This window comes from Coptis chinensis, chromosome 2 (assembly GCF_015680905.1).
Source record: "Coptis chinensis isolate HL-2020 chromosome 2, ASM1568090v1, whole genome shotgun sequence".
Classification (NCBI taxonomy): Eukaryota; Viridiplantae; Streptophyta; class Magnoliopsida; order Ranunculales; family Ranunculaceae; genus Coptis; species Coptis chinensis.
Window position 1 is genome coordinate 5320287 of NC_141457.1, and position 52869 is coordinate 5373155.

At 39.6% G+C, this 52869-nt stretch overlaps 4 protein-coding genes and 1 non-coding gene across 5 annotated transcripts; all 5 read right to left on the minus strand.

Annotated features, from left to right (window-relative positions):
- Positions 1-24981: 24981 nt before the first annotated feature.
- On the minus strand, positions 24982-25536 carry LOC147514506 (uncharacterized). Its single transcript, XM_086592609.1, has one exon. It carries the CDS (start codon positions 25534-25536, stop codon positions 24982-24984), a length of 555 nt encoding a protein of 184 aa, XP_086448735.1.
- Positions 25537-30164: 4628 nt separating this feature from the next.
- LOC147514507 (S-adenosyl-L-methionine-dependent methyltransferases superfamily protein) lies at positions 30165-33198 on the minus strand. The gene is made up of 7 exons (XM_086583520.1): positions 32944-33198; positions 32765-32864; positions 32540-32678; positions 31465-31547; positions 31202-31336; positions 30767-30871; positions 30165-30624 (listed from the first exon to the last, which is right to left on the minus strand). Exons 1-7 carry the CDS (start codon positions 33036-33038, stop codon positions 30493-30495), a joined length of 789 nt encoding a protein of 262 aa, XP_086439646.1. The 5' UTR covers positions 33039-33198; the 3' UTR covers positions 30165-30492.
- Positions 33131-33204, minus strand: TRNAE-UUC (transfer RNA glutamic acid (anticodon UUC)). Its single transcript has one exon. It is a non-coding gene; the product is annotated as a tRNA-Glu (tRNA).
- A 438-nt stretch (positions 33205-33642) lies between these two features.
- LOC147514509 (transmembrane family 220 helix protein) lies at positions 33643-36642 on the minus strand. The gene is made up of 3 exons (XM_086583525.1): positions 36455-36642; positions 36069-36344; positions 33643-33819 (listed from the first exon to the last, which is right to left on the minus strand). The coding sequence occupies exons 1-3, from the start codon at positions 36501-36503 to the stop codon at positions 33740-33742; spliced, it is 405 nt and encodes a 134-aa protein (XP_086439651.1). The 5' UTR covers positions 36504-36642; the 3' UTR covers positions 33643-33739.
- A 2135-nt stretch (positions 36643-38777) lies between these two features.
- BLH4 (BEL1-like homeodomain 4) lies at positions 38778-46160 on the minus strand. Its single transcript, XM_086583532.1, has 5 exons — positions 45785-46160; positions 44337-45642; positions 42594-42976; positions 41276-41336; positions 38778-39518 (listed from the first exon to the last, which is right to left on the minus strand). Exons 2-5 carry the CDS (start codon positions 45456-45458, stop codon positions 38973-38975), a joined length of 2112 nt encoding a protein of 703 aa, XP_086439658.1. The 5' UTR covers positions 45459-45642; positions 45785-46160; the 3' UTR covers positions 38778-38972.
- Positions 46161-52869: the final 6709 nt, after the last annotated feature.

The window sequence follows — 52869 nt, forward strand, 5'->3', positions numbered from 1 at the left end:
CATCAAAAAAGATATTCAACAATTACCTTCATATATTAAACAAAAACTTAATTATAAAACTCAAACTTAATCAAAGTTATAAACTTAATCTCAATTACCTTCATTTTTGGAAAAAAGAACTCGTGATTAATTTCGTCCTTCCTTCTTTTGCAATGGAGATCTTTTGCAGTCCACATGGTCGAGCTGCAGCAGTGGAATTTGAGAAATGGTGGTAAGTTGAGAAACTGAGACGGTGGTCGAGCTCAATTCTAATCAATATTTGTTTGTGGTAAGTTAAGAAAATTGAGGAGAGATAAAATGGTGTCTGCTGCACTACTAAAGAGAAAATGGTCTTAGTTTTTTTTAACGTTAGATTGGGAAGAAGCGCTGATGTCATCTTGCCACACACTAATTGAGTTATTTAGCTCTAATTAGAGAAACCCAGCTTATGTGCTTAAACACGTGAGCTCCCCGTTAACGAAATTGGACGGATTGAGACCGAAAACATACGGAGGTACTAAATTGAAACAAATTGAGAGTTCATGGTACTAATAGGTGAGAAAAAAAGTACGGGTATCATTTAGGAAAAAAATGAAAGTACGTGGTACTAAATAGTCATAAACTCTATGGACATAAGTAAATGTTTCATTATTATATTTATGAGATGCTACTGAGAGGTATTATAGCCTTTGTGGATATTTCCAAAGGAATTGTGGTTTAATGCAATAATTTTATTTAGCACATGAAAAAATGAAAATTGTTATGAGATATTTCTAAATATTGTAGCTTAGTGCAATAATTTATTTGGCACGCACGTGATAGAGTGAAATGGTTATGAGGTACAAATGTATGATACCTGAATAAGTTACGCAATGAAAATCCTAGTCCCTAGCTACCACAACTCATTTGATTATATGATTAACCTTTGTGAAGGGAATGCAATTTTGTTTCAAGAGAACTTGGAGCCCTTGTAGCTAAATGATGACTTTATTTATCTCATCGCCAATTTAGTATGAGACGCGCGATATTTTATACCTAATAAAGGCTTATTTACATAGTTTTGGCGTTCGTGTGGGGGTTACCTTGTATGCGACATCCCGCTTAGGGTAACTATGTCGGTGTAGTTCCATTATGTGAATGAGGCATGCGGATGTGGATGTTTGGCTCGATAGAGGGGAGTGATTGTGGTAGACAATAAATTAGGTAAAACATAGAGACGACGTGATTCTATGGATACTTGAAGAAACTCCAAACAATAATTATAATGATATGTCAAAGTGTACGTTAAATCTATAATAAATGATTGACTATGGTTGTGAAATTTGTCATAGAGATTGTTCTCTTTGGTTTGATGGAATGATTGGAAATTTTGTTTATGATATACTTTGTTTTATTGTATTTTATTTCTACTCACAATTGTTTTACAGAAGGGTGGGTTAAGGTAATTATTTTGTAGGAAATTACCCACTCTGTGATTAGACCTATGTAAGTATAAGTGTATAGTAAGTTTAATTTCTGTTCTTTTTATTATATGATATGGATTTAATTAGAAGCTACGACACCTCGGTAGAGGAACTAAATGCATTAAAATTATTGGATTATATTGGAAGCTAAGGTGCCTCAGTGGAGGAACTAACCGCCTAATTATTGCACGATAAGTTATTGGTTTGTAATTTATGACTATTCATACCAGTATTGTTTATAATATTGACCTGATTTGCATGTTTGTTTACCAAGTACGGTGTGTTCATAAAATGAACATATATAGTCGATAAGTCTTGACAGGATGTTGAAGAACGTTGATTGCTGCATTTGGTTTGTGTTACTGTTTCATTAAATAATATGTTGTTTTCGTTTTGAGGTGTAATACATGTTTTAGTTGAGGCAAATGTTATATTTTAAATGTAATTATATTTTGAAGAGTTGTACGTTCAAAGAAGTTTGTAACTTAATCCTATTTGTGAATTTTGAAATGAGATGTTTGGTTTAATGTGAAATAAATATATTAGTTTTAAAATGTATCAAATAATAAATAAAAAAATAATGGGTTTTTGGAAATCGGTTGTGTTTTCACACCTCAGAAAACGAAGAGTCGGAAACAAATATTATTATTTGATTTTGTCGAAATCTGGGGTGTGACAAACATTACATCAAGAGCATATGAGACAAGATATGTAGTCTTCAAAAAGCCTTCAGGGTCCATTTCATTGTCAAAGCTATATACCCAAAACTATGTTATAAACACCGTAAATACACTACATATTGGTTGATTATGTGTTTAATAAATGTAAATTAATTATATTTTCGTGCTTTTACGTGTTTCGGCAGTTAACGACAAAATTGTAGCAAAACCTACATTTTAACATGAAAAAGTTGTACGAAATAGTACTTGAACGTGAAGTCTTCCCTCTTTGCCCATTTGAAGCTCAAAAAGGCCAGACTAAAGCCTGTTGACTCAACACCGACTATTTCCGGTTCAAATCAAGACAACGGTGCAGAAAGGTCGTGGAACTTTTGACGATCATATCTTCTAATTCTGGACTTTGAATTCTGCACGGGAATTATCAAAATGATCAGTGCGGCGAGCTCTATGCAAAGACATAAAATTATAAATATCACTAGGGCCCACATGGACGACTCACCATGGATCAAAACACGTGTGCCCATCACTTAGTGGTTTCTCCATTATTTGAGCACTACTAAAGTGGAGTACTACCAAGTGGAGCACTACAAAGTGGAGCACTTGTGATTTGCACTCTTTCCATTCCATTAAGTTAGATTAGAATTTGTAAGTAAGTAGTTTTTTAGTTTTAGTTTTTGGGTTTTTGTTTTATGGTTTTTTTTTGTTCTTGTTTTGGAATAGAGAAACTTGTAAATTGTTAATGGAATCTCCTCCATTGTTGTAAAAAAAAATTTTCTTCTAGATTATAATCTTCAATAAAACTTCTTTATTTTCATATCATCTTCTTGCCTTTAGTTTGTGTAATCCAAGGATCATGAGCTAAACCCTCCCTTATGGAGAGTTAATGATGCTCATGTGAGGAGAAACTCAATTAATGGAGTCTTCATTGTTTTAGGTTTTCACAAGTTTGTTGTCACATCAAACTCCAAAATAGTTGATGATGACAACAAGCTAGGACTTGTTAGGTTCTCCTAGAGATAGAGTTCTTTAACAACTTCTCATGCTAATAGGTTCTCTTAGAGATAAGGAAAATATACTAGGGATCAAACTCTAGTCCTCTCTTTAGTTTGTCTATAAACCTAGGAGAAGATGAAAAGATGCAAGGAAGTTGCTACATTAATGGAGGATAAATCCTTAGTCATAGTGGATTTAGCCCTCCACAACTCTTATTCATTTCTTTTGTAATCTTTTAAGTCCATCCTTAAGTTAGAATTTTGATTAATTAAATCCATGTTTTCCTTTCAAGTAGTATAACAAACCAGAAACCACAAAAATCATTATCTTTCCCCCAACCATTATATTTGAGTCTAAATTGATTTCTCTTCTGCTTGTTTGAGTGTGTTCGACATCCCTCATCAAAATACTAAATATCAATGATCTTTATGGTGAGTGTGAGGGACTAATATACACAACCAATGTATATTATACACGTGTCCAACACAACTCATCATATAATAATATATATAATTATACCAAGACCTTAGCCAGGTTGATTATACCAAGACCTCAACCAGGTCGAGTAATCTTTGCTCTTTTGTATGTATACAATTTTCGGATCATACACACACTAAAACACGATTAAATCAAATACCTCACTCATGTGCACGTTGCAATACACCTCGAGCAAGGGTATCGTCCCAAACCTAGGGATTAGAACACTTTATGTACTTCACTGGAATTACTACACTAGGGAACTTGTGAGAATGATTTGATTGGTGATTATTTTCACTACCCTACTATGTTGCTTGAAGTTCAAGTTACTAAAACTTAACAAAATCCGATTTATCTAATACAAAAGAGATATAGAGAAAGAATGGTGAAGAGTTAAATCTACTCATGTTAAACTAGTTCCATAGTTAAGAAGACTGCATCATGTTGTCTCTAACCTATTTTGGATTTATAGACAAACCCAAAATGGCCGGGTTAGGGCGTCGATCCCTAACAACATGCACCTACCTCTAAGCCCATCTTGCTAGCATGAAAAATTGAACTGATATTTCATCTTTGAAATACCATTTCAATCTCTGGTTCTATTTTACACCTAGTCACTCAATTTTCATAGCTTTGGTTTTATCGAGGAGGGTTAGCACACTTAATTAGCTCCAAGATGTCATTTGGGTCAAGCTTAATCTTATCTAGAGCTCTAGACTCTAATCTTAGTCGATCACTGTCATTTTGTGACAAGATGTCAAATACAACCTATGTTCCTAAGCAATAATCCAGGTCTCTTAAAATAGAGTTTAATCTTCACATGAGCGTCATTAACCCTCCACCAGGGAATTTAGCTCATGTTCATAATTTTGTGAATTATATGAGTGATTTATATGAAGTAGGAAAAGAGTAAAGAGAATCCCTAAATTATACTTGAAAAAAAGATTTTATTAGAAGTGTTGAGTTGAAATATATTACAACTTAAGATTACAGGAACTAGAAAGTTAAGAAAAGGAAAATAGAATTTTGCTTAAAACAAAAATGGAAAACAACTAAGTTCTAAAAATGGAGTAAGTAAAAAAAAACTATCTAGTGAGGTGTGTGTGTGTGTTTCTATTTATGAAGACTCCCCACCCGTCTTAAGCATAAGAGAGTGTTTCCTTTCTTTCTTCCATCCACGTGAATATCAACCATACAATTTAATATAATGCTCCATTTTAATTTTTTACTTAATCAAAACTTTTGATTCCACCTAATTAAGACTTTTACCATCCAACTAATCAAGACTTTCATGCCACCTAATCAATACTTTGTGCACACAAAAGTCTTTCATAGTTTTAATGCAACTTGACTTTGAGAGCTTGATTCACATGGGCACACATGATGATAGCTTGACGTGTGAGCTTGGTCATGAGCAACCAAATTCTGTGGGTCCGCATACTGGACCCACGTACTCTGTCCAGTGGCGGGTCTGAAAATTGATTTTATGTAAAATCTAGCATTGGATAGAGCTTGTCACACTGATCGTTCTAATGGTTCACTATCGGAGTTAGAGTCCAGGTTCAGAAGATATGCTTGTCGGAAGTTTGCTTTTTTTTGGCATGTTAACCCTGTTCTGACATGGAAATGTCATGTTTGATTCCCGGGCTTTGGTCAGGCTTCATAGAGCTTCGCATGGGCTAAATCGGAATACTTCATGTAGACACACTATTCTGTGCTTAAATACTGGCTTTATTTTCATTTTTACGTTTATTGCGAAAACCTGTAAAAGCACGAAAATACAATAAATTCATGATTATTAAACACATAATTAACCAAAATGATATATCTTTACGGGGTTTTATATTATAGTTTTGGGTACTTATCATCGAGTAAACCAAGACTTTAGCCAGGTCGCTCATATCAAGACCTTAATCAAGTCGTTTATATGAAGACCTCAGCTAGGTCACTCTCATATCCAGACTTCAGCCAGGTCACTCTCGTATCAAGACGTCAGGCCAGTTCGCTTGTATCAAGACCTCAGCCAGGTCTCGTAATGCTCAGAGAAGGAATTGAAAGACAATCGCTACACCAATTCTATAATAGCAATCATTTATCCTTCATTTAAACTCATTCAAGTCCCACATTAAAAGGGATTGACCAAAGGTTATGTGCTATAAATCACAAGGGAAGGACCAGAGTAAAGGGGAGGGGACCTCCATGCTCACATTCTCTCCATCTCCAATTCAATCATTGAATCCCAAGATGAACTATGTCTGACTTGATTCTAGTTCGTCAGACAACTGAATATGTAGGCAGTTCGATCATTTGAACTCAGTCATAACATCACCTTCCCCAATCATCTAGATTCGCATGGTCAAGACCAAAACACACATTTACAGTGAATAGGTCATATCCACAAAAATTTAGAGTTGAATTCATTTTCTAGGTAAAGTTGTACTTGCGTACTTATTTTAAATAAGTACTTATTTTAAGGCCTGGGCTATCCCGTGGATATCCTCATAGGGATGAAGGCCTGCGGACCGTTGGATGTGTGATCTAAGGGTGTGAAAATCAAAAGCAAAAAGGATGAGAGAGAAAATGAGATGATTTTATATTTCTAAACCGTTGGATCACACATCCAACGGTCGCCGACCTCGTCCCTATGAGGATATCCTCGGGGTAGACGAACTCTTATTTTAATTTTAAATAAGTATGTACTTCTAAGATCGGGACCATATATATATAAAGCTCATTTTAAATAAGTACTTCTAAGTAAAACATCACCTAGAAAATGAATTCAACACTACTTTTTTGTGGGTATTACCTACACACTAAAAAGATCATTTTCACAAAATTCGAGCTCATTTGGAAACCTCTAACCTAACTAAAAAGTATTGTCATCTTTAAAAAGAAATTAAACGGTCTAAAAATATCGAGTTTTTGCAATTATCTTTTGCTTAGGTTAGAGGTTTCCAAATGATATGAAATTTCGTGGAGATGATCTTTATGGTGAGTAGGTCATATCCACAAACAATTAGGGTTGAATTCATTTTCTAGGTGAAGTTTTATTTGCGTACTTATTTTAACTTAAAATAAGTATGTACTTCTAAGATCGGGACTATATATATATATATATATATATATATATATATATATATAAAGGTGTGATGTGATATTCCCTTACAAACAGTCTCTGGGGGACTGATATGGATGGATGGGTGAGACCGAAGTTCGCTTTTGAGTTTAATCGCGCCTCACGATCTTACTCGGGGGCCGGGGCTCGAGTAGAATCAGTCCGGGCGAGTTCATAGGAGTGGTATTTATAGAGATTCGAGTGTATCCTCACCCTCCACGTGTAGAGGATGTCACCAACGTGGGGTGTGGATCATGGGAGCACGCGGAGAAATATCTACATAGGTCGCTGTGATGATGAGGGTAGCCGATACCGAGCAAGTAGCTTGCGGTCGATGATCGATGTTGATCGGTCGAGGATTAGTGCAAGTACTCCTTCAGTCATGATTGCTTATGGATAGGGAGTCTGTGTCACTGCCTGGTGTAGTTCGCGTGATGTTGCGATCCGTCTTGTGGCGTGATGATGTTGGCTCGTGGATGCGACCGATATCATAGGTCGGTGCATTAGTTCCACCATGCTAAGCGCGTCTTTGGAGAGAAGAATATCACTCCCTATTACCCCCTCTCGGTAGGTTAACGTAGCGACCGAGAGAGAACGGTGGCACGCCAGCGTACTATATGTGATATTTGGGAAGCCGCCACGCATCGGTGTAGAAACATTTGGTGTTAACGCGCGGCGCTTAGTTAGTATGATCGTGTGACGCTGTGTGCAAAGACGCGATGTGATCCGAAAGCGCAGCAGAAGAAAAACGCGTGGCGCCCGCTTTTTCGGGATGCGAAAAGACAAGACGATTACTTGGAAGTCGTGGATGGCTAGGGCTAGGGTGTAATCATAATGCCTTGGAACCGGAGGGGCGGTTGTTCAAAAATCCTACTTGGCGTGACCCGAGACTTCATTTCTTTGCCGGTTGGTAGAGAGAACTTCATTAGCGCATCAATCTTCGAGGTTAGTGCTCGCCATTTTGAACCCGTTTCCCCTTGTTTGGTGCTAAGCTTCGCGGCTAGAGTTGTTAGGGTACTGCTGTTAGATACTAGTAGCTAGATTTGATAAGTTTAGAGGAGAAAGATGTCGGATTCGATGACACTCGTTCAACGAGATCCGCGGAAGTTTCCCTTGGTTGGGAGGATGAGGAGGAGACGGATGAATCGGTTGGTATCGCGGGGGGTGAGGGGTGATGAGGCTGTGAGTGAGGAAGGCGATGCTCGATCTGCTTCTGTGGTTGCTGACGTTGGCACTTCAAGACGCGGTGAGAGGTCGTCTTCGAGCGAGCTGCCAACTAGGGCTGTGGATAAACACGCTTTGAGGGCGTTTCCATATCTGAGGAAAAGATATGGTATAACTGTAGACGGTCTGGAGATCCACGAGCCTGATCGAGGCGTACTGGTCTTTAGCGATAGGTACGTCCCACCGCACCACGGGGTGATCGTCGCGAGGGCAGGGCGAGGGCACATATGACGATACCATTTTCGGGTTGGTTTGTCAATTTTGAACCATCGTGGCAAAGCGCTGTCGCGATTCGTTGGTAACACGTGGCGGTTGTTGAAGGTGTTCGACCGTTGAGCGCCAGCCGTGAATACCGGATCGGATCGTCGCCGATATTATTGAGCACTTCACCTTGAAGCGATCTAGGGCATATAACTTTAGCTTGCAAACCCGAAGCTACTGTCACCCGCTCGATGGAGTGAGTAACGAAGTCTTGGGATAAAAGACCGTCCTCGTTAGTGGGTAACCACCGGCGAGTGGGTTCGGTGTTGACAAGAAAACGTGTGATTTCAGACCGGTGGGTACCGAGACGTTTTCTTAGGTTTTATGTCGATAACGATTGATCTGTATTGATCTAATATTTGTTATGTTGTCTTTTGTACAGATAACCGCCCCGCATGTGAGAGACGAAACCGAAAAGTTGATCGAGAGCTTCGCTAGGTTGATTTCGGGACGAAAATTGGGCGGTTGCCGAGGTCGCCAATTCTTTAAGGAGCGTGGAGGGCCTCGCCGCTCGAGAGAAGGGAAGCTCGAAAAGTAGGGCTCGGTGGTAAGGGAGGCGCCCAAAGCACGGTTATGGAGAAGCGTGGGAGTGATCCGGTGACCGGAGAGGATAGAAACCGGGCCGATGGGGTGAAGCCGACCCTCTGGGTCTTTGGGGCCTCCGGTCCGGGTCGGGGATGGGTCGGGAGGATGCTCGCTCGACGGAGGACGCCTCCCTCCGACGTTCCGGAGTATTGACCGCTAAGATCGCGAGGGTGGCCCTGCATCGCCTGTGGTGGTGAGGTTCGAATGGGTGGGAGGGGCAGCTCGCAACCCGAGGTCGGTCGGCCGATGCCCGACTTCAGCCGTCGGGGTTGAGGACGGCCCGGAGGTTGTCCCCGAGGTCGCTCGACCCCGTTGTTGGAGATGCCACGTGCAAGATGAAGCGGAAAGTTGGCTCAAGAGATCTTTGGTAAGGGCCGCCCAAGATCGAAAGGACGAGCTGGAGCGCAACCCGATGTACATTGACGAGACAACGGGAAGAAGCTTATATGTGAAGAGGTCGGATCGAAATTTTACAAGTCCGCACCCATAGCCGCTTGTTTGCCGGAGGGATGACGCTTTGATGGTGATAGGAAGGATCTTGATGCCAAGGAGCCGGAGTCGAACCGGAGGGGTGGATAAGGCGATTTGTCCGGGTAAGTGGTCGCGTTGTTACCGCTTTTTTGCTATTACTTATTGTAATCGCTGCTTATCGTTTGCTTGTGGTACTATAAAGCGAAGCCGCCGCAGGTGATTGCCGGGTACCGTAAATTGAAGATACCGCCTTTGTTTTTGAGATGGAGAAGTCGGAGGTTGAGTCCTTGAGGCTCGAAGTCTCCGATCTCCGCGATAGCTCAATCGGAGAAGGTGGAGCTGGATACTGAAGGCAATAACCGGGTTCTGCCTCGGATAGGACGTCGGCTGTGAACGAGGCGGGCCGGGCCGAGGCATGAGGTCGACGATCCGAAGAAAAAAAGGTCGCCGCCGCTAATACGCTGCACGTTGTAAAGCTACTGCGATGGAGGCGAGGGAGGCCTATCTTGCTATCCGTGCTGAAATAGAAGAACTGGAGGCGAGATACGGCGACCTGCCCGAGGTGCGCCGCATGGACAGCAATAGACCCAATGTGTCGATTCACTCGAGGTCGGTAGTCGGGTCCCGCGGTGGTCGCGTTCTACCGCACGTGGTGAGGTGGTTGGGGATCAGCCTCCTGTCGTTGGCGGTCTGGGTGGTACGTTAACTGAAGGAGTGGTGGCGTCCCCTGGTGATCCGAGCTGTTCCCAAGTGTTGGACGTCCCTCTTGTGGAAGGCTTCGATGGTGGTATTTGAGAGGTCGTTGTCTGGTTTTTGTGTTTGTAAGCGGCCTCTGGCCTAAAACAATAGAGCTGATTTCCTGGGGTTACCTGGGCAGTTCGTCCTTTTCTTTGTCTGTCTTTATGATACTGATGTTTAGTTGGGCTGGATTTTCTGGGTAGACCCAGCAGCTCGGCTTATTCGGCGACTGAGGTCGGATGCGGTCGCGTTCGGTTAACCGCTTGTTTTATATTAAGGCTATATTGTTATTCTTTGCTTTTTCTTCCTTGCGCATTGTATGTCCATTTTGATTTGTATGCCTTTGGGTTGGTAGACTGCGGTCACCCCTTGAAATGTTTTTATGCGTGTAGCCGGTGTTAGCGCCCTCTAGCTAATCAAGATAAGTACGGCCGAGCGCCCCGGTGAGCGATGGTCACTTCCATTACAAGATCGCGTCGGGCACGCGCGCGGAGATGAAGGGTCGCGTGAAATATGAAATGATGGTTGCCAGTTGGACTGGCGTTTGACGTCTCGATGCCTTAATGAGTTGCCTCGGGAAGAGACGTTTCCTTTGCATAAATAGAAACTGTTCGGGGGGAGCAACGGCATTTGGACTTCCTGTTACTGCTGTCTTCCCTCCTCTGAACTTGCTTGCTTTCGTCGGTCATCTTCTTAGGTATGTTTGTTCTTTCATTCTTTTGATAGTGACGTTGGATGCTGTCTCTCGCTTATTGGCTTTGTTTTGTTCCTTGTGCTTTAGATTTTTCTATGGCTCGGTGTTACGCTTTTAGTAGGGGAGAAGGCAGTGTGCGAGAGAGCTCTCCTCTACTGATGGAGGAAATGGAGTTTCATCCTCACGTGCACGAGGACCGTGGCAAGAGGAAGGCGGTAGCGTCGGGGTCCAAAAAAGCTAAACGGCCCCGGAGGTCGTGGCGCCCTACTGGAGGTGTTGTGATCAGGTCGCCCCACCGGGAGGACGGCGTCCCTCGGGTCGCCGAACGGATGGACGACACGGAGCGAGGGGCCACGCCGCTAGTGGGGAGCTTCGCGCCACCGCTACCGGGACGGGGGAGTGAGTTCTTCTACGCCGGGATGTCGGGAAGAGGCGTCTTTGTAAAGCGCCCGATCGCGAGGCTTCCCTCAGCGCCTATAGCGGAAGTCTTCCGAGGGGGTATCAGGCCGGACGGGACAAAGCTGAGGTCGAGGACGACGACATGGATACGCTCTTGGGGACCATGGACATGGCGAGCTGTTTGGTGAGGACGTTGTTTGTTATTATTTTTCAGTTGTCCTCTTTGATTGATTTTCATCGTGCTTCCGTACTTGTAGTTTCTTGCTGGCTATGATAAGTCAAGAGGGTCAGGCAACGCCTCGACATCGATATCGATGCCCGAAGTCGAGCGGGATGTCCGCGCCGCTTCGGGTAGCTGATAAGAAAAGGCTGGAGACTATGTTGGCTAGATGTCGTGCTGTTGCTGATGAGAATGCGAAACTTGCTGCGTCGATGGCTGATCTGCAAGTGGAGATCGCGGAAGTCACCGAAAGCACGCCGGAAGCAATGCCGCAGGGTTGCCCGTGAAGGCTCGTGACGCCGATACCACCGCGTCAGTGAGTAACGCCAAGCTGGACGAGAAATACTGTCAGCTTAAGAAGGCGGATGGTGCTCAAGAGGCCGGTATGCGTGTTGTTCTGCGAGCTGCCAGGCATGTTCCCTCGACCAGCACTGTTCCTGAGGATAAACATGTGGTCGCTCCGTGATGCTGATTCTGACTATTGGTGAGGATACGTTTTTCGTTTTGTTTGATTTGACCGTGTTTTCTTTGCCCCTAAGAGGGTTAAACATTAGAGCCGCGTTTTGGGCTTGCCCGAAAGCGTACCGCTTCTTTTGATTTTTTGAGAACCGGTTTCCAATAAAGTGGCGTTCGTTCTCCTTTGGTATTTGTAAGTTGGTAACCGACTGGATTTTTCGGGTAGACCAAGCAGGTCGGTGCTCAGAGTCGATTTCACCGGATCCGCTTATGTGTGCTTCTTTTGGTGAACACTTGATTAATGATGTATATGTTGTGGTCTGATTTGTTCATGGCTTTGATTCTGTGTATGAATTTTGCGTCTGAAATGTATTCTTGTTACATGTTATGCTGCTATGGCAATGCCTGGGAACACGCTATGTAAGTGTTTGATCTTTTAGGACGAGAAGGGGCCTTGCCCCTGCAAGCTCGTGGGTTATGGTGCTCACTGGGAGCGTTCTTCGTTGGTGAACCCTAGGAATATCGGTTCTTGTCTAGTGAGGATGAAAGAGGCTACGAGCCTGTAAGCTCTCTAGGACGTCCTACTCGTATGAGAGTTTGTTTTAGTCGCTGAGGGCGTAATGCTCCTGAGAGCGTTCTCGCTTAGTTGATTCGAAAAGTGTATGCCCCCAACTTAGCGAGACTCGGAGAGGCGTTGAGCCTGTAAGCTCCCCGAGAGCATCTTTGCGGCGATATGGCGTGTTTAGCCCCCCGAGGGCGCTTCGCCTCCCGGAGCGTTCTTAGTTGAATTGAATCGAAAAGTGTATGCCCCCAACTTAGCGAGACTTGGAGAGGCGTTGAGCCCGTAAGCCCCGAGAGCGCCCCCGCGATATGAGTGTTTAGGCCCCGAGGGGTTCGCTCGCCCCGTTAGAGCCGCTCGCTTAGTTGATCCTAGAAGTATAGGTCCTCAACTTAGCGAGACTCGGAGAGGCGTTGAGCCCGTAAGCTCCCCGAGGCGTCCCCCGCGTATGAGCGTGTTTAGCCCCCCGAGGCGTTCGCCTCGAGAGCCGTTCGCTTAGCTTTAGTTGATCCTAGAAGTATAGGTCCTTAACTTAGCGAGACTCCTCGGAGGGCGTTGAGCCCGTAAGCCCGAGCGCCCCCGCGCAGGCGCGATGGCGTTGTTTAGCCCCCCGAGGGCGCTCGCCTAAGAGCGTTCTCGCTTAGTTGAATCGAAAAGTGTATGCCCCCAACTTAGCGAGACTCGGAGAGGCGTTGAGCCTGTAAGCTCCCCGAGCCGCCCCCGCCAGTATGAGCGTGTTTAGCCCCCCGAGGGGTGCTTCGCTCCTCGGAGAGGCGTTCTCGCTTAGTTGATCCTAGAAGTATAGGTCCTCAACTTAGCGAGACTTCGGAGAGGCGTTGAGCCCGTAAGCTCCTCGAGAGCCCCTGCCGATGAGCGATGAGCGTGTTTAGCCCCCGAGGGCGCATTCTCGCTCCCCGAGGCGTTCTCGCTTAGTTGATCCTAGAAGTATAGGTCCTCAACTTAGCGAGACTCGGAGAGGCGTTGAGCCTGTAAGCTCCCCTCGAGCCGCCCCCGCAAGTATGAGCTGTTTGTTTAGCCCCCCGAGGGCGTTACGCTCCCGAGCGTTTCTCGCTTAGTTGATCCCTAGAAGTATAGGTCCTCAACTTAGCGAGACTCGAGAGGCGTTGAGCCCGTAAGCTCCCTCGAGAGCGCCCCGCGCCATGCGAGCGTGTTTAGCCCCTGAGGGCGTTTTGCTCCTGAGAGCGTTCTCGCTTAGTTGATCCTAGAAGTATAGGTCCTCAACTTAGCGAGACTCGGAGAGGCGTTGAGCCTGTAAGCTCCTGAGAGCGTCTTGCGCGTATGAGCGCGTGTTTAGGTATGGAGCTTGCTCTGTGAGAGGTGTGGTTTGGAGATGTGAGTAGGTCCGCCATTTATGATACCATCTTGAGTTTCTTTCATTTGAACTTTGTTGTGCCTGGGAACAGGAATTACAATGCGTAATACAACTATTGGTAAAATTGTTTTAGCAAGTATGTGTTCCATGGTCGCGGGCAAAGATCCTTCCTTCGGGTTTTAATCAATACGCCGCCGTTGCCTAACGACGCTGCTCCACGCATGTGCGGCCTTCCCATGTTGGTGCTAGCTTAGCATCGCTCTTGAGTTTTCTTCAATAACGAGATCCCCGGTTGAAAAGATCGTGGATGTACTCGCTTGTTGTAAGATCTCTTGAGGACCGTTGGTAGTCGCCACGGACGGCCGCTAGGTCGCGCCGTTCCTCGAGGAGGTCGATCTCTCGAGCCAGAACCGAAGTCATTAAGGCCCGCTTCGACAAGTTCAGATCGGGTTGTCGGATTGTCATTTCGGTGGGTATGACGGCTTCGTGCCATAGCATAGGGAGAATGGTGACTCACGCCGGTGCTTGAGCGAAGTCAGAAGTCGCGATCCTGCAGTATGTTCTCCACCTGATTGGGCCAACCGGCTTTTGTTCTTTTCAATTTTCTTTTCAAATTCTCCGTATCGGCCTTATTGCCGGGCCTCGCTTGTCCATTGCTTTGAGCGCATCGCTGGGTGTAGAGAATGCATGAACGATCTTCCATTTGGCCGTAAACTCTTTGATCGTTTTGCCCTTGAACTGGGAGCCATTATCCATCACCGGTGTATGTGGTAGGCCAAACCGGTGATGATATGAGTCCAAATGAAATTTTCGACATGTGATTCTTTGACGGTGCTAACGGAATTGCTTCAACCCACTTAGTGAAGTAGTTTGTGGCAGCAAAGGACGAAGCGGAAGCCGGTGCTCTTTCTCGAGGGATGAATGGTCCCATAATGTCCATGCCCCACATGTGGAACGGCGGCAAGGACTCGCGATGTTAATCGGCCATGAAAGCTGGTTGAATGATGATGTTGTGACCAAATGTTTGGCATTTGACACATTTGAGGACATACGCTTTAGCATCGACCGCATATGAGGCCGGTACCCTTTGGGAGATCGCTTTGTGGGCTAGTGACCGACTTCCTCAAAGTGGTTGCCGCACTCTCCTTCGTGAATTTCAGCAAAAATTAGCTGGCCTTGCTCTGGATTGATACATCTCAGATGGGGTCCCCCGGCGGATTTGCGGAATAATCTGCCGTTCACCAAACAATAGCTACGTGCTTGGTGTGGAACCTTCTTGGCTTTTGTGCGCTCCTCTGGGAGTGTGCCGTCGGCCGATGTACCGTATAATAGGTCTGCATCCGGGATTTAATTGCCCGATCTTCTTGAGAGGGGAACAGTCGCTAATTGTCAAGACTTGGTCCGCTTGGTAAGCAGGTCGGTCGACTACTTCGATAATCAGTTGTCGAGGGACACAGTTCGGTGTCTGAGTGGCCAAGTATGCCAAGCTATCTGCGTGACGGTTCTCGTCACGCAAAAAATGGTGTATCGTCGCTCTGCTAAATGACGGAAGCAAATTGTTAACAACTTGAAGGTATTTGGAGAGGTTACCTTCACCGGTAGTGTACTCTTTTGCAAACCGGGCGAACGACCGATTATGAAGTCACTAAAGATTTGATCTCCTTTACTCCGAAATGGATCGCCGCCACAAGATTCCCATTATTAGTGCTTCAGACTCGGGCCGTTGTTTGACGCTATAAGTCTATCCGAATCGCCTTTCTACCATAGCTCCCTCGGGGAGACTAAGACGATTCCCATACCATCGCCTCCGTGGTTGCCGGAACCATCGACGATAGAGGGACCGTGATTGTTTGCATGCTCGGGGTGCGCGACCTCGGTTTCAGCCTCCAATTAGGGTCGCCGACCGAAATCTGCTAGGAAGTCCGCAACGACCGACTCTTCAGGATATCGCGCGGGACGAAGTCCACGCGGGTACTTCGACTCTTCGCCCATATTGCCATCCCGGTAGTCTTGTTTTCTTTGTGAAGAATCCTCTTCAAAGGGAGATCACTAAGCACTTTGATTGGATGAGCCCGAAATACGGTCTGAATTTTCTTGCCGAAAGTATAACAAAGCAAGGACCGCTTCTTTCTATGTAAGAGTAGTTCTTCGGCTACCGGAGAGTGTCTTGCTTGTGAAGTAGATCGGCTTTTCTGAATTGTGTTCGTCCTTGAATAGGACCGAACTGATGGCGAAATCGGATACCGCCAGATAGAGCCCCAAAGTTTCTCCGTCGGTTGGTTTGGCTAGGACGGGAGGTGTTGTGAGGTACTCCTTGAGGGTGGCGAATGCTTGGTGGCATTGATCGTTCCATGAGAATTGCTCGCCTTTCTTGAGTATTCAGAAGAACGGTCGGCATTTGTCTGACGCTCTGGATATGAATCGGTTGAGTGCGGCGACCATACCTGACAACTTTTGTATCTGTTTCTTTGTTTGCGGGTCGGGCATGTCGATGAACGCCCGAATTTGGTCTGGATTTGCTTCGATGCCTCGTTGTGAGACCTGATATCCGAGAAATTTTCCGGAGGACGCACCAAAAAGACACTTCTCTGGGTTCAGCTTCATTCCGGTTCGTCGTAGTCTGGAGAACGCTTGCTCGAGGTGAGTGAGGTGGTCGGCTGCTTTTTTGCTTTTGACAACCATATCGTCAATGTAGACCTCCATGGTATCGCCTAACATGTCCTCGAACATGTTAGTTACTAGTCACCGATAGGTCGCTCCCCGTTCTTTAGTCCGAACGGAGAACGCGTTGTAACAATAAATTCTTGCTTTCGATGATAAATGATGTCTTCTCTCGATCTTCTTCACTAGTGGTATCGATTGTACCCGCTTATCTGGCGCCCATGAATGATAGCACTTCGTGCCCACAAGTCCGGGTCGACTAGTTGGTCGATTCTTGGTAGGGGAAGTCGCCTTTTGGAGTTTCTTGATTGACGCGTTGGTGAAGTCGACGCACAAACGGTTGTGCCGGCCATTTTTTCGACGCCACTATGTTGGCGATCCACTCTGGGTAGTCGACCTTCCGGATGAAACCGATTTGTTTGAGCTTATCTACCTCGCCGTTGATTGCTTTTGAAAGCGTAGTGACAATCGCCTAGGAGGACGCCGCCGAACCGGTTTAAGCGTGGTTGACATTTAACCCGGTGGCATGCAACACTAGGGTCTATACCAGGTACATCGATATACCACTGCGAATACATCTTTATTCATGGACGTAAAATTTACAAGTTGAGCCTTAAGTGTGGGGTCAAGGTTGGCTCCCACATAGACGAAGTTTAGGGTCGCCTTCGGTTCCCGTGTTCACTTGTCGCTTGTCTTGAGTCGGTGCTTGGCTGCATGGTTCAGGCGGCGCTCTACGGAGGATTGTTCTTTGTAGAGTCCGCGGCTAGTGCGCCGGTTGGTCAGTAGTAGTCGAGGAACCGGACGCGTCTCGTGGTTACGACAACAGGTCGGCGCTCGGCTGTTGGCGTGACAACAGATAACAGAATTCCCTGCCTTTCTTCTGGTTGGAGAGGAGGTGGTGGTGTTGCCACGAGACTTTGCTTGTTCGTGATGCTTTCCAATGGGGCGACCTCCGGGATTTGTGCTGTTGGTACGCCTGCTGCTTTGATAGTGGTCGAGATCGGGGCAGCGTTCTGTTTTGCTGCGCTAGTTCTCACTTCAGCCACTAAATCTTTGGCCATTGTATAGTTGGTAGGTTCGTTGCTGACGGAGATGGGAGGTTCCGTGGTCTTGGTTGCGGCAATGATCTGGTTGCAATGATGGGCCTCGAGCTGATTGCTTCGAAGCTCCATCATTCCCCTTGGGCCGGGAAAACGGATGACCTGATGCAGCGTGGATGGTACGGCCTGCATCTGATGTATCCAACGTCGTCCTAGAATTGCGTTGTAGGACGACTTGGTATCTAGGACGCCAAACGCTGCGGTTGAAGTTCGACTTTGTCTTCGGGATCCCACCGAGACGGGAGGATGATATCTCCTATCGGATTCGGCTCGGAGCCGTTGAATCCGAAGAGGGGTGCAATGGGGTCTATGAAGACCGACTTTGGTAAGTTCATCTCTTGGATCGTGTGGTAGAACAGAATATCGCAAGAGCTTCCAGGGTCGATCAAAACTCGCTTGACGGTCCAGTCACTGATTTTGACGTGGACCACGAGTGCATCGTTATGCGGGAGGCAGACCTTGTTGAGGTCGGCCTCTGAGAAGGTGATATCTCCTGTTCGATGCCCTGAACTGCGTGGCACGGCTGCAGCTTGTGAAGAGAAATTGTATACTTCATGGAGGGCACCTACGCGCCTTCGTTTTTCCCGTGAACTTGAGACGGAATCATCTTGAAGAGTGATCATGTGGATGGTTCTGTCGTGCTCGCGACCTCTTGACGGCTGACGGCGATCTTGATGGACGCGTTCTGGGGAGCGTCCTCTGCTGTGAGGGCGACTTTGAGAACGCGGGTCGCTCCGTCTGGGTGGGGACCTGCTTCGTATCCTGCGAGCCATGAGTTTGTGGCGCAGGTCGCCGTCAGGTATATTAGTGTACTGCTTGATGTGCCCAGCTTCGATCAGGTCTTGCAAGTAATGCTTGAGCCCCCAGCAGACGTCGGTCTCGTGGCAATTGGCGCGGTGAAAAGCGCAGATAGGGGCTGAATGGGGCGATCCGTTGGTCGCCTTTATCTCTCGGGTCGGTAGAATGCAAAGACGCTTTGATTTTTTCTAGTATGTGACTAGGAGATCTGGTGAGCACGGCGAATTCTCGATCATTTCTTGGTTTGGGTCTGGATGGTTGCCCTTGTTGTCGGGGTCGCTTCCTAGAGGATGATGCTACTTCGTGAAACCGTCCTCTTCTCTGGCGCTTCTTCTTCTTCGTTTACGCTTTAGCAAAGCTTCTGCAGCTTGATGTATTTATCCACTGAAGCGCATACCGCCAACGCTTCGGGTTGGTCTTTCAAAGAGCGACTGGTTAGGTCGGTGTTACGGGTGCGGCAGCGGTTGTGAAAGCCATCGCGCAAATGATTCCTTGAGGCCGCTTTCCATGTCCAAGAGTTACGTTTTGAACCGGCTTAAGAAGGAGTTGTAGGTTTCCTCCCCGCCAGAGTGAGTTGGAAGAGTGAATTGAGATCACCCCTTCTTGCGCCTCGTTGTATGGTGATCGCTCGCGAACAGTCGGTAAAAGCCGCTCAAGCTTCTTATGGAGTCCGCTCAAGGGAGAAAACCAATCGAGTGGGCCGCCTTTTAGGCTTGCCGGAAAGAGCCCGTGATCGGAGATGGTCGAACGAACTCGGGCGCTACCGTAAAGTCGCGAGGCTTTGAGCATATCGTGCTATATGTTGGCCCCGGGCATATCGCGACCGTCATATAGTGGGAACCGTGGTTGGACAAAGTCCGGAGGGAGACCTTGTGAAGTACTTCGCAAAGAAATGGAGATGCCGATAGGTTTTCAACATTTTTCGCGACTATCATGGTGGAATCCTTCTTGACCGCATTCTTGTCGAGCCTTTGGTTTAGCTCGGTGATCCGTTGACCGACGCGTGATGACGCCGCCGTGCCGGTGCGTGCGAAAGTGGGCTTTGTGTATCTACTTGTGCACGTAATGTGACGTTTTTTGCCCGAAGTTGGGCGATTTGTTCGATTCATTGTTCCTAGTCGGGCCGCCAAAGTGTTGAATTGAGCTTCGAGGCTTACCATGCTTCGTGGGCTTGAGAATCTTTTAGTTTGGTTTTGTTACCGATTAGTGTGAAAGTGGTTTGGTTTCTCAAGTAATCGGAGACCACGACGGGCCAATGTAAATGTGTGATGTGATATTCCTTACAAAATCTACGGGGACCGATATGGATGGATGGGTGAGACCGAAGTTCGCTTTTTGGAGTTTAACGCGCTTACGATCTTACTCGGGCCGGGCTCGAGTAGAATCAGTCCGGGCGTAGTTCATAGGAGTGGTATTTATAGAGATTCGAGTGTATCCTCACCCTCCGTGTAGAGGATGTCACCAACGTGGGGTGTGGATCATGGGAGCACGTGAGAAATATCTACATAGGTCTGCTGTGATGATGATGAGGAGTGATACCGAGCAAGTAGCTTTGCGGCGGATCGATCGATCGATCGGGGATTAGTGCAAGTACTCCTTCAGTCATGATTGCTTATGGATAGGAGTCTTGGTGTCACGGCCGGGTGTAGTTCGCGTGATGTTGCGATCTGTCTTGTGGCGTGATGTTGGCTCGTGGATGCGACCTGATATCATAGGTCGGTGCATTAGTTCCACCATGCTAAGCGCGTGCTGGATAGAGAATATCACTCCCCTACAATATATATCGGGTGGCTACGTCGATATACAGAAATATGTATATGTGTGTGTGTATAGACTGGGAAGGTACGCAATCAACATACTTGGCATCCATTGTAACTCCCGACCATATAAAATTGAGACGGGAACAGTTGAAAAACTCGGAGACAGCAGGACTAATATTGATAGCAATAACTTGCTTACCACAACTTAACATGACATTTTCTGGAAGCATGCCGTCATGGCCTATAACTTTCACCCCACCCCGACAATGGTCGCGTCGTTCAAATCTTCTATGGTTTGACATTCAAATACCATGATCAGGAACCCTCCAAAACTTAGAAGAGATCTTCTCTTTGCAACATTGACTGATGATCACCGTTTCAATAAAATCGGATGCAAAACACCTTTGAGTTCGACTGATACATCAGTAGACGTAGACCTTGCGGCCTCTTCTCTATCTGTTAGTTCTAGGGTTCTTTCTTATGGATAGTTAACACACAAACAGTGTTCCCTCATATCTTTTTCAATATTTTTCATCAATCACAAAAACAAAATTAATATCTGATATCTCATTACATTGCTAGCGAATGTAACCAGCTTTGTTTTATTAATGACAGGTCAACCTCGCTTGCTAATAAATAAAATATATATATGATATTTTTTGTGTTTGTGTTTTGGAGAAGAGAAGTGAATTGAAAGTTTTTGGTGTTTTAAGGAGAGTACTGGCATGGTGAGGTAGAAAAAATAGTTGTTCTAGTTTTATAAACTTTTTGTTTATTTTATTTGTGTACCCGATTGCAGGGTTTAAAACTCTGCTACTATTTTTTACACCAATGAAATGCCTCGAGATGAACATATAGGGGTTGTTTACGAATGTTAGTTAATGTAGTTTTGACGGTAGAAGAAGTTTAGTTTCTGTAACTGGTTGTAGGAGAGAATTTTTACTTTTTATTTTTCGTTACCAAATATGCAAAGAGCGTGTGTGTGGATTTATTTACTCTTTTACCATCATAAAGTTACTGGCATTGGAATGCTTAGATAGAATCGGAACAAGACCGGAGCAGGATCCTAGATCCTGGAAGAGAGGGCTTAGGTAACACACAACATATAGTTTAATATGCTCAAATGCATATTTCAAAAGAGAGGGGTTCTAGGGACATATCTTATAAAAATATGTAAACAAACTCAACTTTGTCATGGCATTTATAAGTTTTAGATTAGGCTAATTTTTTGTAAATATGATCTCCTAACTATTCTAAATATTGTCATAAATAATAATAATAATTTAAAAATTTCTAAACTTGCCAAATATAATATTAAAAATGGTGAAAATGAACGGTCCATAATTAGCCAAATTTTGTAATTTGTTGAGTACATTTGGCAAATTTAGAAATTAAGAAAAGCTCTCATAATAGCCTAATCTAAAACTTACAAATGCCCTAACAAATTTGAGTTTGTTTACGTATTTTTATAAGACATGTCCTTAGAACCCTCCCATTTCAAAAAGCATACTTTATCAAAAAAAAAAAAAAAAAAAAAAAAATCATTATTCAGAAAGGACTTGCGGCGCAACTTGTTGCACGCTTCTCATAATAATTTATAAAATTTGTTATCATTATCAATAAAATTTCTATTTTTAAAAAAAAAAAAAAAAAACCCTACTTTATCAAAAGATGACTAATTTTTAACTTCAAAATCGCATTTGAATTTTTTTTAAAAAAAAAAAAAGACTTTTTATTTATTAAGAAGCTATTATAAGAGCTTTTCTTCAGTTGTGGGCAAAGCTCAAAATATCGCTGATATATCCGATATATATCATTTTTTTGGTACATCAACATGGATATATTCGATATATCTCAACTGAATATTGAATCTTTTTTTTCCCCGATATATATCGCAATTTCCGATATAACGATATATATCGACCGATATATATGATATATCCGATATAAATTGTTGATTTTGACCGATATTGTTGACTTTGATTAAATATTGTTAACTTTGACCGATATATTGACGATATTTCCGATATAATCGATGATATTTCTGATATATCGACATACAAAACAAAATTTTGACTGGTCAACCAAAAAATAGATATCTCCGATATTTCCGATATATATGATATATATTGGTTTTTGGGTATATCGAAATATTCACCGAATTCGATATTTTGGGCCTTGGTTGTGGGATGGTATAACTCTGAGCAGTAATTGCCCTTCTGGATGCACATATGCATGGCCCTCCAGATAACTTTGTGCCAACTTAGTTTATCACATTATTATGGGTCTTTTAGGTATTGGTCCTAGTTGATAATAGGAAATTAAACATTAAGGACTAAATAATGTGTATTTAGGGATTGACCCTAGTTCCGTCTGTGGACCAGTTACGCCGTGAGCAATCTGTTTATGTTTTCCCCTTTTTGTATGATGTCACAAATCAATATTTTTGATACCCAAAATACCCATGGGCAGTCCACGTGAGTCACGTGTATTTTGAGCTCACAAATATATAGCCGTTGTGAATTGTCACTTTCCTTATTCACCTATAAACACCATCATTTTTCACGGCCTTTCTTCCCCAACACACTTCTTCTCCATAACCCTTCTTCTTCAACATCATTCTCACAATCTGCGTGCAAGTCGGTACTTGAAGAAAGTATAATAAATTACAAATGGGTGGAGCTGATGTGAAAATCTATTCTGCACCAAAGGTATGTTCATGCTTTAATGGAAGAAAAGTAGGACTTAAACCTAATTTTCTCATTTACAGGTAGGACTTAAACTTGATATTTTTATTTTACAGATTTGTCAACTTTGTGAGCAACAAGGGCATAAAGCACCATCATGCCCTTACTTGAATCGTAGATGCAAAGAACCTGGGTGTAATGGCATCATGGAAATTATTAAAGGAGGTGATGATGAGGGTAATGTGGATGTGATGCTTCTCAAGTGTGAGTATGATGATTGCAAAGGTGTTGAGAATCTCTACAAAGAAAACAAGCCCATGGTCCCTGAAGAGAGCAAAGCTCCGTTTGTAATTGAGTGTGATAATTGTGAGAAAAAATACACATGTCTTGTTGAACTACTATGAGATGCACATCTCTTATTGAAATGAAATGAAATAAACTGTCATTTATCTAAGTCAACAAAATACTACATATTTGTTCCAAAATACCAAGTTTGCATGAACTTCTTAAACCATTCATTTGCCCAAAATGCTAAAAACAAGTTGGCAACTTCATAAACTAACACATTTGTCAAAAAAAAAAAAAAAAAAAAAAAACTAACCAACAACACATATTTGTTCCAAAATACCAAGTCTGCATGAACTTCTTAAAAGTGTGATGTGCCCAAAATGCTAAAAACAAGTTGGTAACTTCATAAACCAACACATTTGTCATTTGTCCAAAAAAAAAAACTAACTAATAACACAATTCAATTAGGTCTGATTAAGTGATGGTGGAGGAGTTAAAGACTCTTGGTTTGAAGCTCCTGATGCTTCAAACCAGCTCAACCAATCCCTTCTTGTGGATCTAGTATCCCTTTGCTGTTGCTGGGGAGCCTGCTACTGCACATTTGGGGGAGCCTGCTGCTATTGTGGTGGAACTTGCTGCTGTTGTGGTGCCCTTCTTGTGGATCTAGTAGCCCTTTGCTGTTGTGGTGGAACTTGCTGCTGCACATTTGGGGGAGCCTGCTGCTGCACATTTGTTGGAGCATATTGCTGTTGTGGTGGAACTTGCTGCTGCACATTTGCCTGCTGCTGCACACTTGGAGGAGCTGCTTCTTGTTGCTGCTGGAAATTGCCTTGTAGTTCATCTTTAATGATGATTTTCTTAGCTGTTACATGATTAAAATGTTAAAATCCAATAAGTTGGGACAAATATACAAATGTTCACTTTTCTTACCTCTCTTCTTTGGTCTAGTTCCATTATTCCTTGCATCACATGTCCTTGTATTATGATTTAACTCACCACATTTGCCACATTTTCTTAAGACTTTACTAGTTGCTTTAGGTTCATCTTCATCTCTGATTCTTTGCTTCTTGGGCCTTCCTACTTGGGGTTTAAATTCAGGAGGGTTTACCAAATCCTCAGGATTAATCTTGAAAAAACAAATGAAGTTAGCAAAGAAATGAACTTACTTACAATTATGAAAAAAAAAAAAACAGAACACTTACAATTATCTCCAAATCTTCCTGATTGGCAATAGAATGTATGTGAGTAAAATAAGTTGACTTGAATGCCTATACTGTAAAGTATTCACTACAATACTTGCTCCATTTATCTCTTCTTTGTCTGATCACACATATTGCATGCACACAAGGAACTCCTGACATCTGCTAGACAATGTACTCACATGTTTTCTTCTCCAAATCTACACAATAATGCTTCTTATTTTTTGTGTTTTGAACTAAACTGATATGATCTGACACCCCAGAAACTTTATAATTCTTATACTTAGCCTCTCTCTTCTTGATAATATGAAGAATTGTTGGAACTACAACATCATAATCACCCAACTCTCTAGACACCATCATCCTATCATACATGAGTTTCACAAGAGAAAGATTGTACATGTCTACAAACTGCACTAAGGGCTTGTCTCTCATTTTTAGAATCCAGGAATTAAATGACTCAGAGAAATTATTGGTAATTTCATCACACTTACAGGTGTGGTCAAAGTAAGCTCTAGCCCAACAACTTCTTTCTTCTGAATCTAACCAATCAGCTGCCTTTTGTTCTGTCTTCACTATATCACCCATTTTCTTTGTAAATGAAGCCATTCTGTACTTTCTGGCTGCATCCCATGCAAGTTTCTCCCACATATCACCTTTGAACACTTTCTTAAAAAAAATTAAACATATGTCTGAAGCAAAACCTGTTGACATAATAATATATTAGTTACAAATGTTAATTAGAAATGTTACTTACACTTAGAATCAGTTTAATCAATGAAGGAAATATTACCTATGGTTAGAGTCTGGAAAGTATGCATGCACGGTGGTATCGATCCTTTCATAAATGCGAGATGAATGTGAGTTTTTCCCTGTGCTGATCAAGGTCAGGTTTTAGAAGTTTCAACAACATCTGCCAGTTGGCTTTGTTTTCACATTGACATATGTATATGCCAATTGGAAACAAGCCATTCATTGCATCAAGCCCAATAACAGACAAGCAACACCCACTATACTTTCCCTTTAAAAATGAACCATCAAGACCAAGAATTGGTCTACACCCTTCCAACCACCCATCAATTGATGCCTTAAAGGCAATGCACACACCTACAAACTCTCTTGTATTCTTAGTACAGAACCATCTTGCAATGGTCCCAGGATTTTTGTTCTGAATTTGCCTACAAAGCTCTGGCAATAACCTATACCCTTCCTCATAGTTTCCATTGATATTTTCCAGAATTTTCACTCTTGCAGACCAGGCAGTCCAATAAGAAATGTGAACACCATGTCTTGACATGATTTCAGCTTGAATATCCTCAGGCCTGTAAGTGGGATGTGTCCTAAATTCATCTTCCAAGGCATTTGCAACCCATGGAGCTGTGCATTGTTTGTACATATCCTTCTCATTTGCCTAACATGTGTGCTCACCACAAAACTTCCTCAACTGGAAAGTGTACCCATCAGCAATAACAGTTGCATTGATCCTCCACTTGCACTCTGCATCTATACACTTCAGTATGTACCTTGTTCTGTCATTTTTCTGTGGTTTGAAACTAAACTTGTTTTTTATAGCTAGATTCTTAAAAAATTCTCTGCAATCATCTACTATAGGCCATGTCATCCCTGGAATTAAGGCTAAGCTAGCCATTCTGTCTACATGATCTTTTGTAACCTTTTCCATTTCTTCTTTTTCAAATATGTTATTGCTCAACATAGAAATGTCTACATCAGCATTCACAACAGGTGGTTGTCTCATGTCACCATCACCATTATCTTCTGCATTATCCTCAGCATTTGTCACAAATTCCTTTTCCAAGCTGTCACTCTCATCTCCTCCAGTACAATCACTCATAAATGGTCCAAAATTTGAACTATATGCATATTGATCCCCCCCTCCACTTCCAATCATCTCCATTTTCAGATTCTTCTTCTTCTTCAATATCAACTTCAACAAAATCAGATATATTCTGTGAAATTGCAGATACTGCATCATCAATTTGTGACTGTATACCCTCATCATATACAACATTAACTTTGGGAATATGAGATAGGGATTGACTCAGCCCTTTATTCAACCTAGGTGACCTCCTAATAACCCCATCACTTCTGCTTAACCCCTTATGTTTTGGTGTAGTTGGAGTGGTAGGATTCTGTGTTGTTGCTAGAGGAGATAATGGTGGGGTTAGAGTGGTAGGATTCTGTGTTGTTGCTGGAGGAGATAATGGTGGGGTTAAAGTGGTAGGGGACACTTGTGGAGGGGACCAGCTGTAGAAGACAGAAATAGATGAAACTTCTTGTCTTTTCCAGGTTTCATAAGATTCCACAAATGCATAAGTACTTGATCACTGTTAATCTTACACAAATCACCACCAATCAAGCATGCAATATCAACAAATGAACAAGGACTCACCCCTAGACCCAACAACTTGTTCACATTCTTGTTTAGATCCATAAAAGAGAGTTCATCCCCATTTACCTCCCATTTCTCTATCTTCCCACCCTTATAGTCAGACATCTTCAAAATCCTAATTCCAGTTTTCCCCCAACATCCCCCATAATGGATAACAAACTTTCTTACACCTAATAAGTCGCGAGCCATACATACCACTGGAAATAACACAATTTAATTAATGATTTCACATAATTTCACACAATTTAATATCGCATAATGTATAAACACAATTATATACAGTAATTTAGTCATTTATCAAAGTGTGATGAAATTATGAAATGTGTAATGACTAAATTTCATCATATCAAATATACAATGACTAAATTACACATATCAAATATCTGATAATATAACACTTAGAGAAATTATCACACTTACACAATTATATCTGATAATATACAAGGGTACCCAATATACAATTATCAAATATGCAATGACAGGCATCAATTGACAAACAAGGGTACCCGACAAACATATATATTAATTAAGGGGCCCATATACCCATTAAAGAATATTCAGTGCCAATTAAAGAATTAGTAAAAAAAAAACCCCTAATTTCTTCTAAACAATTAGGGTTCGGTCCTACCACATCAATTAAAAATTGGGTTTAAAAATTGGACTCAAAATTTGAAGTGGTGCAAGTCTTTAAAAACAAGTTTTCAACACGCAAAAACATGCAGAAGAAGAATGCAAACAATTAGATCGAATACTTACATGCAGAGATTTGTTTTCGTCGTATTTCGCTTCCAAGAGGTTTCCAAGAGATAGCATTCACTTTATTTCGTAAAACCAACTTTCAATTCGTATATAAGAAAATGGTTGAGAGCTTGTGGGAGGTAAGGTTCAGATGAGTGTGAACGAAGTAAAACCCTAATTAAATCCATCAATTTCGTGGTTTATTTGTGTTAGATTCCTCGAGATATGTGCGAGATAGACGGCACGAGATTAAAGCACTACACGCATGACACGTGTGACCTAATACTGATTCTAAATGCTTACGTGCAGCGCACATGGAAGGGTATCATAGGCATTTCACAAATATAAACAGATTGCTCACGGCGTAACTGGTCTACAAACGGAACTAGGGTCAATCCCTAAATACACATTATTTAGTCCTTAATGTCTAATTTCCTATTATCAGCTAGGACCAATACCTAAAAGACCCCATTATTATCTAATTGCTTCATATGATGAGGCAACAGAGAATATTTCCCTTGTGAGCTCTGACTCTCGAATCTGCGAGAGCCAATTTGTTACAGCTCAATCACCAAATTTGAAGGGCCATCTCAGGTTGAGGGCCATTTTACAGCTCTAGTTTGAGCTCTATGATCAAATTGTCAACATCGCAACAACAAGCATGCACTGATGCACAGACACCAAGTAAAGGAGAGTAGCTAGCTCTACCTGCTAAACTTTCGATTGCACTGTTCATAAGTCATGAGCACATACACCGGGTAATATATTTACCAATCCACGCACAAATGACACTGCACAAGTAAAGCAACCACAAGAATCCGAGATAGAAAGCTTGGACTTCCTAATTTTCCCGAAGTGCAGTCCCTTGCTGACATGCAGTCAACCTCGAGAATCAGCTGCCTGATTCTTCGTTTTGCTTGCCTTTTGATGGTTGAGGAATACCCATACACCCAAGGCATTGTCTGCTTTTTGAACCAGTTTCTTCCCCAAACTGATTACCAGGAACTATATGCACTTCTAAAGATATAACTGATACCTACTACTGAGCATGCGCAGAAATAAAGCTAGCAAAAACATTACAGCTGGTTGTGTCCAGCAGGCTATCCAAGAAAAGGGCACTAAGTTTTCAGGAAGAAACCTTATTAATTAATATTAAATATTATTGATGAAAAGAGCTGTATGAGTATCATAAATATAATATAAGATTGCTAAGTATGTATACTACAACACCTGACTAGGGTTATTATCCGAATCCGAAAATTTATACCGATATCCGAATCCGAATCCGACGGATATTAAAAAAATTATCTGAATCCGATTTTGGATATCCGATCCGAATATTAATATTAATTAAAATTTTATTTGTTTTGAATAATTCATTTTACCACTATAAAAACTATTATAAATATATATATTTGTCATTTATTATTATTATTTTGTTATTATAGTTTTATATTATTAGTTTATAATTTTATATAATATTTTATACAATAATAAATTAATTAATTAATTATATATAATAACTATTAATTTTTTAAATCGGATCGGATATTTTCGGATGCGGATATGGTAGTATCCGAATCCGTATCCGAAACCAGTTCGGACATAAAAATTATCCGAATCCGAATCCAATATCCAAATTTTTTGAATAATATCCGATTTTTCGAATTCGAATTCGAATATTTGGATATCCACTTGCACCCCTACACCTAATGACTAAACAGGGTTCTTGAATCAGTTATTCATTTGGTTAGCTTTTACCAAGACACCTTCTGTGCTTCTGCAGGCAGCATCTTCGTCGTCAACTCTATAATATATATATCCAACCACAGAACCACTCATTGAAGTACTCAAGATATCAACTGCATCGGAGAATTCTCCATGGTTTCAGCAACTTCAATTATCTGCGACACTCATATATTTCTTTGTGTCATATCAACTTTTTGAGGTTCATACTTCAAATCAATATTAGAAGACAGACAATATTTGGCCATAGTTCAAATAGATACTGGAAAATCCCAAATTCCCAACAAACTAATGTTTTAAGCATTTTTAGGAATACTGTTATATATGTTCTAAATATGTATTGTTACTTGAAACACAAAAGAAACTTAACAGGACAATGGAGATCCTTCATCCAGGACCTGTCCATAAATCAGAACAATGTTTTCTTTTTTTTAATAGTATTTATTATTATTAAAGTCTTTCATTAGAGTTAATATATGTATGAGCAGAGCAATAGCAGTTAATATAACTGAATCTCAAACAGTTATTGCAATGAACTGTTGTGTTCTTTCAAATGAATACAAGGAACAGACACATGTCATACATTGAAGAGGTGTGTACATCCAAAAGGTATCCATATCCATACATTGAAACTCTATAAAGAGAACCTCTATAATAAGGAAATAAATCCTGTTCTCATTATCTCGCTCCCTCTCCCTCCAATGTTTAGTTTCGAATACAGGTTTTATTCACAGTAATGATACACAGACCTACTAATTTGACCTACTTAACTGACCTACTAAAGGTAATCATTGATTTACATAGAGATACATGTCCGTTTGTATTGCAGTACAAACCAACATTATCCAAATAGTGAGTCGCAATAGTAGGTCTAAAAAGTAGGTCCGTGTAGCACTACTCTTTCATTAATTAGAGTGCTTTGAGAATTCTTCGGTATTGCTAACCGCAGAATTCTATGGTTTGTTTGCCTAGACCCGATAGCAAACTCTTGTAGTGGGGGCAAATAACACCTGAAGGATAGTGTTATATGCGCACCTCAAACCATCGTCGAATTTTCGATCATTCTCCCTGTTCCCATATCATTATCTGTTGCTATTGTCATTGCAATATATGTACAAGAGTGATTCAACTGAATACAAAGGTCATACGTAATCTTTATTGATAATAGGGTGCAAAGAGTACAGAGTGAGTGAAACCTCACAAGAAATGTACGAAAAAACCTGGACCTACACAATTACACCATCTGAAGGGGAACCATAAGGACATGACAGAATGAGACCAGTTGAGCACAAAAACAGAACAATGGTTTGGTACTTACATATAGAATCCTTGAATTCATTAACCAAATTACAATGCCCCACATCCTCTACATCAACAACTTTATCCTCCCCCGTTTTACATCTAGTCAAAACCGTAAAGGGGCTCCAGCATCTTAACTAACGTCAGTGTGATTCAATGTTAACTCCCCAACTCCTCAACATTGGTTCGAAACATGTAATCTTCATCCTCCAATTCCTCCTGAAATAAACAGATAGATGGAGGTTCCGAAGTCTTTCTGCATCCGTTTATATTGTCCATTGATCTTCTACCCTATAGAATTATTAAGAGACATGTAATTCATATATGGAAACTTCCCAACGGTACACAAAAACCAAATGTTGATTCAAATATACAGAAACAGAGGGAGAAACATATTTAATACAGACATACATCAGAAAAGTCATGTACATACCTTCCTCAAGGTATAGAAGAAATAATGGAATCCATCACCAAATGTATTCCAGTTGAGAGACCAGGTAAATTCTGGAGCTTCAAACAGTGGACGCCTAAAGTGTGGCTGCAGAGTGCAAATCAGAATGAAGAGATAAGAAAAAAAAAAGGATAGACAAAAGCAATAGAGAATAGTTGTATTAAGATGCGTTTGATTGCATCCAAGAATCTTTATGGGTAAATCTCACTTTCTTGGAGGAAACTCCCTTATATGTTTTGACTTGCGCCTATAAGAATTCTCTATGCCTCCCTACCGAAATCCTTCCATGAGAGTTCTTGAGGGTGGAATTAGTAAATGCTTCTCTTTTTATTACGAAATGAGATTTATCCAGGAAACTCTCAAATCAACTATACTGAGATTTAGCAAAGCAACAGAGAAATTTTCTACTTTACGAACCTGCCCAAAAGATATTGATATGAATATTCCATCCTGCTTCAAAACTCGATGAACTTCTTTAAGCATCGCCATTACTTTGTTTACGGTTTCAGGTCGAGGGTTCCAAGGATCGCCACTGTCAACGAACAATACGTCCTTCAAGTAAAAAATGTATTACTTACGTGCGTTAGAAAATAGAAGATCGGTAAAGCACATGTTGAAGTAAATTTCAAAACAGCTTACTAAGAAATATCAATTGAAATGTGCGGAAAATTAATGTTTACCATGGTTCCTTTCTCGATAACGAAATCAAAGGATTCCTTTTCAAAGGGCAGTTCTAGCATGTCAGCCACCAACACCTTAATATCTGACGAATTAAGTGCCAAAAAACGTTTAAGAATAACTATTTAAGCGAACCTATCTTTTACCAGAACATGATGATCAAGTTCTACTCAAGCAAAATAGTGATTCCTTGAGATCACTCCAATAATATGTTAACATTTAACTTGAAAAATCGAAAATACTTATGTTCATTACAAAGACACAATCACTCTGGTGTATGGTAAATTGGTAACGAAGGCGGAATCACAACTCACAAATCAGTTAAGACAGTTGTTCTTCAAACAGTTTTACAAGTAAATTTGATAATAAATCAGGCTGACGTGATCCCAATTGAGCTTGGAATCTAACTCAACAGCCTTAGAGGTAGAAATTTTTTGCACCAAATCAAGAATTTACATTTCTTGGTGTGTTGCAGAAAAGCTGTGCAGTCAACTATATTGACTTGTCATAATTACAGAGTTAACACTGAAGTACTAATTTCCTAAATAGTTTGTAGAGGATATATTTTAGGAAGTGTTTAAACTATTCCATTTGGTTTTATAGTTTGCAAACAATTTTGGTCAGTTAGTTTAACCAATCCTGCAACATAAGATATGGGATGTGTAGTACCAATATGTTTCTAGAATTTAGAATAAATATTCATGACCAAGAGATTATGCGATCTCCAACTCAACTTCTAATAGGGCGGGGAACAGTTCAGAAGCTTTGGTATTTAAGTTAGTCTCAGGTGAATGGGCCTACCTCTCTCTCCTCACAAAGCTTCCACAGTCTATGATCTGAACTAGATAGCGAGACGATGTTTTTGTTCAATCTAAATTGTTTATGTATTTGATAAACTAACACAATTAAAAATTTGTTATGAATACTTTTCTTCAAGAATAGTGCCATACATTTTCAGAAAAAATTTAGTATAACATATCCCATATCTTAAATGAAGAACTAATACTTGGAGAGTAGCATACAAAAAATTATTTGCAAAATAATCCTGAATTGGTCTTGTATAAACACATGACACACCTGTATATCCCTTATCTAATAACCGCTTCTGCATCTTGTCAACCGCAATCGGCGAAAGATCAATGCAAGTAATGTCAGTAATCCCATCTTTAAACAATTCTTCACATAACTTAGAATTCCCACAACCAAGCTCCAAAACCTGCATCTCAATGCAAAGAACACATAGTACCAAAAACTAGTACTATTTACCCTAAACTAACTATAACTTAATTAGGTACTACTTACAGAAGAAGAGGTTGGTGAGATATGTTGTTGAATGAGATGTTGAAAATGAGAGTAATCTTTAAACCACTCATAATGCTCTTCTGAGCTGAATCTTTTGTCCCTGAAACAAAAAAAAAAACATCATATCATCAGTTCCCCTTTATCACAAATTAGAAACTATAATAAGTTAGAGAGAGAACCAGTAGTTGGGGTCAAGGTAAGCTGAAGCAGTGGAGGGAGTGAAGTCGACCTTATTATTAGATGATACAGTGGTGGGTGTTTGGCCGTCCTCCATTTTTTTTTTTTTTTAATGGAAATAAAGCCCTCCTAAAACCCTGGTATTATTTTTAGTAATTGATGTTAAAAATAACTGGAAAGGAAAAAGAATTCCATTGCCGGGATTTGAACCCGGGTCGTCTGGGTGAAAGCCAGATATCCTGACCGGGCTGGACTACAATGGAATTGTGCTTCAAGTTGCTTACATATCTTTATGTGTCCAAAAGATCCAGTTCTTTTCAACTCCATTTTAACAGCTTTTTGTGGATTTGACAGTTAAACACAACACATATTAGCAATTTTAAGTCTTGAACGATATGTTGCAGACATGGTCCGGATTGGGAACAATGTGGCATTATTGGAGAAATTACCCAATTTCTTATGGGATATGTTATGAGGTGCATAATGTTAGTTTGGTATTAAAAACTTGGCCACAGGGAGCCATGGTATCCGGGAAGACCGGAAGAGCTTATATTGGGATTAACGATTTACGGCCATTACCTGCAGGTTCCGAACTTTATATTAGAAAAGCCTTACATGCATTCGGCTACAAGATCTATCAAGCTCATGCAATTTGCAATCCTAACACGATACCATCAAGGCATCAATTGAAAAAAATGGTCACCGCATAAACATCCTATATATATAGAGTAGAAAGTTAATTAATAACATTGATCTCGCGCCCTCCATTTATATGTTACATAGAAAAATGGAAAATGCTCATAGTCTGATTTCTCCTTTCAAAAACATAAAGAAGACCAGGGGAACCCCATAGCTGAATGCCACCAACAGTACCATCCCTGATCACAGTCACAAGCAAATGAAGCAATGGGAACTTAATTAGATAATATTCACATAATTGGACATTTGACCGCAAGCCAATTTCTATACACAACACAAATAGTTGATGTTGCCATTTTAATTTAGACGTTTTTCTTTTGCACAAACTACACATCACCAAAATCTGTGACATTTTGATTCGGGTTAATTAGTTAAAACCTCCCATTTTTATAAATGCATTTGTGTTTACCCCCAAATTTTGAATCATCACAAAAAATCTATATTTGCTCTATTACCTAAAATACCCCTCGAAGTAAACATAAATGTATGTCACCAAACTCTCAAAATATTGCATCTCTGGGTAAACTCTCGGCAAAGGGTAGCAATTGAGACCTTTGTTTTGGCCAAGGCCTAAAATATCGATATCGATGAATATATCGGTGTATCCAAAAACTGATATATATCGGATATATCCATTTTTTTGATTACCAATCCAAACTATTTAAAATATCAAAAATATCGAATATATCAGAAATATAATATCGAAAATATCAAAAATATTGAAAATATATTGAAAATATCGGATTTATATTAAAAAAATGGTCAAAAAATCAATCGATATATATCGAAAATATTGAAAATATCGATGATATAAAGTTTCATATCGGAAATTCCGATATATATCGGGAAAAAAAGGGTTCAATCTTCGGGAAATATATGTCGGAAATATCGATATCGGTGTACCAATTTACCGAGATATATCGGTGATATATCGGATATATCGGCGATATTTGGGGCGTTGGTTTTGGGTATCTCTTAGCCTTCTAGCTCAAGCCAGTGCACCCACCACACAAGTATAATTCAAGTCCAGGTTCCACCTCATAGTCTGAAATCATACAATTGAGCCATTTCTCAGCTTCAACAACCAAACCTGCATTCCTACAAGCAGTCAAACTCGCAAGGAAACTAAGTTCATCAGCAACAAATCCTCTTTGTTTCTTCCCATCAAACAATTCAATCACTGAATTCATATCCCCTTGTTGTGCATAAGCTGCCATTATAGCATTCCACCCAATGATATTCATGTTACTTAACATCTCATCAAACACTTTCGACAAGATCCCAAACAAGCGATTGCCGACTTTCCATACCCATCAACCAATGCGGTCCCTACAACAACCTCGGTATGGGCCAAGAACAACAGCGGCATGGGCATGAATTCTCCTACATTGTTCAAGTCGCGGCAAAGGTCGGAGCGGCACGGCGCTGACACACTATACATAGTAGATCCAACATTACTAGACACCATATCAGTAAAAAGGGATAACGCATGGATTGGCTGAGAATTTTGTGCAAAACAATGATGTAATGGTCGGATAATCTAACCGTTAGATAATTCGACTACTCGGACCTTGATTCCCCAGCCCAAAACAAGGGTCTCAATTGCTACCCTTTGCCCAGAGTTTGCCCAGAGATGCAATATTTTGTGAGTTTGGTGACATACATTTGTATTTACTCCCGAGGAGTACTTTAGGTAATAGAACAAGGGTGCGTTTGTTTACCAGGAATCGGACTTGAGGAGTGGAATTAACTAGAATCCTTGGTGGACCACTCACTTTTGGCCTATTTGGAGACATAGAATCCAATAGAATTGGATTCTAAACGGACTCCAATTCCTTTTATTAAGTCTTTGACAGACCCCTGTTAATCCAAAGGAATCCTAGACTATGGGAATCGGTTTTTTATTTCTAATCCAAAAATGGAGAAATAAACTAAAAATTGGAGTCTGTTAGAGGATTCTATACGGCAACCAAACACATTAATTGAAGTAGGAATTGAATTCCGATGATTTCTAAACGTTTGCCAAATACACATTTTGTAAGTTTGAATCAAATTCTATTCTAATAGATTCCATTCCAATGGTTTCCTACTCTATTCTATTCCTAATTAGTTTCCAGTCTCAGTTGCCAAACACACTCCAAATATGGAGGATTTCTGAACGGCCGGAATGGAATGGGGGTCTTTTGTGATGATTCAAAATTTGGGAGGTAAACACAAATGCATGTCTAAACATGGAGGGTTTTAACTAATTAACCCTTTTGAGTTTTGATTTAGATGTCCCAGTATCCTGGACTTGATATGTTGTGCGTACAAAAAAAAAGACCATCTAAATTTTAAAACAGACGGGGTGTTGAGTTGATCGACCCGTTTCTAAAACAATTGAAAATGGCAGTGTAGAAGACAAATGAAAAAGGAGGGCATTTCTCACCATATTCCGAAACAACTGAGACTTCCAAGTGAAGTAGCATAGATATCATAACCAACCCACTTCCTACTTTCTCCCTAACAACTCTTTCTTCCAAATTCAATGACCCAAACCCAGCCAATTCATCAACATAGTCCTCAATCACAACCTTCAAAAACAAAAACGTTCCAAGCCAGAAGGCTAGTTTGGCTGTCTGTTTAACTGTCCTGGACGTGGAAGTGTTGCGCAGTAGATTCACAAGCGATGCGGTTGTATAAAGAGGAAACCACAAGTACCAATCTAAACAATCAAATAAAAGAAAAATGTAAGAACGAACATGAAGAGAAATATATATTAGTTTGAATTTAGAACCTTTTTCAGTAGACAAAATAATTTGGTAAAAAGGTTACCGGGGTCATTGAGTTGAACTGCTGCAGAGGAAGCAAATAGAAATGCCATCAGTAAAGAGCAAGAAGTGAATATCTTTGTGTGATTTTGCCATTTTCTTTCTCAATTTCTAGCATTTCATAAAGAACTATAGTCAACTAATTGTATGCCTCCCTAGATTAAATAAATTGGATCAGTTTGCCCATTTTATTTTACGCACCTTTTTCAAAATAATAATCAGTTGGTCCACCATATGCTATATACAAAATTTATGTGTACTGGCCTCCTCCGGCCTTAGCATGGTCCATAAAGGGCCATAACAAGTGTATCCTGAATTTTGAATGGGTTAACGAAAAAAAAGAATTTTAAGTGGGTGTTTCTTTTCTTCTTTTTTAAAATGAACCTAACTCATACAACCTTTAAGCTCCATACATCCGTAGTAGCAATTGCCATTAGAAAAACACATGAAAGCCGTGAGATCCATAATTCCGTTCCTGGTATAATAGTTTGCGCCGAGGTGTTGAGCTGATCCTTGGCCTTTGAAGTGAACTGATGCGGCTCTGCACACTACTGCAAGTAACAAGGATATGGTTAAAGCTGGGTTGTGTCTAGAACAAATTTGGGCCCATACTGTACTTGGATAGTTGGATGGACTGGGTTGGGCTATTTTTATATATTATTTTGGGTTTGAGTATTGTAAAATAATGGGTTGGTTTGGGCCATTAGTACTAACTCATTAGTGAAATATTGCTCACCAATGGCAGGACATATTCGATTCATGTATTGTTATGGATGTTGCACTTTAGCCTGAAGACTTTGCAATTGGGTGATTAGGTTGTGTGCCGGGGTTTCGTTTGAATTTTGAAACATGGAATGGAATGTTTATAAAAATTGATTATAAACAATAATTGGCAAAGCAAACAACAGCCCATATAGCTCAGTGGTATGTCAAATTTCCAAAATGTTTCAGAAAACCTAAAAGACATCCGAAGAAAGGAGTTGGTCACATTCTCTTATGTTAAAGTAAATTTTCAAAAATATAGGGTTAAGCTAGCCCACCTTAGAGTCTACTCAACAGGCACCTTTCTACATCCACTATCTTTTTCATTCATAAAAACTCAAATCTATCTCTTTCATTCATAAAAACTCAAATCGTTACCCGAAACTGATGAAGAAGTCTGTGTATTTAGCTTTTCTGTGTTATGGTGTCATTTATGTAAAGATGTAACAACAAGACAAAAAGAGCAATTTATGTTTCAACTTTTAAGCCTAACTAGGATGGATTGCAGTTAAAAATTTCAAATAGATCAATAGGTTATGACCCATAGTTTGACTGGGGATTTGAGTAATCTGGTGGTTGTTCTCAAAACTTGCCTATGAAGTGAGCATCCGTAATTAAGGAATAACCCATAGGGGACAAAGTTCATACAGTTTAGTGATATGCATTTTAAGTTTTACAATCAATAGTTTTACAATAGATCGAGTGGTATCATGAACATTTGCTATGCCAATTTTTTATTCTTAGGCCGGCCAAGGGATGCTCTTCTGATTGAATTAAGTTGATGGTTCAATGCTTTAGCTAGACCTTCCCTGGTCATATGACATTGCATCACATCAAATTATTTATTGCTTTTGTCTGATTCGTTGAGGCCATGCTTTTGTTCGTAATGACATAATGTCTTCAGGGTCTGAGTCTGTCTTGAACTTGGCAGACTACTTCTACATTACGGAAGAGGCGCAAAATTCTTTGGTACCTACGTAACCACCGACTAGCTGATGAAACTTTGTGTTTGCCGTCTTTTAGTATTAACAACTAGGGACGTCGAACAAATGAGACATACATATAAAACTTATGTTTCCGAAATTGTAACTTCGATTTCACTATCCAACAATTAAGAGTAAGAGTGATTTCTCGTGAATCCTGATACATAGATATGTTTGAAACAAATAACAATATTGAAAATTCAAGACATCCCTGTACGTTTTGCAATGGTCACTGTGAGCAATGCATGGATTGCATGCTTCTTAACTTAAAAACATTTTCTGGATGTGAAGTATATAGTTAGTATTATTATTTAGTAGCTACTGTTGATAGTGTGTTTAACATTAAAGAGCTTATATCTTAATAAAAGTATAGATGTAGGAAGAACTCTGATTCTCTCCTAGTGGTGTGGACCAGAGGTTCATATAACAGCCAACTCCCATAGTCCCCTGTCTGAAACACAGACACCAGTTTTATAATATCTGGTGCAATATCAGAAGCACTGTTGGATCATTAGTCTAGGTAATAGCACATTGTACTCCTGAGTCCTGACGGTTATTGAAATGATACACAGTTTTCTGGCATTGATATCAAAATACAAAATCTGGATTTACCAAAAACATATAAGATGTCAGAAATGTTTTAGTAGTTCTCATTCTCATCTAGCTAGCTAACATGAAGCTACATTTTCCATTCATATATATTTACCAAAAATAATTGAGAGGGATAAATTAAAAGGAAAGGCAAAAAGAAAGTGTGATATACTTGTAGTCCAAATTTCAGCAGCTTCCAAAGTTGCTAACCGAAAATCGGTTGTTCTCTGGGAGGTTTCCGTTGTGTTGAAGCCCTAGAGTAAGAGACACATCACCGGTACTGATTCCAAATCTTTCAAGTGAGGACTCAATATCTGTATCAGCACCAGTGGTCCCAAAATCAACTTGAACAGTACTGCCACGCTGGCGCCTGTCGTCTGTCATTTGGTGGTGACGCTGTGACTTGGTTGGTGACATGTCATTGTACTTGGTAGTGGTGGCTTGGTTTTCCGAGGAGCATTGTGCATTGATTGCATTGGATGAATGGTCGTTTTCTGTAGCATTGATTTCAGATCTTTTGCCTGTTGATGGTTTTGGTGTGGTTGTTGTTGTGGTAGCAGAAGGCGTTGGTGTTTGTGCAGAGTTGTTACTTTGGTCTTGTTGGCTTCTTTCGCTTGTTCTCTCTTCTCCATTTTCATCTTCTTCTTCTTCTTCTTTACTCTCTTGTAGGTACATCTCTTCTACCATGGGTTTCCACAATCTGACCCTGGCATTGATGAACCAGTTTGAGACCTGGAAATACACATTAAACATACACCCAAATTAGAAACATGTTGAGCAATTTGGGGATTGGATAACTAAAAGCACTGGCATTGAATTTAATGTAGTTAATTGTTTCATTGAATCCTATACATTGTCAGTTATGTTTTTTTTTTTTGTTAGGATAGCAGATGTGGTAACAGTGAAGTGTTATTATCAGGCTCCATTTCTTGTTTTCATACCCTGGTAAGGTGCACGTTGGGAAACTGGCACACATATGCACCTAGAGGTATCGGTTTACAGAAGTACTGCAACATTTAATGGCATGGGACTTTGTCATTTTCTTAGGTGGAGCGAGAATTCATAGTTTTTTTTTTTTTGTTTTTTGATAAGGAGAATTCTTAGTGTTGACTTCTGACAGGCATGATAAAAATGCAATTATAACAATTTACACTAGCAACTAACCCTTCTCCCTCCATTCTAAGAAGATGAAACTGCCTAATGCAGCGCGATGATGCATCGAGGTGCAAACAATTTACTGCAATTTCAAGTTTGTGTTTGTTGTGCATAAACAGTTTGCATTAGACCAGAGTTGTTCTAGCATAACAGAAAGCCCATACAAATAAGCAAGTTATAAACTTATAATCACATTAGAATATTAGATGCACGACTTCGGAAAAACGAATGACATGTTAAAAGTGAAAGAAAAATCCTATACTTCTAGTGAATACCGACCACTTACACTATGATTTCCCTAGAACATTTTTTAGATGCAAATTTCTTCATTATTATTGAAGGTTCTTTAAGAGGACTGATCTGATGAAATTTCTCAATTGAGATCAAAATTATTTGAATTATGAAGACTTCTCATAAACCATGAACCATCTATGTTTAAATGTAGCTAGTCTGTTTTCCAAATTAAATCCATTATCATATAGAAAAGAAATTCCATCAACGCATGTCACACTACAAGTGGCATTTTGAAAAATTCAAAGATACAACCAACAGCCTAAAGCAACAATGCAAGTCCATTACAGGTGCCAACTAATAAAGTTGGTAAAACCTTTAGGTGATGAGTTGGTAAAATCTTTGGGTGATGATACCAGAGGTGGTATGGGAACCACGCCGAAACTATGAGTTACTGATCTCGTTTAAAAACAGGCTTGCCAATCCAAAAAAAAACAATGCTAGTCCAAAAAAAAAAAAAACCAAAAGATCCTTGTCCTAAGTGTCAAACAGATCGAGTATGGTTAGATTTTTGGTTCTCATCATATCTGCTGTGCTATCACTGACCCCTCTTTTGTAGGTAAATACAAAAAAGAGAATATTGTAAAGGGACGCAAAGTAAACTAATGGAGTACAACTTAATGTATGTATCATTGTCAGTGTATCACATCAATAGAAGGTGATACCTAATTAATAGACTTCTGGTTTAGCGAAAGAGAGGAAAGAGGACTACAAGATATATGAAGTAGAATCTAGAAAAATGTTTACTGCACAAACATTTACTGGATTGTTTCTTAATTTATGCAGTTTGAGGTTAAAGACAAAATGGAAAAGTAAAGGCAATATATAGTAAAAAGTGGCATAAAACACATCCAAAGCTGCAAATTCTCCTGTCATGAGAAAAAGAGAGCAGTAGAAGACTGAACATTTTCTAAGAAAAAGTAAAGACAGGAGAGAAATAATAACACCAATTTTAATGCAAATTCTTCTCTCATGAATATAGATAGCAAACTGATACGTACTTCTGCTATGATGGGGTGGGTGCAGTGGAGAGAAATATATACCTGATTTCTTGATAAACCAGTCTGTCTAGCTAACAAATGCTTATCTGCATCACTTGGATACCTGAAAAGATCAGGAAATGACATCATGATCATCTTTTTTCAACATCAAAGTGTGAAACCCAAGAACGACTAGACCAGCAACATACATGTACTACTAGAAAATGATTGGAAAGAGCTAATAAATTATGTTGGTCTTCATTTTTATATTTTGAAATTTGTGAGGTTTGTGAGGGACTATCTTAGCTGTTGAAATCAGTAAAAAGCAAAGGCAGTGCAAGAAGTATCCCTTTAGCTGGCCTTTTGTTGTTGAGGCAAACTCCACATTGAAGGGCACAGCTATGGCTGTGAATGAATCGGTTTGGGTTGGGTTCTGTAAAATCCGAACCTGAACCGATAAGAAAATTGGGAATCTTAAACCGAACTGAACCAATAATTAATATTATATTTCATCCAAAACCGAACCGAACCGATAAAATATATTACAACTCGAAACCAAACCGACCCGAAACTGAAAACTATACAATCAATTAAATCTTAAATTAAATCAATTAATTTCAGCCACACAATTGATAAACATACACAAAATTAATTTTAAATATTACTAAAATGTCAACTTATCGGTTCGGGTTCATATCGGTTTGGTGGAAGACAAACCCGAAACCAAACCATTATCTTATCGGTTCGGGTTAGTAGAGGGTAAACAAAATTATTAAAACCCAAACCATTTTTTATCGGTTTGGTTTGGATCAGTTATCGGGTTATCAAAATCCATTGACAGCCCTAGGCACAGCTCTACTGTTTTATTGCAAAAAGTAAAGCACAAATTAAAGGATAAGAAAGCAGGGAAGAATTTCAAAATGACAAACACTCCATGCACCTTGTACCAAGAAAAAAACCCTACTAAGTATGTAGTGCACCCTTTAAGGCCTACTTGTACACTCAAAGCTCACCCTGAGTGGTTCTTGTTTTTGACCAAGAACCAAAACCGTGGTGGAACAAATTAAGTGCACATATTGGCTAATTAGGGTTTCAAGAAATCCATGCCCTTGATGAACTTGTCAATCAGGTGGAGTATGTGATAAGCAAAATTTTGACTTGAACAACTAATGGCCAAATGTGTCGCCTTCAAGGACCCCAGGTTAGATTGTATATATGTAGAGTTGGCTTAAAAAATAAAATATACGCCATTAGAGAAATAAAAAAGCACTTTGTAATTTTGTATTGATAGTCGTTGCTATTTTCAGTTTGTGTTGGTTGAGTTTGTTGGCGCTTGCAATTACATTAAACCTATAATGTGAAGGTGGGATAGCTAACTTACGGATGAAGGAAGTGCTCAAACAGCCATGCTCTTAAAAGGGTGACAGAACGCTCAGGCAAGCCTCTTTGAGGTCTCCAAGCTTCTTGTTCCATTAATCCCATTTGTTGGAAGGCTCTTTGCTGTCTTAAACTTTGGTCAATCAGTTTAAGTTTTGGTGTCTCTCCTTTTGTAATGCTTGATCCCGTACCATCTTTCTCTCCGACAATCTCGCGCATTTCCTTCAGCTTTCCCACTATGGCATCCTTCAGACATCGGAAATGACGTGACATCGCTTTTTGAGCTAGCACGGTGTATGGTGTTGCGGCTGCATAACCCATGACTGAGTCGAATGAATTAACTACCATTTGCATTTGTTCACTGTAATGGTTGTATCTTCGATCCACCTGCACGTAACTCAAAGATTTAAATATGCATGGCAGCCCCCCAATCATCAAACAAATTTTGTATCAATTGTAAGGAGCAGCACTAGAATTTAATACCGGCCAGAATACCAAATTTGTTTGTTTTTTGTTTTTAATTTGAAACAAGTTAATAGGGTTTGGCAGACCCTTACCTGTATCTGTATTAAGGTCTTAAATAAATCATTCCCCTTACATCATTTGAAACTAGTTGAGAAAGTTTACAGTCCAAATTTGTTTACTGTGGCTGCTTGACTAGAAAATTTTGGGTAGTAAGTAACAACATCATAACACAAACAATAAAATGAACTATGAATATACTGATAATTAGAGTTAAGTACGTGGAAGAAACGGATTCATGATGCCACATACTAAATTCAAAATCAGACGTTAATGTACTTGAATTGTTTCAAAGATACACCTAGAGTGTACAAAGATATAAATAGAGTAGATTAAAGGCAAGAGGACAATCAAGAGCTTGAGATCATATCATATGCGTATCATTTTTCTTTTTCTCCTGTTTTTGCAAAATAAAAATGAAGTGGCTATCACTGACATCTGAAAACATGATTTTAAGGAGATCTATATAGTCTAATTCCAAATTTAGAAAAATGGAGGTTTAGAGTAGTTTGTTGACAACAATACCAAAATTGCTGCGCCTCTCACTCAATGCATGAATCAAGTCCTTGGAATATCAATGATTGTTACATGGAGAAAGATAAAAGGAATGTCCTTGCATTTCCTTCTTTCTTTATGTCTTTGCTCGATTACAATGTCAGCTCTAAATAAATAAATAAACAAAAAAGGCACGAGCTAGGAAACCAATCCCAAGGTTAACACGTCATATAAGGAAATCCATGTACTACTTATTAGTGAAATGTATAATAATATAACTATTATCTTCCCAATCAAAGAAGTATCAGTGTTTCTCAATGGACACATTCCTCTTTAAAGTAATCTCTCAAGTTTTCACTACAAAGTACAAAAGGCAAACATACACATCAATCAAATTTGTAAAATAAAGCATAAAATATGATAGTATATATAGTAGAAGTGTAGAACCAATCCAACCTGCTTACTTCCACAAGCCGGCTTTCTAAATTAAAACAATAATATTAAACAATATACATTAAGTTATTAGTAAAATATTTGGTTAAAACTTGCCGGAATCAGGTGGTTCTATAAGACAAAATGAAACATAGTAGTGATATAGAAAAGATATATGTAATGTGAAGGTGAGAGTTTTGGAAAGAATGTAAAGAGAAAGTGATTGAACTTTGAAGGGATAAAGAAAGAAAGAAAGAAAGAGATAGATGTTGGATTTATTGAGAGAGAAGTAACGTGCCTCATCAAGCATGGATAGTAGTGCGGCCTTCTTCCTTTGGTATTCAATCCTTTCAGCAGCTGACAAAGGAGGAAGGTCTTTTGATAAAGATGATGAAGGCTCACCATCACTTTGTTTGGTGTTAGAGTTTTTTTTTTGCTTTCCAAGCCTGATATTCTTCATTTGTCCCCTACCAACACTGCAAAATTCTTCCAACAAGTCTTGAGCTGCTTTTGCGTACTTAGAATTTCTTAAAAGATTTATCACTCCAAAGGAAGACGAGTAGCCGACATGAACTTGGTGGTCTTGATTCACAACCATTCCTTGGAGAGGCAGTGGTTGGTGTTGATGATGATTTCCCAAATCCTTTGTTTGGTATGAAGATGAAGATCCTTGATTATGATAGACCATACCACTATCTCCCATCCGGAATTCTTCAGCCTTCACTGCTTCCAAGTGCTGTAACGACGACAATGATAAAGAAAGGCCTTGGCCTTCCACACCCCCTCCATTTCTATTATTACTATAGAGCTGAGTACTAGTGCTTTCGCCTCCACCACCACTTGATATCCATGTAAATTGTGTTTGTGGAATTGTGCTACTACTAAAACCAGCAGCAGGTGCTCTAACTGGGTGAAATTCTTGGAGGGAAGGGGATTGTGTAGATGGGATTGGGTGTAACAAGTGGAGAGGAGTAGCAGATGTAGGGGTAGTAGGAGAGGGTGATCTTGGTTGTGGATTCATATGGAAAAGCTGCATGGCAGTAGCTGAATTGGCATGTATACCTGACATAGGATGATGCTGGGCTATAGTAATATCATCGTTATTGCTACTATGGTGTTGTTTTGTATCTCTAAATCCCTCTACCAGTCCATACCTATTACCAAACCATTCATTGGAAGGCGGTCGCTGTAATCGATAATTCTCCTTAATCTGATTCTCCAAAAGGTCACCAGTTGGTGAAACTCCAGCTTGGAAACTGAACATCTCCGATAGCATAGTCATCCCACCTGTTTCATAAACCGGCAACTCTCCTATTGCCATGTGCTGCTGTTGTTGTTGATGCTGATTTTGATGCATCGCCGTTGCCCTATTGAGCTCATTTGAGAAACTGAAAATTCCTTGATGGAAGTCTTGGGACATAGAATCAATGGAAAGGTTGCCAGATCCCGAAGTACAGTAGTCTTCTTTGAGAAAAATAGGTGGTTGATATTTGAGTAAGCTAGGTGAGATGGTTTTGGTGGTGTTTCTATTCCCATGTCAGTATCTTGCACTTCAACATCTCTATGGTCATGCCTAGTAAAACCGACGCCTTCTTTTATGATAGCTGCACATATTAGCCATGAAATGATTTAGATTAAAGTGGAAAAATAATAAGAAAAGAATGCTAGGAAAGCAACAGTGAAGGGAGAGTAGATGGATGAAAAAATAAAGAAAAAAAGATAAGAGTCTAGATAGGTTCTTCTTACTTTGATGCTTTCTTAGAATCGGCTTTGTCGTTGTGTAAACATGTTAAAGTTGCAGGGACAAAAGCGAGTAAAGCTATTAGACATCGTTTTCCTTATGTGGGATTGAAACTTCTTGAATCCTTCAACTTCACTATCTCTTCTGTTCTTACTCACTCTATATATGTCCTCACTCTTTCTCCTTTTCTAGCTCTCCTTTAATTTTCTTTTCTTGCTCTTTTGCAGTAATTTCCAATCGCCTTCTTGAAAACAGGAAAAAAAATGGATTGGACTTGAATTGGGAGTACTGATGATCTCTCTGAGACAACAGACACAAGAGAGTGCGTGAGAGGAGCAATAGACAATGACCTATTCTTCTCCACCATAATTTATCTAGCTAGATTTTCTTTTATTTTCCTAATGCTTATTTATATATTTTTTACCCTAAATTTCCTAATACTAAATATTAACGTGTAGTATATATGGGTATGTATTATTATCAAAATATTTATAGTTTAATGGGATAATAGAGCCACACCAGTATACATTTACACTCCCATACAGCCACTCCAGTCCAAAACACAATGTACACCATGCTCCACTCCAAAGGGCTAATTTTCTGTGGAGATATATATGATCTCCAAGCCTACGGTGGAGATCATTTTTGCGAATAATTAATTGATTTATTTGGATGTACCTCCACCTTAAAAGTTGTATAAATTCATATAAATCGTCTAAAAGCTAGATTTCCAAAAGTTGTCCTTATGGGCGATATTAATTTGGCACTTCTGAACGATATTAAATAAATAAATAGAGAGCTCTTGATCAAGACGTATCTTAATTTGGACATGTTAGCGTTTTTTGGAAGAATTTTTATGCCGTTGTATTTTTTTTTTTTTTTTGATGGGATGATATTGGGATGACCGAATGACACCAACATTCCATACTATAGAGATTTAACAAAACTTTGCGGCTAGCTTCATAATGGTTAGGAGGTTTTAGAAATTACATAAAGTTTTAGTCATATAACATCATGCCCATATTGTATGCATCAAATCAAAATAAAGTTCTATATAGGACTCAAACGTTGCTTTGCATAGCAAAAGCTTTGCTCTAAGCCAAACATGAAAATAGCAAACTTAATTAGTTGTCCATCAACTATTATGGACATGATTTTATGTACGTGATTGATCTTACAATGCTTTCGCTTTTATTTCAATTGACATTAAATTTGAGAATCCCAATTATATGAGCGGATCCACACCGAATATATTACACCTTGAGCTATTGGACTTTGACAAGTATAGTAGACAAAAATGAACGCAACTTGTAGGAGGACCCAGCAACTCAAGCCGGTAGAAGGTTCTTTATTAACTCAAGATATGATCCTTATGATGTATTATTGTCAAGAGAATAAAAAAAAGATTTATTGGCTTTTGGCCCCACTTTTAATACGCTATTTATTGTTGGGCTCCTATAAGTTTGTTTATTCATTTTTTGGTGCAGTTCTGTTAGTCAAATTTATTAAGTGCACTCTATGATATTTTCAAAATGGCATTTTAATCCTTCAAGTGACTTGCACATATTTTTTTTTTTTCAAATTACAATTTAATTGTAAAATTGAACATAAATTAGCCCAAATTATACCATATAAACTGGGGCTTTTGTCAAATTAGAGTTCTATCGCGCATATTGTACATAAATTGACCCTAATTATATGTAACAAATTAGGGCTTTTATCAAATTAGGGTTCTATTGTGTAGTTTGAACATAAATTAGCCCTAATTATATGTAACAATTAGGGTTCTATTGTGCAGATTGAACATAAATTAGCCCTAATTACATGTAACAATTAGGGTTCTATTTTGCAAAGTAAACACTATGAAGTCGGTTGGATAGTGGGATTTAAATATATTTAAAAAACCATTCTATATATTTAAATATATTTTTGTTTTTGGGTTCTCTTTCAACAAAACTTTTAAGCTTTTAGCCCGTCCTCCATTAATGGAATGTGGGAGCAACTTTCAAAGCTCCAACGTTTAGTTATCAATAATCGTTGGGTGCCAACCCTAAGATTTGAACACGTGTAAATTTGTGTTGTTTTCCAAAAATTGTCACGTGTGTCGCGTGAGGGGTATTTAAGCCATTAGGAAAATATGAGGAGCAAAACATACAATGCCATTAAAGTTGACCAAGTCAAGAGTCAACTACTAGAAATGGGGCAAAAAATGAATAAACAAACTTATAGGAGCCAAAAGCTAATAAACCCAATAAAAAATTATAATAAGCATAAGTTTATCAATTTGGACAACTGTTGTCGACATCCTTAGGTACGAAGGAAATTTAAGTACTATGTAAGCCTAAATGACAGACTAATGATATTTTCTAATACTCGCGATTTCCTTGATATTTGAGTTAATTATTCATACACTTGTGATTTTCTATTACTCTTTGCATCACTCTACTACGTACATAATAGGGATGTCACGAGTTGGTGCAATGCTTGCTTGTTCACCCAGTTTTTTTTAGGGCATTTCCAATGGAGGGCGTAAACTGTATAGAGTGTAAAGTTTACACTCCAAATATAAAAAAAAAAAAAACTCTTTTCAATGGGGGTGGTATACTGTAGATAATAGAGTATTAGTTGATAGAGGAGGTGTGGAATTCCCCATCTCGCTATCAGTTGATAAATAGCTCGTGACACTTTAACCAACGTCCGAACAATTTTTTTTTTGGACGTCATTTTAAGTAACATTCCTTTCTAATTCTAAAGTAAATTTTTAACTCGGACGTCACGTTAAGTGACGTCTCAGTTTGATGTCCGAGTTTAAAATATAATTTTTTTTACACTTCTCTATTGGAGAGTATAGAGTGTGGATATTTATAAGATATACAATAATACACAATTAGAGGTGTAAAATCCTAATGACACCTACGTGGAGCCTAAGTGGAGGTGTAATTTTACATCCCCCATTGGAGATGCCCTTATGCAGCTATGCTGCCAATGCTACATGATCCATACATATAGCTTTTTTCATGAAAAAATATAGAATAATAAAAGAAAATAGAGATGCATATTTTCCTTGTTTGACATAATTTCAAATTTTGACAAACTTGCCAGCCAAATTATCCTAATTCATTGTACAATCAACATCAATCATTTTAATTACTTGTTTATACACGAGAAATTAATTATAAAGTTACCTCCCACCTAATGATAATAGACAGTTAACCAACCAGTGTTTCCTTAGTCGAAAAACGGTCATTATTAGGATTTAAGATTGAATTTGAATTACATTTGTGATGTAAATATCAATATAACCTTTGGAATGAATTTTGAAGTCACCTTCTTTTCTTTTTAAGGAAATAAATTGACAATAGTAAGGTCTTCACGAGCAAATTTACTTGTCGCGCATTCCAGACTTCTAGAGCACTTGACAAGATCATTGACTAAATAGCATGCTATCAAATTTTACATGTTAATTACTCCGTCCTTTTTTTAACTCCAATGGAATGTAACTTTTCGACAAACTTAGATTGGAAAATTGTGTTCTTCTTATTCTCATTTTTCTTATTCCAAGCTAGGATATGTGAATCTTGTTCTTCTAAATCTACACACTTTTTTGTCTTTACTAACATACACTATATAATTTAAAATTAAAACTATTGTATCATTTTTTAATTATAGGATTAATTAGACTAAATCACTAAACCCCCCCCCCCAAAGTATGTACCCGTTTAGATTAAACCCACTATTGTTTAAATCATTAGACTTAAATACCCATTATCCTCCCCTCTCCCCCCCCCCCCCATTACACTTAAATACCCATTATTCCTCCCCCCCCCCCCATTGTTTAAATCATTAGACTTAAATACCCATTATCCTCCCTCCCCATTAGACTTAAATACCCATTATTCCTCCCCTATTTGACCCTTCCATCGTCTTCCCCGATCACTCGTTCGATAACCCCAATGTCAGGCCAATGACATACCCAACCTTAAGTAAACCAATTATATTCAATTTTAGCCTCCAAATATTCAATTATATTCCTCTAATTCTTATTCCAAAACAAATTGGATTGCGTGAGTTTTGATTAAAAATTAAAATATTCCGTTCCAAGAGTGCTCACTTCCATTTTTGTTCATTAAAACTTTCCCACCATATTTTTGAATAAATTTCCCATTCAAAATACTTAAACTCAATAATCACACATTTTGAATTCCTCCTCACCCCACCAATTATTCTTTCTCACTCTTAATCCATTTCCAACTTCTTTAAACCCATTTCTAGCAAAATTGGCCTTCTTAATGGCTTTAAATGTTTATATCAATACATATATATTCTCTTAGTTTTTTAATTAGGTAAGTTAGATTTGAGTCCTAATGATGTGGGGCTGTTTTGAATTGGAAGAGAAATAGTGCAAGAAGTTTTGTAATTTTGTATAGATATGGTGGTAATGTTAGCAAAAATATAGGAGAGTGATCGAGGACAAAAATAATAGGGGCAGTTATGGAATTAAGTGAAACATAAACCAGAATGGGCATTTCAGTCTAATAATTTAAACAATAGAGGGTTTAATCTAAATTGGTACATACTTTGGGGGTTTAGTCTAATTAACCCTTAATTATATTGCAAAAAAAAAAATGTTAATTATTGAGCAATAACTTACAGGTTTACATAATATTTATGACATGGAAGTGATGGAACATCATCCATGCCCAAATATGATGTAATTATAATGGGGAATTTTGACTTAACCCTCCAAAGTTTGGTAGCGTTTTGACTAAACCCCCCATTTTAAAAATCATTTGAGTTTGCCCCCCACTCCGTCAATTTTTACTTTACATATTGACCATTTTGCCTTTTCTGAAAAAAGAACAACATTTTTTTTATTATTTTTTTTTCGTTAAAACAAATCAAATTTGAGGTTTACTATTAATTAGTTAGTGTAAACCCCCCAAACGTCAATATGCTATTTGCATAAACCCCCCAAAAAAGAGGGGAATTGGATTCGAAAAGCATCCTCGTCAGCTCTAAGCAGTCTAAAGTGTTGTTCAATGCGTATTTCTTGAAGCACCTTACTGGACACTTGTTGAAGCACCTTAAAACAATTGAAATCATAGATTGTCGAGTTTCAGATGAGGATGAATTACACACTATGAGATATTTACTTGAGAACGCTATCTCCTTGAAGAAAATGAAAATTGCATACCACCTTAGCGTTAAAGAGGATGTCAACTTTCGGATGATAATTGCTGAGTCGTTGTTGAAATTCGCCGAGGGTTCTCCCAATGCAGTAATTGAGTTTTCCTAAATCTTGATAGGGGAGTACCGTAGTCTGCTACCTATCCCTCCCGCTTCTAACACCCACTTAATAATGTTGAAGTAATTTCTGTTCTTATAGATAACTGTACTAATTGGGATCACAAGACAGTCAAGCATGCACAAGCTTACTTGGGATCCGTTCAGACTTACTCAATCTTCATAAATTGAAGTCACATTGATAGAATTTATATGGCATCCGTTCAGGCTTACTCAAAACCCATTATGTTTCAATGATTACACCTTTTATTTTACCAACAGATTATCCCAAATCACACTCACTTTGTCTGTGATTTTTCCGGCCCCAGGGGAGTTTACTCGACCCATTCCCTAGTCTCCCGCACTGCTCAAGTAAGTGTGCGACTCCGTATGAGGACCTCCTTCCCTTCTGCCCACTCTCCATTCACACGGTTATCAAAGCGGATGAGGAAGGGTGGGCATAAGGTACCACCAGCCCTCTGTCCCACACATCTATCCAGAAGCAAGTGTAGTTCACCGATTCCACAAATTGTTTGCTTTTCAATAGAAACATTTCTCTTAACCATAGTAGGCGAGCAGGTAAACTATATGGGCTGTTTCCAGAGGCTTTCTTTAAAGCATCAAAACTAAGTCTTTCACTGGCAGTCCCTGGGAAAGTTGTCTCGACCCGGCCAAAAAATGCAATTTCGACTCATCAAGATTCAATCTATTTGGGGGGTGCCCGATGTCAACCTCGCAATCGTCTTCCTGCGCTTTCAGGCGCGAAAGAGTAGAAAGGAAAGTTCAGTAAAGGAAGAGAGTCAGACTCACCTCGAGTACTACCAACACAGGATTTGCTAACACTCAATTTGGAATATTCACTGACCTAGTTGAGTTGAATTGTTTATTTGGAAATTAACTAGTGGCTTCATTTCCGTGAAGCAATTTTTAACTTCTGGAAGTATAATGATGATAATACTTTCCCTAGATGTGGGGAACTGGTGATCCCTCTGAATCTACTTTTCATGTAGTAGTGTTTTCACCTATTAGAAATTGTAAACCTGAAAATTGGGTGGTTTATGCAAATAGCATATTGACGTTTGGAGGGTTTACACTAACTAATAGCAAACCTCAAACTTGATTTGTTTTAACGGGGGAAAAAAAATGTTCAACGTCTGTTAGAAACCTCAAACCTGAAAAAATGTTGTTTTTTTTTTTCCAGAAAGGGCAAAATGGTCAATATATAAAGTACGAACGTTTGTTACACACAAAATTGACGGAGTAGGGGGCAAACTCAAATGATTTTTAAAATGGGGGGTTTAGTCAAAACGCTACCAAACTTTGGAAGATTAAGTCAAAATTCTCCTAATTGTTTTTACTAGTTGTAACTTTTTATTTTTTATTTCCTATTTTCAATATAGAATTACCCTAAAAAAAAGAAATATTTATCGGGTAACTTGTTAATTCATTGGTAAATATATATTTATGTTGCTTTTGTACACTTCACTACACCATCAAAAAAAAAAGTACACTTCACTAGAAGAGTATAGATCGAGATTATATAGCAGTATAGCACCAATACATTATTGTTGATTTCTTTCTAGCGCATCACAAATAAAGTCCTCACTCAGTTTAAGCCTTTGGTCCAAAAGACCACCATCCCTCTCAAGTCTCAACATAGTCACTTTCCTATCGGAGACGGTGCCCTTAAACAAAACAACAACCAAACATTCTCATGGGCATATGTATAAGGTTTAACACCTGATGTAATCCATATTTTCTTCTATTATAAGTTATTAAAGTAATTTCTTAAGGTCATTTTCATAAC

Bases quoted from the DNA above. Each gene is read 5' to 3' on its own strand.
- LOC147514506 (XM_086592609.1), bottom strand. From the start codon at position 25,536: ATGTACAAACAATGCACAGCTCCATGGGTTGCAAATGCCTTGGAAGAT.
- LOC147514507 (XM_086583520.1), bottom strand. From the start codon at position 33,038: ATGGAGGACGGCCAAACACCCACCACTGTATCATCTAATAATAAGGTC. The intron at 32,865-32,943 runs GTTCTCTCTCTA...TTTTTGTTTCAG, and splicing joins TACCTTGACCCCAACTACTG to GGACAAAAGATTCAGCTCAG. The intron at 30,872-31,201 runs GTTCGTAAAGTA...TGCACTCTGCAG, and splicing joins TATCAATATCTTTTGGGCAG to CCACACTTTAGGCGTCCACT.
- LOC147514509 (XM_086583525.1), bottom strand. From the start codon at position 36,503: ATGGCATTTCTATTTGCTTCCTCTGCAGCAGTTCAACTCAATGACCCC. The intron at 36,345-36,454 runs GTAACCTTTTTA...TTGATTGTTTAG, and splicing joins AGTTCAACTCAATGACCCCG to ATTGGTACTTGTGGTTTCCT. The intron at 33,820-36,068 runs GTGAGAAATGCC...GACTGTGATCAG, and splicing joins CTCAGTTGTTTCGGAATATG to GGATGGTACTGTTGGTGGCA.
- BLH4 (XM_086583532.1), bottom strand. From the start codon at position 45,458: ATGTCCCAAGACTTCCATCAAGGAATTTTCAGTTTCTCAAATGAGCTC. The intron at 41,337-42,593 runs GTAAGTTAGCTA...TGATCTTTTCAG, and splicing joins TTTGAGCACTTCCTTCATCC to GTATCCAAGTGATGCAGATA. The intron at 39,519-41,275 runs GTATATATTTCT...GTGTATTTCCAG, and splicing joins CTGGTTTATCAAGAAATCAG to GTCTCAAACTGGTTCATCAA.